Source organism: Olea europaea, unplaced genomic scaffold, assembly GCF_002742605.1.
Source record: "Olea europaea var. sylvestris unplaced genomic scaffold, O_europaea_v1 scaffold1913, whole genome shotgun sequence".
Taxonomy (NCBI): domain Eukaryota; kingdom Viridiplantae; phylum Streptophyta; class Magnoliopsida; order Lamiales; family Oleaceae; genus Olea; species Olea europaea.
Window position 1 is genome coordinate 73359 of NW_019236946.1, and position 61543 is coordinate 134901.

General features: G+C 33.5%; 1 protein-coding gene and 1 pseudogene across 1 annotated transcript; both read left to right on the forward strand.

Moving 5' to 3' along the window:
* Positions 1–4850: 4850 nt before the first annotated feature.
* Positions 4851–5262, forward strand: LOC111378989 (annotated as a pseudogene).
* A 28240-nt stretch (positions 5263–33502) lies between these two features.
* On the forward strand, positions 33503–57836 carry LOC111378986 (polypyrimidine tract-binding protein homolog 1-like). Its single transcript, XM_023002293.1, has 8 exons — positions 33503–33523; positions 38385–38440; positions 48770–48880; positions 51072–51286; positions 51732–51756; positions 56687–56786; positions 57505–57609; positions 57692–57836. Exons 1-8 carry the CDS (start codon positions 33503–33505, stop codon positions 57809–57811), a joined length of 753 nt encoding a protein of 250 aa, XP_022858061.1. The 3' UTR covers positions 57812–57836.
* The last annotated feature ends 3707 nt before the right edge of the window (positions 57837–61543 follow it).

Sequence of the window (61543 nt, forward strand, 5' to 3'; positions counted from 1 at the left end):
TGCATATAGATGACAAGTAAATGTTGCAAGAAGACAAAATCACTTCATTCTTAGTTCCAAGTAATAACACTGTAGCAGGACTTCTATTATGATTGATAGAAAAGCTTCATATTTATGATCCATTAACTGAAATCGAATTAAAATTCAAAGTTTTGAATATGAATATACCTTGGTCAAAATATGTGAAAATGAAGCTCAATGATGGAATCAGATTTTAATTTCTATTTTGTACATGACAATGATGTCTTTTGTTGTTTACGTTGTATTATTATTTTACTATTATTACAATTGTAATTTCAGATCGATTACAAACACATCTACAACTGTGCAAATATAACATTTCATTTACTAATAGTTGTTAAATTGTCGACACCAACATATTCGCACTCGAATTCTTGATAGTTGTTTGTTGGTAAGTTTTATACAAAATAACCAGGCGTAATGGTTGGTACCAACCTAGACAATATGACGGTATACTTCAATGCATAGATACAGTAGCCATGACAAGATCATCGATTAATATATATGAATCACTAACCTCATTCAAATTTTTTAATTGGATTTCTATATCATGCAACTTCTCATCACTTCAAGAGATGGATGGTCATTCTATCACACAAGACAGTCGATTAAATTGAAAAAAAAATTGGGAAGTCTATAATTTTTAATTTTTTGCACTAGGTTGAATACACCTAAACTCGACCATGATTATAATACACAAGTAGTAACAGTTACGCAATCAAGCTACACAACTAGCTAAACAACTATATTTTCGTAAACTACAAAAGAACTATATATACACGAAAATAAGTTATACAACATTTTCCATCTTCAAAATACAAAGATTAGATACTTTAGCTTAATAACATACAAAATTCCACTATTCTCATCCCTCCAAAAAGGGACGACAATGTTTTTCCACTCAACAAATTTCAATTATATTGTGTTTTTTTTTTCTTTTTACCACTCATAGTGTATGGAGTTTGGTTCGAAGCAGATGGTATTCAAATTTGCGTCAAGCTCCGCTTCTTCTTCACCACTGCTTTTTCATTTTCAATTAGATTGTAGCACTTAAGGATACTCCGAGACAACTCCTTTACTATAAGATGGTGTTGAACCTTTAGGCACTCCTCTATTGACATCATAATTTGTGAATCCATTCAAAAATCATTAAGGCCCTGTTTGGCACCCATTTTTATCAAAATGCATTTTTCTCTCTCTTCTTTTCAACCACACATTCTTTATTAAAATAATATTACACGTAAATCAAAAACTTTTTCTTATTTTTCAACCACACATTTCCCATCAATTTACTATTCAAAAATGCATTTTCACATAAAAATTTCTACCAAACACCCTCTAACATGAATAATTACCTAAGATCAAATGATAATATGTAATACATTTACCTTGTAACACACGTAGAAGAGCATATGAAACAAGTTTGACATTATATCATAACTTTCGAGAAACAATAATCAACTGTCGAGAATTTCAAATCATAACTGTCAAGGATGACAGTTTATCTCAACAGATGGATTCCATAAGAACTACACGTGAGTTCTCCATATGCTAACAGAACCAGATGTTTGAATCCTCAAATTGAACCACATTATATTAAATTTAAAAACATATCAACTTATAAATTAAGCTCACATTTAAATTAAACTAAAAAATTTCATCCGAAGGACAGGTAAATTGACCATAAATCGATTCAACTCACTATTAGTGAAAGATAAAAATGATCCCAACGCATGCATTTAAATTATTGTACTTACAAACTGAATAATCAAGTCTTTAAGGAAACATAATCATAGAACAAACATAACTTCTTATTCATCCAAAATTAAATCAAGGACCCGATAAAAACATCAAAATGTATAGATAAAATGAACAAGCTTACAAATAAATGTAACTAAGTTGATTCAGAAATTAAAAAATGAGACTAACTTCATGCAAACTCAAAATTATATTTATTAACAAGAATTTAGTTTAACGATAACTCTAAAAACAATAGCATATTTGAAAACAAATTTTCTATAAAACTTCAAAATCAAGTAAAATTGTCAAAATCATACAACTAACACTAAACAAGAGTGTACTAAAATTTCTTACATTCTTGCTTCCAAGTGCAACATAAATGTAATTCATTGAGCAAGAGTGCACTACATTTTTCATCTATTTTCGCTTTTTCATTAGGAAAAAAAAAAGTAATCGTAATTACAAATCTAATTCAAAAAATAGGAACATCAAATAATAATGGAAAAAAAAAAGAAACAAATCTAGATTTTTTTTTTAAAACCAAAAAATCAAACAAACTAAAAAAATTCTACCCAACATTACATGAAACATGCTTGAAAATCTCAATTTTTTTAGGAATTTGAATATGGCCACTTATTAAATTGAAACCCTACATATGAATTTCTTCCCCTGAACTTCCAATTGCAACCAGCTATAATACGAATAAAGCACAAATTATTCAAAATATTTAAATCTTAAAAATTAAAAATGATATTTACCTCGATTTGAAGAGGCAAAAATGAATCGTCGGATATTGAACTTGAAATGTACTCCGACTGGGTGTGGGTTGTCGATCATGCGATGGATAAGTGGTTATTGTGGGGTGGAAATTCTTCAAGTTCTTCTTCACTAATTTGTGTGAAATGGGTTTAGAAAGTGGGTTTGCAAAAAGGAGGTACGTGCAAAATTGGAAAATGGGGTTTGAAAGTTGGGGGAGGGGGGGGATGGGTGGTTTGATGTGATATTTTTTTACTTTTTGTACTACTTTTTCATCTAATCAAATAAGCTTTAATTAAGGATATACAAGGTAAGTATTTAAATTTCCTGGAGGGGTATAAATGTCCAAAAGTAACATTCTTGCAAAGATCATTAAAATATGGCATTTTTGAAAATGTCAATCCAAAAAGTGACATGGGTGCAATTTCCTCTTTTGGAATAATTTGTTAGACCTGCTCATAATCAATCCAGCCTTTTTGAAAAGTTGCAAAAAGTTCATGTTGAGTAAAAACATGATATAGATTTCAGTTATATACACAATCTTGTACATCAAAAGTCATGTATCAGTACAATTGCCCTCTATTGATGGAAAATATTGTGGTTGGAGGGAAAAGCTATTATATCAATAAGAAAGCCACCGATCTTTGACATATTAGTTTATTTAAGTTAGGATTTTAAAAGCATGTCTTCATTGCTAAAAAAATAAAATCTACTCGAATACGATAGGCTCTTTGCATTTGAGCAAAAATCAAATAGATTGAGTCAATGCCAATTTGCATAATTCCAGTGATAATAAGATTTGGGGTTGTTTCACAAAGCTTTTGATAAAAATTTTGACAGATTTTGATAAAGGTTCATGAAATGTGTAATTGAAAAGTTAATAAAAGTTGTGAATCCAATAAAACATATGATTAAAATTAATTGTTTGTTTTGATTTTTAACTTTTTTATTAAGTTTTTAAGCTATTCCAAACAAATACTTAAGAAAAATTTAATAATTTACGAGACGAGATTCTTATATCATCATAATTAACAACCTTTATGATACAAATGGAAAGAAATACATTGATATATGTACAAATCAGAACCAAAACAAACTAGTGATGATCGTTAGACTCGTGTCTATGGATGTTAACTACATATATCCATTGAACATTTTCAAAAACGTAAACCGAAATAAAGTTTATAACTGTAAACTTAGGTAGCTAGATAATGTTGTGTAACAACAGAAGTGATTCCAAGGCCCATTGCCCAAACTGTCTCAAATAGGATTTCAAATGTATTGTCCTTATTTTGTTGATCACTTCTCAAATAATTATTTTTCAATTCATCTTCACATGTCTAGATCAGGACACTGACTTGTAAATCTTGACCTCTTTCTTCAAGACGTAAAAAAATTAAAATGGTGTTTGATGGGGATTAAAATTAAAGGGTGTTTGGGAGCCATTTTTATGTAAAAATGTATTTTGGAATAGTTAATTGATAGAAAATGTGTGGTTGAAAAATAAAAAATAAAAATTGATTTACGTGTAATATTATTTTAATGAAGAATGTTTGATTGAAAAGAAGAAAGAGAAAAATACATTTTGAAAAAAATAAGTACCAAACGGAGTTTAAATTTTTCAGTAGATTGTGATGAAAGTTTTTAAATTAAGTGGTTGAAAAGTTGTGACACCAATGAAGTATGTGATTAATATTGATTATTTGACTTTAACTTAAATTAAAATCAGATTTTAATTCGTACCAAACGGGCTCTAAATCGGGAGTTAAATTATATCTTTTGAATATTTGAAGAGTCATAAATGTCATTTTTCTATTGAAATCTGCGCATACATAACAGTTTCATGGCTGAAACAACCCACATGGAGAAGAACATAAAACAAGCAATCTATATTTAGTAACTCTTTCTATGGTCATCCCATGATTTCTTCAACTGATGTTCCAATTTCTTTCAACTAATTATCACTTTCTCTAAAACCCTACACACTTTTCTACACATAGAAGAAACGAAAAACACTTAAAAGATAAGGTCCCGTTTGTTTCCCATTAATGTAAGAATGAGGATGAAAAATGTAGCTGTTACGACCCCACACAAAAGATAGAATTCAAATATGGTGATTTGATGTGATGAATAACAGTAATGTTTTTCATTTTAATGGTCAAATAATAGGAAATAAATGGAGGAGAAGAATCATTACTAACTGTTTAAACCACCGAAAAACTACTTATTTCACGCTACACTTTCAATTTATAGTAAATTTGGCTATCTCTATTTCATTATAAATAGATGCCACAAATGTTCATACTTACTCACAAGTTATCGGATCTCTTGAATTATATTCTGATCATAGGATAATTAATGGCTTCTTTTAGCAGAATAAGTTGTATTTTTGGAGTTTTATCGTTCTTAGTTCTTGCCACTGAAGCTAGGGTTCTGCGAAATGGAAATGCAGGATTTGTTACGACAAGGGAATCTCATTTTGTTCTCGATGGCTCACCTTTTCTATTCAATGGATTCAATGCCTACTGGATGATGCATGTATCGGACGATCCGAGCGAGAGGTACAAAGTCTCCGAGGTATTCAGAGATGCATCTGCTGCTGGCTTAACTGTTTGCAGAACGTGGGCTTTCAGTGATGGAGGTGATCGTGCACTGCAAGTATCTCCCGGGACATATGATGAAAGTGTATTTCAGGTTGCTTAATTAATTATTTTCAAAATTAAAGTTAAGTAATTTGTTGTTACGTGAAATTCAGGGACTAGAATTTGTGATTTCTGAAGCAAGAAAACATGGGATTCGACTGATATTGAGCTTCGTCAACGATTACAATGATTTTGGAGGAAAATCACAATATGCTCGATGGGCAAGAAATGCAGGAGTACAGATTACAAGTGAAGATGATTTCTACACAAATCAAGTGCTTAAAGATTATTTCAAGAACCATATTAGGGTGAGAAATTGAATTCAATTTTGAGTATTTCTCTGATTTTCAGTAGATTTTAACGGAAGTTGATGAAATGCGCAATTAAAAAGCTGTGAGACTTATAAATATATAGTTAAAATTAATTGTTGATTTTAGCGAGGCTCATTCATGAGCTCCCATGCCATGATCGTGGGATCGTCCTTGTAAGTAATTTTTGGTGATGGTGTTGAACCTTGTAATAATTGTTGATTTTAGTTTAGATTAAAATCTTTAATCCCAACCAAGGAGAGCTTAGTAATTTCTTCATGTATCCCAACCAATGGGAGCTTAGTAATTTCTTTGCGGGATCGTCCTTGTAAGTAATTTTTGGTGATGGTGTTGAACCTTGTAATAATTGTTGATTTTAGTTTAGATTAAAATCTTTAATCCCAACCAAGGAGAGCTTAGTAATTTCTTCATGTATCCCAACCAATGGGAGCTTAGTAATTTCTTTGCGTACGTTGCAGAGAATTATTACAAGGTTCAACACCATCACCAAAATTACTTACAAGGACGATCCCACGATCATGGCATGGGAGCTCATGAATGAGCCTCGCTGCCAAGCCGATTACTCTGGAAAAACAGTCAATGTAAGAATGTTACATACCAAGTCATTCGCATTTCCAAATATTTACTTTCTTTTAATAAATAATTAATGATTTTAAAATTTTCTTAAAATAACAGGGTTGGGTTCAAGAAATGGCAACTTTTGTGAAGTCCCTAGATAAAAGACGCTTGAGATTGGCATGGAAGGATTTTATGGAGACACAATGCCAGAAAGGAAGCAAGTCAATCCAGGTTACCAAGTCGGGACGGATTTCATTAGCAACAACCTTATTAGAGAGATCGATTTCACTACTATACATGCATATCCTGATATGTGGTGAGTTAATAATTTTTTCTTTTATAACGTCTATTTTTTCCTATTCCTCTATCCCTTTTTCATAGATACAGTGTTTGGATCAATAGAGAACCTTTTTTCTGTATGAATCGATCTTATTCCATTACAATTCCTTTCCAATATCTTGAAAGCCTAGGTGGATCTATAGTGGGGGCAGTGGAGTCACATACCCCACATTAAATTTTATATCTAAAAATTTTGAACGATATTTTCCAAGATTTTCAAAAAATTCCTCAATAGTTTTCAATTTTGCCCCACAATTAAAATTTTGTGAACTTTGCTCTCACAACTCTAAAATTCTAGCTGCTCCGCTCCTCCGGAGAACAAATCTGATTAAGGACAGTGCCCTCAATTGAGATTTTAATAAATTTTAATAAAATCCATAAAAATTTAGATGTCCCCAATCATGATTTTAATTAAACTCAATAAAATCTTTTAAAATTTAGATATCCTCAATAAATAGTGGGTTTATAAAGATTACATAAAAAGAGGGATTTTAAAAAAAATTGGATGGATTTCAAGCCTAAAAATACACACAACCAAATCTTTTGAAATTTCACCATATTTGATGAGATTATTATGGAATTTGTAAAAATCTACAAAATTCATTAGAATTTAGAATCTTCTAAAATCTATCAAACTCTTAGTTGAGAACATCCCCGTAAGACTATTTGTGACTAGGTTATCGGGGAAAAGTGACAATGAACAAATGGCTTTTATGGAAAGATGGATGTCAAGCCACTGGGATGGTGCAAGAGGAATTTTGAAGAAGCCACTTATCATAGCCGAATTTGGAAAATGAAGCAAAGATCCAGGATACAGTTTAACTGCTAGAGATTTATACATGGGAGATGTATACAGAGATAATACAGATTTGCAAGAACAGGAGGAACAATGAGTGGAAGTTTAGTATGGCAACTTATGGCAGAAGGCATGGATTCTTATCATGATGGATATGAAATTATCTTATCACAAAATCCTTCAACTGCTGGAATCATGTCAAGCCAATCTCATGCCGTGACAGATTTATCTCATTTGTTCATTGGACCTCATCATGCTCAGACTTCTGCTCCATGACACATATTTATACCATCATCTGGTCTTCATTTATATTTTCAATGGAATAATTAAAATTAGCCACTGTTGTAGTTTGTAAATTTGAGTAATTTTATAATTAAAGAAAAAGAAATTACTTGTTTTGATTAGTGCTCTGTCTCAATTCTCATGCATATAAATGCTCAAACCAATATTTATTTATAATTCTAAGCAACATATTTGCATAAATAATATGAAGCCTAATTAAGTTGAAGAAGCTGCTAATGTAATCTGACTTCCATGTATAAATTTTTTTTTTTTTTTTTAAAATGCCAATATACTCAAGATTTTGATGCTTTAATTAATTGTTGATAGTTTAATTTCTATACATATCTATCTTTCATTTCTTTATAGAGATGCGAGTGTTTATTCAAGATACTATTTATTTTAGTGAAATTTTGTGTTTTAGAGACAAACCTTGAGCTTGGACAAATTATTGAGCAAAATAAGAACGAAACGAAAATTGAGATGGTTGGTGTGTTGAGGCGTGAGGCTATGTAATGTCTCATATGCAACACCGGAGCCACACAAATGAATGAAAAAGGTGAAAACAAAAACAATAACGTGTTGGAATAAATTCAAATATGGGCTTCATGTTCAATTGTAAATTTTACGGGTTAGATATATGGCTCATAATAATACCTATGATTGAGCCAAATTTATTAAGTGATCAATTGGACCTTTTACACCTTACGGGTTATAATTAGGGAAAATTTCATAACTAAGAAATTAATTATGGCACATTTCAAAAACAAGAAAACAAGTTTCAAATTTCTAAAATCAGATGTTTATTAAAAATTATTTATAATTTAATTAGTTAATTAATTATTTTATTAATTCAATATATTTAGGTCACAGATGCATACAATTTGGTCACAAATTAACAATATAATTAGTTACTTATTATTTTTTGGTCACAAATTAAAAATTTTATGTCACAAATTTTTTTACGATCACATTTCAAAAATTTTGTAAGTCACAGTTTGTTTATTGGTCACAAATCCAAAAATAATTAGTCACGGATTAATTTTCAGTCACGACTTATCATATTATTGGTCACAACTTATTTTTCGGTCACAAATTAAAAATTTTATAGGTCACATATTATTTTTCGATCACGAATCAAAAATTTTATAGGTCACGAAATCAAAATTGTTATTGGTCACATCTAATTTGGTTGCAAATTAACAATTTAATTAGTCACTTATTATTTTTTGGTCACGAATAAGAAATTTTGTCACAAATTCTTTTACAATCACAATTCAAAAATTTTGTAGGTCACGGCTCGTTCATCGGTTACAAATCAAAAAATTTACGAGTCACGATTAATTTTTAGTCACAACTTATCAAATTATTGATCACAACTTATTTCTCGATCATAAATCAAAAATTTTACGGGTCACGAATCAAAAATTTATAAGTCACAGATCACAAATATTATAGGTCACAATTTAAAAGACAATCACAAATTATTAATTTTTTAGATCACACAATATTTCTTGGTCACAATTTTTTTTTCATTGGTCACATATTGTTTATTAGTCACAGATTAACTATTTCGCTGGTCACATTCAATTAAATAATCTGTGACCACCATTAACATTTGCGACGACCACCGCCACCATCAAGGCAGAACCGCCACCACCACCACCCGCCAACAACACCACCGTCAAACGAATCAACATATCCACCTCAATAGATCACAGCCACCAACATCTCACCATCGCCCCCACCCACTACCACAACCACTGCTAACCACCACCAAACCAACAAATCTGCCACCATAGATCAACCCACCATCTCAAAAACAGCCAGTCGGCAGCACCGCACACTGCTAGAGCAACCACCATGCCGCCAATACCACCGTACCCTTACACAACAGCATGCCCAACCACCGTCCCTACACATCATCGAAACCACGCACCACCACCTCTTCCACAACCCACGGCACCACACCTGCGCAATACATACACCACCACAAAACTCACTTCCACCACCAGTTCCACCATCCCCATTAGATCCAGCACCATCGCCAACAACCGTAATCCCCTTCATTGCGTGAAACGCCTCTACCACCATAGCATCGCCACCATGGCAAAATCGATGCAAGGACGAAGTAGCTATAGCCGCAAAGTACCTTTCGACTGGCGATACAGGCGATGGGCAACTCACTATCGACCGGCGATATAGGCGCCTCTACTTCGGCGTCTTCACTTACCGTCGGGGAATAGAGAGAGAGAGAGACGCGACAGAGAAGAGAAAGAGAATGTGGAAATTTAATTAGGGTTTTGATTATTGGAGTATATAATATATTTAGTAAAATATTTATTTTAAAAAAATATTAATTAAAATAAAGTATCTGATTTTTGAAATGTTAAACTACTCGTATGATTTTAGAATTGTGAATTTATAAAGTATGGAATGGTGTAATTTCCACTTATAATTAATATGATGTAATAATTTTAAATATGTGGGCCGAAAATAAATCCTAATTAGAGTTCTTGTTGTAATGGGACGGCTCAATTATATTCTATATAAAGGCTAGGTCCCCTCTCCTTTCCATATTGTTTTATTAGCTTGCCCCCATTGACGACTAATACTTTGTGAGGAGCACGAAGGGGTAAATTTAGCTCCTATTATTCATATCAATTATGGCTTCCGCAGATATGAATTCATTTTATTAATTATTGTATCGTGATTTTCGATTCTTAACACGATTAAAATTAAATTCAATAATTTGTATCAGAGCCTTTATATTAAGATCGAAATCCTTCATGAATTTTTTTTCCTGTAAAAAAAAAAAAGTGTGTTCTGTGCATATATGTATGTTTTGAATGTTGTGCATATATGCATATTATATGTTGATTATATATAAATATATGAAAAGAAATCTACAAACACCTGTTCCTCTCCTGCCCCATTGCTGAAACTTGGGAGTACTTTTAAAAATGGAATAGTCAAAGAAGGGAAATTCCACTTTGACTTCTTCAATTGTTAAAATTATCACAATAGCCTATTGAGGGTTAAAAGACAAAAGTATCTTTAAATGTATTATACAATTACAAAAGAATGTTTTGTTTAAAAGACATTACTACCCTTTTGTTAACAAATAAAAATCAAACGCTTCCCACTTAAAATATCAAAATCAGCAAACTTCTCATACCTGTTTAATCCAACACAGATAAAAACGATTTCATCTTTCATCTGCTTTGACCTCAAGATTTGAAAAATTTGTCGAACGCGGTAACTGAAATTTTTTTATATCAATCTCATCTGATCAGTAAGTTTATAATACGCACATTTAATTTTATTTTCGTTAAATTATTTTACGTTTGCATAAATAAAATTTATTTCGACATATGATGTTAATGTAGATAGTTTTTTTAATAGATCTATGAAAAATTTTAAGCCTTTGTCGAGAAAAAATTCATCTGCATTAATACTGAAAAATTAATTTGCAAAAGTTTGGTGTGTTTATTCTACTAGGCAGCGAATTTGAACTGCCTACTGTCCAATTAACAGTTGAAAAAATCCGACTGGACAGTCGGATGTTTGTCAGTTGGAACAATCGAAGCCGGCTGGGTTGTCAACTCGAACGGCCGGCTGACATAACCGACTATTTAATTTTTTTATTTCATTTGATATTTTCTTGAATTAAAAATTCTTTTTCGTCATGCAGATATGGTTGTAGTCCCAATTTGTTACATTGGTGATTTCGAATTGGACGAAAGAGATCGATGGGTATGGAAATGGACGAGTGATAAGCGTGGTAGTATCCCAATTATCATAACAGAAGCAACAACGTATGTAGAACTCTATAGTGTTGTACAGTACAAACTAAATGTCGATCTCTCTCAGTACGACATGGAATTATAATTTAAATTCAGCGATCAAGAAGTTCCGATTCCACCTATGACGATTTTTTCTAATGTCGAAGTGAATTATCTATTTGAAATGAACAATAGGCACTCGACTCCTATTTGCATAACTTTAGTGAGGAATGATGTCATCGAAGGTGTACAAGTAGACTCAAATGAAGGGGATCAAAATGCTAATAATTTTTGGGATACGGTCCAGATAACTCGTGAAGATGATAAGGTTATTCCAGAGACAGTTACTTACAAAATTTCATACGTAGTTCACGACAATGAGTGTGAAAATGCAAATACTCTTACAGACGAGGATTTGATCGCTTTATCCCGATAGAGACATGAGCGGGGTGGGACCTCAGGGGCTGGATCGAGTGGACTGTCCTCTAACTCCTCCCGTGTGGTTTCCAATAGTGAGAATTTGTATGTCGAGCAACTGTTTGAAACGAAAAAAAATTTGCAGGAAGCTATGTACCTAATTGCGCTGAAATACAACTCTAAGTTCAAAGTGAAGAAGAGAACAAGTCGTTGTTGACAAATTGCCTGCGTAGACAACAGTTGCTGTTGGCGTTTGCGAGTGACGAAAATGAACATGAATGATTGCTTTGTAATTCGCAAGTACACACAGGAACATACTTGTGAAGTGGGATTACGCTGAAATGATCACAAGTAAGCCCGAGCTTGATTTATTGGTCGACAGATAATGCACAAGTATCAGGATTCACGTACGATCTACAAATCATTGTATATCATTAACGACGTCCGTCGAGAGTACGGAGTAGTCTTGAGCTACAAGAAGGCCTGGAAGGCCAAGGAATGTTCATTTGAGGATTTAATGGGCTCTGTAGAGGAAAGCTATGCTACATTGGCCAAGTATTGCCATAACATGAAGAATAATCATGGCTCAAAATTTTTTGTTGAGACAGAGGTTGGGAATTGTTTCAAATTCTTCTTCGTGGCTTTCGTACAATGCATTCGAGGATTTCGAAATACAATGAGACCCCCAATTATAGTTGATGGTACAACACTGAAATCTAAATATCAAGGCAAGTTGATTATTGCTACATATCAAGATGTCAACATCCAAATTTACCCTCTTGCATTCGGTATAGTCGATAGTGCGAATGACCTGTCGATGCTGTGGTTCTTCACAAAGTTAAAGGAAGTAATCGGGGAAGTCGAGGACCTTGCATTTGTAACAGATCGGGGATAGCCTTTAATAAATGGTATTACTGAAGTTTTTCCAGGTGCACGTCATGGGTATTGCATGTACCATATTCAAGGCAATCTAAAAACCAGGTATCAGGGCAAAGGTATCATTCCATTGTTCAGGAGAGCGGCTGAAGCCTACAGTGTTGAAAAGTGTAATAAGTTTATGATTGAAAGAGGAAGTAAATCATTCGATGCATGGGATTATCTAACGAAAATGGGGATTGAACATTGGTCACACTCGTTTTTTTGAGGACGTCGATACAATATGATAACGGCAAACAACGCGGAGTCTCTCAATACATTATTCAAGAAGGATCGAGAATTACCCATTCTTGCACTGATTGAGAATATTTGTACCAAGCTATAGCAGTGGTTTTACGATCGACGTACGGAATCACAGAATTGCACGAGCGTGCTAGCCCCAGCGCAAGACGAAAGGCTATTCAAAGCTGTAGAACTTGTGAGATTGTTAAATGTCGAACCACTAGACGAGTCATGCTTCTCAATGGAATGTGCTTGTAATACGACATACATGGTGAATTTGACTGATAACACATGCACTTGTAAAAAATTTCAGTTGGAGACTTTTCCATGTGAGCATATAGTCGCGGTTGCTATGTATCGAGGATTTGCAGCTAGAACATTGTGTTTCCATTACTACATGACTGATTATTGGAGAGCCGTATACGTCGAGCTAATATTTCGCTACCGAACAAAGCTGAATGGGAAGTCCCCGACCATATTTGCCCACTCAATACATTGTTGCCACCTCTCATTGAACCGCATGATCCTGGACCTCCAAATACGTCTAGAATACCATCTACCGAAAAATTTCCTCGACCGCGTAGGTGCAGTCGGTGCAAATCAGTAGGGCATACTTGCCAATATGGTACAAGTCATGTTCCTCTAAATGATAGTTAGATCATTTGGTAATGTTGTCCATCTAAATTAAACAATGTTTGCATTTTTTCTATGATATTTCAAAGGCCGTCGTGGTTAATAATCATTTCATAATCCATTACAGTGTGTTACAAATATTTTGTAAGTACAACAAATCAATATTTACAGTGTTTACAATTATTTCGTAATTACAAAGAATTACAACTAATAATTACAATAAATCTATGGATCACCGTTAAAGTAGAATAAGTCCGCACGCCAACTTATTTCGCCAACTCTGTATCCAGGATTGATTTCATCAACCTTATGTGCTATACTCAGAAATTTGATATACTTTATTGCAAAAATGGCACAATCGTCCCAACAAATGAACAATAATGAGTTCGATCAGTGCAGCGCAACAAAAAAATTAAGTATTAAATTTTAAAAATTTTAGAATCACTTACGATATTGTTTGCCTCATCGTGGTCGTGTCCCGCATGACGGCTAATCTGCCCTTCACAATCAATCTCGCCTGTCTAACCATCATAGGGACAAAAATAGCAATAGATTCTATATTTTGCTCGAACTAACCCTGTGTTAGACATGAATGATTGGGGTCATACACACATATAGTAGACTCAGCGAACACAATCTCCAAGACTATGCAGTGATGATTCAAGATCACTGGTATGTACATATGTGTCCAACCCTCCCATGACTTCCTCCCGACATGTGGCCACATCCCTATGGTCCACTCGAGCATGTAGTCAGGCACCGCGTACTCCTTGCTGGCTTGTTGAAGCAACTAGTACTTAATGTCAACGCTTCGTCCGAACTCCAAATTCAGTATGACTCGGCCAAGACTATCAAATGAGCCCGGATATCTTTGAACCCGATCACGCAACAAGTCCATAGCTAGGTCGATGTGCCACATTAAAAAATAACAATACAAAAGGGAGTTATTTCATTGCATATACAAACAAAGATCTACAAGTCATAAAAATTAACAGTATAACTACTTCACTTACATCGTCGGCAAGCCAAGCTCCTGAAGTGATGATGTCGTGGAACCACTTATAAGTATCGGAGATCGTCATAGTATCAATCGTACGACTGGTCCTGACAAAAGTTACATTAAAAAATAACAATACAAAAGGGAGTTATTTCATTGCATATACAAACAAAGATCTACAAGTCATAAAAATTAACAGTATAACTACTTCACTTACATCGTCGGCAAGCCAAACTCCTGAAGTGATGATGTCGTGGAACCACTTATAAGTATCGGAGATCGTCATAGTATCAATCGTACGACTGGTCCTGACAAAAGAAATAGAGAAATGTTAAAAAAGCGTATACGAGTAAGGATCACTGGTATGTTCATGAATACTAACCCGGGCAACATTCTTCTCCACTCCGTCTCGAACGCTTTTCACTTGACATGGTCCATCTCCCGAAATAGGTTGGGGATCGTCCTATCAACGAACCTCCTCCTCTTTATCTCAACCGTGAAGGGAGAGACAATATACTGTGACGACACTCTCGACCTCTTGCCTACAACCAATTTCAGCAAGTCAACAGCACGCTTTTTCGCCCCAGTCACGGCGATCGTCCTCCCCTCGCCAACCTCGGGCATCGTCTCTTTCTCCGCCCGACGATCGCCACCTCCTCCACGCTCACCGCCTCCATTGTCCTCGTCGTCACCACCTCCTCCACCATAGCTCCCATCCCTGAGGGGCCCACCACCTTATCCACCCGGCTCAACACCACCTCCTCAATCTCCTCATCCGCCATCGTCGGCACCACCTCCTCGATTGTCGCTCCCGTCCCCAACAGAGCCACCCTCTCCTCCACCTTCGAGTCCATCCCCTCCTCCATGGACTGAAGAAGGAGTCCCATGCATCCTCCGACGACAACTGTGGGTGACCCCCATCTCTATCCTCTCGATCAGTCCCCGGTCATCACCTCCATCGCCCCATCGTCTGCCTGCTATATCACATTGAAGTGCTATCACCTCATCCTGAAGGTCCCTTGAATGCTCGAGTAGGACTCTAACATCATCAGCTATATCCTCGACCCTCCCTACCAACTAACGTCCTAAATCATCGACTCCCTCCATCATATCTCAACCCAGCACGCCAACCTCCTCTGATATAACTCCTATCAACTCTCGACGCAGTGCCCCAACCTCTTCTGATATAACTCCTGACAGCTCTTAACGCAGCGCGCTGACCTCCCCTGATATAACTCCTGCCAGCTCTCGACGCAGCGCGCCGATCTCTTGCAACATAAATCCAGTCAGACGATGGTACAAGTCATCAAAATAATCACCCTGAGGTGGATGCAGTGACGTTAGCGGCGAAGGTGATGCCGCCGACGGAGGTGATGCCCGATCAACTGGCTCGCGGTCCTGCACAAATTTACATATTATTAACTTATTCAATAATTGCTAACTCATACAAAATATTAATCAATAATTCACTAACCCAGTCTCGATCGGGGATCGAATTGGACATCTGGTCGTCTTGGGCGTGCGGAACTGCTATTTCACGCACGAGACCCTCTGCCACCTCCTCCATCGACGGCGTCAAATGAGTTATTACTTCAAACTGACATATTGACATTTTAAAAACATAAAATCATGTAATGAAATTTTAAACTATGTACAATATAAATCACAAATTTATAATACTCACATGAGGGTCGTCGAGGAGAACCGATAATTGTTTCCCAGTGAGTCATCCCCCCTCTCGAGATGCTTGCCAATAGTGCATCCGTGGGCAGCGTGTCTCCTCTCGCCGTGCAAAGCAGGTACCCAATATGGGGATGGTTTCATATAACCAGACCTGCAACATATAAATTAGTACATACAAATTTAATAGAAAAAATATTTTAAGATGGATTGCGTCAATCATTTACCTGCAGCACCAAGGGGAATCCGTACATGTCGTACTTATGCACGAGCCCCTTGGGCTTCGAGTGCTGTTTGGTGAAGATATGGACGGTGTTATTGAAACACCAGCGGCCCCATGGATAGCTGTTGAAGAGATCTATGTCATCGATGATCTCGAGGTGGAAGAGCTCGATCACAGTCTTCTTATGATAACAGAGCATCACGCTCTCAATGATATATACCAGACCTAACTTCAGTCTAAGGCAAAATCACGATTCCCTGTCCCTGAAAGTAAGTGTCCTGCAGCCTATTTCTTCTCTGAGTCTAGCCGCTAGCTGCCTCATCGCCTGTAATCTTCAATCCAGTCAATAGGGCAAACTTGAACATAGAAAAGCTGGCGACTTTGCCCCCGAGGTCGAAATAGAGGGCATCACCATCAACTGGATTCAGCAACCAACATAAAAGAGCATCCATCATCTAACCCGAATACTGCAACTCTCTCATAGGATATAGAGGCCACAGAAAGGACTGACGCAGCATATCTGCATGCTGGTCGTCCAGCAGGTCCAGGACCTAGGTGAAGCTGTCAGAGTTACTATTCCACCTAACTTCGCCAAGCATCTGTCTCGACTCTGCATCCAAATGATAATCCATCCTGTAAAAATTGAGACAAAATATTATAAAAATACACATGAAATAATGGAATGAAGCATAATAACCCAAAATTAAGCGAACCGAATATTAACTATTATATGCAAGACACAGATTCATGAAATTTTTCCTCTCTTACCAAAAATTAATAATATGAATTTTTAACCGCATTATTGAAAATTAATAATTACCATAAAAATAAAAATAACAAAATAACAAAATGAAATGAAAATTACAATTACAATTACAATTACAATTACAATTACAATTACAATTAAATTTAAAATAAAAAGTTAAAATTAGAATTAAAAAAGTAATTTTAAAATTAATTTTAAAATAGCAAATTTCTTCAAATTAAAGTTATATAAAATGAAAATTTAAACTCAATATAAATTTACCATTACAATTAAATTTAAAATAAACTTTAAAATTAGAATTAAAAAAGTAATTTTAAAATTAATTTTAAAATCACAAATTTCTTTACAATAAAATTATAAATTTAAATTTAAAATAAAACAAAATAAGAAAAAAGTAAATTAAATTAAATTAAATTTTAAAAAAAATAAAAAATAGAATTAAAAATTAAATTTGAAATTAAATTTTAAAATAACAAATTTCTTTACATTAAAATTATAATTAAAAAATGTAAATTTAAAATAAAATTACAATTACAATTATATTTAACATAAAAAGTTGAAATTAGAATTAAAAAGGTAATTTTAAAAGTAATTTTAAAATAAAAAAATTCTTTGAATTAAAATTATAACTAGAATGAAAATTTAAATTTAAAATAAAATAAAATAAAATACTAAAGTTAAATTAAAAATAAAAATTTTAAATTAGAATTAAAAATTTAATTTGAAATTAATTTAAAATAACAAATTTCTTTACATTAAAATTATAATTAAAAAATATAAATTTAAAATAAAATTACAATTACAATTAAATTTAACATAAAAAGTTGAAATTAGAATTAAAAATGTAATTTGAAAATTAATTTTAAAATAAAAAATTTCTTTAAATTAAAATTACAACTAAAATGAAAATTTAAATTTGAAATAAAATAAAAAGTTAAAATTAAATTAAAACTAAAAGGTTAAAATTCGGATTAAAAATTAATTTGAAAATTAATTCTAAAATAACAAATTTCTTTAAATTAAAATTAAAATTAAAATTAAAATGAAATTTGAAATTTGAAATAAAAATTAAAATTCAATTTCAAATAAAGAGTTAAAATTAGAATTAAAAAAATAATTTTAGAATAACAAATTTGTTTAAATTTGATCAAGAAAAAAAATATGTAATTAAAAATTTCAAACATATAATGATTTAAATTAATTTAGGAAATTTATAATTGCAAAAAAAAAAAAAAAAAAAAAAAAAAAAAAAAAAAAAACGAAACAACCAATTGTTAACGGCCAGATGTTGACAACCAGCAAACTGTTGCAACGTTTTACTCTCCTCTCGTCGGAATCCACCATTTCCGACGAGTTGGAGCTCCCCAAACAATCAAAATTGGCCAATACACTTTATCTATATCAAAATCTAGTCTAAGTCATGCCTTTCATACCACAAAAATAATATTTCAACCAATAATTTAACTAAAACTCAACAAAACCCAATAATCTAATTATAATTCCACAAAAACTAACATTTACAACTGTTAACAGCCGGCAACCGGAAGTTCTTTGGTGAGGGAGATGTCTAGACGGTCGACTGTCAATGAATCTAATTTCTTGTCTCCAAATCGTCGAGAGAGAGAGAGAGAGATGGATGGGTATTTTTGGAAAAGTGTCTTTAAATTGTATTTTCATTTTTATTTTTTTTAAATTAGTCAAAGGCCAAAGTGGAAATAAGGGTAGGTCAAATGAGCATTTTTACTTATTTCTTCCCGAAACTTGTTCTTTTTGTGCAATTGCAACCTCCTAAATCACAGCCCCAAGATATCATTCAGTTGCCGTTTGTGTTTTAATTGTATCAAAAATCCAAGACAGCCATACGTTTGTGTTTTTTGAGTGCCTTTTGTTTTGATTTGGGTTTTGAGATAATTATGAGATGTTGCCACCAAAATCCCGTGGTTTTTATTAATGCTATGAAACAAAAAAAGGGGGAGGTCTTCGATTTTCTAGAAAAGAACTTCTTGAAGGTGTCATCGAGGGAGAGACTCGTGTCTTGGCAGCCTCAATGACTATGGAACAAATTTTTAAAGGGATTAAAATGTTAAAGAAAGAAGTGATAATTGATCTTGTTTTTTCTATATTTGTATTTGTTCTATGAATTAATTGGGATTTGAATTGGGATGTGAATTTATTGATTAATAGATTGCTGTCCAAGAATTTTTTAACATGTGAAATATTTTCTATTTTTGGAAAGAATTGGGCTCTCTGCAAAATGAGCAGGATGGTTGGGGACGGGGGCATCTCTCACAATTTATGAGATGAGAGACCCTTGTTTGCAATTAGATTTTGGGGGTCATATTGCAATCATTTAAGTAAGGACCTGCCACAAAAATTTTAAATATTGAAAGGACCTGAATTTGCACTTAGGGTTAAAATATAATTTTCAAATGAGTATTAAATTTAAACTTGGAAAGCTTTGACCCTAAAATTTTAATTTTGACCCAATTAAAATTATATCAAATAAATTAATAATTGATTGACAATTTTTTATTTCCGTTAGAATGTTTAATTCAATTGTTGGTATTATTTGTTTATTTAGATTCCGCTTTTCAAATATTGAAATTTTGTTGCCATTTTGTCTCTCAATCACATATGAATTTTGTCATTTGTCGATTAATGATTATGATTTGTTGTATAATTATTGTTTTGTGATTGAATTTTTCATGAGCATTGAGATGATCCTTATTTCCCCACTGAGAGAAATATTTTAAAATAAAAATGGGAGGTAGCAGTCAAATTTGTACACTCATTATTATTTATTTGATTTTCTCTACAACAAAATATATATCTTTGCACAACTATTTTGATTTATTGCATATAATATCTTGCCCAAAAGTGTTACAACAAAATATGTGATATTTTTGAAAAATGGCATGAGGTAGTTAACGAGTTTACATTGGTCTAGAAATTTCCTTCTGTCCAAAGGTGTTGGAATTTCGTACGAATGCGATCTTGTTAACTAGCTATATGATGTGTTTTAAGAGTACCTTATAGCATGTTATAATGTCAGCCTAAATGTGACTTTATGATGATGTATCTAGGCTCTTACCGTAATAAAATTCATACGGTTTTGATTTAAATAACGGATTATCTAATTAATAGTCCATATTAATTAGTTGAATATTTTATCATCCATTTGATTGCATGCATTATGTTTGGATGATATTGAGTATGATATTTTATGTTTTCACAGTTCATAATGCCTTATCTCTTTCGAATCAATTGTCTGCTATTGAAACCTTGACCGAGAATAATTATGTGAGGTGAAAATGAGGCATAAAAATAGCACTTGATCTTTTGGACTTGGATTTTGTAATGAAGAAAAAGCTTGAGAAACCCACATATAGAAATACTGTTGAATGTGTGGCCGAGTATGAAAAGTGGGAAATGGCTAAAAGACTCTGTTTGAAAATTATTAAGCGATCGATACCTGATTCCATTATAGGTGTCATTCCCGATAATGAAAATGTCAAAAGTTTTATGGATGTCATAGGAGAAAATTTTATTCAGTTTGATAAAATCGAGACTGAAGATTTGATGGATAAATTGATGAGTATGAAATATGATGGTACAAGTGGTGTTAGGGAGCATGTCATGAAAATGATAAATATATCATCTAAACTAAAGGCTCTTAACATTCCCGTTGCGGAACATTTTCTGTCTATCATATTTTAAATAGCATTCTTAGCCAGTTTAATCAGCTTGAGGTTGCTTACAATGCTCACGGGATAAATATAATTTGAATGACCTCATAGCAATGTGTGTCCAAGAAGAGTAATTAGCTTTTTAGCCATCACAGAATAAGGGGCATTCTCATAATCATAAACCTAAGTTTCGTAAGGGTAATAAGTCCCACCAAAGTCGGCAAAATAAAAATTTGAGTAGTCCTAAAGGAATTATGAAAGAAAATGATCAATGCAGCTTTGTAAAAGGAAGGGTCATTGGCAGAAAGACAGTTTTAAGTTTAAGAATTGGTTGGAAAAGAAGAAGAATTCTCCAGGTATTCCCTAGGCCTTAGTTTGTTTTGAGTCTTCCTTAGTAGATGTGTCTTTGAATTCTTGGTGGTTAGATTCGGGAGCTAGTATTCATATTACGAATTCCTTGTAGGAGTTTATAAGCAAACGGAGGTCAAATGAGAATGAAGTAAGCTTGAGCGTTGCAAATGAAGTTCAAGTGAAGGTTGAGTTTATAAGAGTAGTGAAGTTGACTTTAGAGTCTAGTTTTTCTCTTGTTTTGGAAAATATAGTTTATAAACCGCAAATGAAACGAAATTTAATTTCTATATCGAAACTTGATGCTTGTGATTTTATATTTAATTTTGGTAAAAGAATGGTTGAGTTGTTTTATGATTCTCGTTTGATTGGAAATGACCTTTTGTGTGATGGTTTATATAAGTTATCTTTGGCTCCTTTTGGTGATGTCTCGTGTGTTACCAATGTATCAAAGAAAAGGACTTTAATTCGTGAATCATCCTCTATATTGTGGCATAAGCGTTTGGATCGTATTTCTAAGGATAGAATAGAAAAATCAGTCAAAGTTGAGATACTTCCCTTTTTAGACTTCTCTGATTTTGAAACCTGAGTGGATTGTATAAGAGGAAAGCTAACTAAATCTATAAGGAAGGGTTCAACTAGGAGTAATGGAATTTTGGACTTGATACACACTGATATCAGTGGGCCTTTGCCTCCCACTATATTTGGGAACAAATACTTCATAACTTTTATTGATGATTTGTCACGATATGGATATGTTTACTTGATTAACGATAAATCACATGCACTTTAGAAATTCAAAATTTTCAAACAAGAAGTAGAGAAACAATGTGGAAAAATATCAAAGTTGTAAGATCTGACCGTTGTGGTTAGTACTATGGGAAATATGATGAGTCTGGTAAAAATATGGGTGGTTTTGCAAAGTGAGTGTGGAATAGTGCCACAATACACCATGCCAGGGACACCCGAGTAGAATGTTATTTTTGAAAGACGTAATTGAACTCTAAAAGATATGGTTAGAAGTATGATGAGTAGAACAAATTTGCCTGAATATTTGTGGGGTGAAGCCTTGAAAACTGCAATGTATATTTTGAACAAAGTTCCAAGTAAAGCTGTTGTAAAGATACGTTTTGAATTATGGATATAACGCAAGCCAAGTTTGGCCCATCTTAAGGTTTGGGGATGTCTAGTTGAGGTTAGAATTTATAATCCATTTGAAAAGAAATTAGATCCAAAATCTACTCCTGGCTACTTTATTGGGTATTCGGACAGATCAAAAGGATATAGATTTTACTGTCCAAATCGTGGCACTAGAATTGTGGAGTCCAATATTGCTAAGTTTCTAGAGAATGATTTTGGAGATAGTGGGAGTTTCACATTGAGAGAAATTCTTGTTGACCCAAATCAAATTATTGTTCCAGTTCCTGTTGTACAGGAAAGAGTTGGTTCTCAACCAATTGAAGTTGTTAATGAAGAACCGATGAACCAAGAGGAACATCCAATTTCTCCAACAACGATTGGATTGGTTTCTAAGCCACAAGTTAGGAGATCACAAAGGAAAAGAAGATCTGCATTTCCTAGTGATTATATTACATATTTATTGGAGAGCGATTTTAATATTGGGCATATTGTTGATCCTGTAACTTATAATCAAGCATTGACAAGTCCTGAGGCAGATAAATGGATAAATGCTATGGAAGATGAAATGAATTCTATGGAAAAGAATAAAGTTTGGGATCTTGTTGAACTTCCTCCATATGCTAAAGCGATAGATAACAAGTGGATTTTCAAAAATAGATTAGATTCAAAAGGAAATGTTGAACGAAAGAAAGCAAAATTGGTTGCAAAATGTTTCACTCAATGAAAAGGCATTGATTATGTTGAAACATTCTCCCCTGTTTCATCAAAAGATTCTTTTCAAATTATCATGGCTCTTGTGACATACTATGATATGGAGTTTCATCAAATGGATGTTAAGACAGCATTTTTGTATGGAGATCTTTTTGAAATGATTTATATGAAACAACCAGAAGATTTTGTTGTGAAAAGAAAAGAAAACTTGATATGTAAGTTATACAAATCCTTATATGGTCTCAAGCAAGCATCTGGACGGTGGTATTTGAAGTTTGATGAGGTTGTGATCTCTCTTGATTTTGTTAAAAATACTGTTGATCAATGCATTTATCTCAAAATCAGTGGGAAAAATTAAATTTTTCTTGTACTGTATGTTTATGACATTCTGCTTACTAACAGTAACTTAAGATTGCTTCATGAGACAAAAAAAAATGTTGTCTGCTAATTTTGAGATGAAATATCTTGGAGAAGCTTCTATGTACTTGGCATTGAAATACATCGTGATAGAAATCGTGATTTATTGGGATTTTCTCAGAAAACTTATATACGACATGTTCTAGAAATGTTTAATACGCAGAACTGTGCACTTGGTGATGTACCTATCATAAAAAGAGATAAGTTTAACAAAATTCAATGTCCAAGGAATGAGCTAGAAAGGAAATCTATGAAGATAATTTCATATGCTAGTGCTGTGGGAGCTTAATGTATGCTCAAGTTTGCATTAGATCGGATATAGCATATGCAGTAAGTGTTCTTAGCTGATTTCAATCAAATCCAGGATAGGAGCATTAGAAAACAGCTAAGAAAGTGATGAGATACTTGAAGAAAACTGAAGGTTATATGCTTATATTCCATCATTCAAATCATCTTGAGGTGGTCGGTTATTCAGATTTAGATTTTGATGGATATCAAGATGATTTGAAATCAACCTCAGGTTATATTTTTACATTAGCTGGTGGTGCTATCTCTTGGAAAAGTGCTAAACAGACTCTAGTAGCATCTTCTACTATGCAAGCTGAATTTGTGGCATGTTATGGGGCTACAGTCCAAGCCGTTTGGTTAAGAAATTTCATCTTTGGCTTAAAAGTTGTTGATTCCATTTCAAGACCAATCACCATCTACTGTGATAACAGTGCAACAATATTCTTTTCAAAGAATAATAAAAGTTCTGGTGGGTCAAAGTTTATTGACATCAAATATTTGGTGGTTAAAGATAGAGTCAAAGAAAGGCAGACGAAAATAGAGTATATCAATACAGAGGCAATGATTGTTGATCACTTGACTAAGGGACTCGCTCCAAAAGTATTTAAGACACATGTTGCTAATATGGGTATTGTGGAAACATTTGATATTTTTGGTTAGTGAGAGTTATTTATGTAAAGAACTACGTTTTGAGTTTGATTCCTTTGCGAGGTACGTAGGCAACCCATATGTTTTCGGATACAGTCCTTTCTGATAATAAACTACTTTTTCCCTATCCATGAACTATTTTGATCATGCATTTGACTTATGTCTTTTATTATAATATTATTGTAATCTTGAGATATGACAGAGAAAGACATAAGATGAGTCTCTTTTAGAGACATGTGGCTTCATTTTGATATGAAGTATTATGATGACTGGTATGAATTAACACATTTTTTCATCACATTTGGTGCTAAGTTCATACACATACTACCACATTGGTTGGAGGATGAGATCCATATCGATAAGGATGTTGGCATTTGTAGCTATGTAATAGTCTTACATCGCTTAATTGGTGTAATGACTTCCATGTTTGGTGTTAATATTTTTGTTGGCCCGGATATATTATGTAAGGTGTCATCATTGGAGCTATACTTTTGTGGCCATTTATGTAGTCTAATTCGAGTATTAAAAATTTTGTTATAACAATCAAATGTTTGCAGAATGTAGGAATAAATCCAAATATGGGCTTCACATTCGGTTGTAAATTTTACGAGTTAGATTTATGGCTCATAATAATATCTGTGATTGTGCCAAATTTATTAAGTAATCAATTGGGCATTTTACACCTTACGGGTTATAATTAATATGATGTGTTAATTTTAAGTATGTGGGCTAGAAATAAACCCTAATTAGAGTTCTAGTCGTAATAGGACAGTTCAATTATTTTCTATATAAATGCTAGGTTTCCTCTCCTCTCCATATTGTTTTATTAGTTTGTCTCATTGACGGTTAATACTTTGTGAGGAACAATGAGGGGAAGATTTAGCTGTTATTATTCATATCAATTATGACTTTCGCATGTATGAATTCGTTTTATAAATTATTGTATCATGATTATTGATTCTTAACATGATTAAAATTAAATTCAACATAACGCTCTCACTTACAATTTAAATATTCTTTTTTTAAGTTATATTTTCATTGTTGTTTTTAATTCTTTCAATTATTTAGTCAATATATAGTTGAATGCTTGGATAAATGTATGTCCTCTGTGCAAATGGTACACAATTCTATCCCTATATTATTTATTACGATACTGTACACTCGGTATTATGAACAACTATTAATTAGTTTATGGACATAAAAGGGAATTTAGAGTTGTTATGTTATAAGATGATATGCTATAAAAATAAAAATGAAAAAAATTCAGCTTTTGATGAGCAAAAATACAATTTCATCAAATTTCACAATAGTATAACCATAAATCAAAAAATGCAGCCAAGAAATATAATACAATGGACTAAACAGGTTAAGTAAAAAATAAAAGAATAAAAAAATAAAAAATCTTCAACAAACGTGCTACGTTAAACAAATCAACAATAATAATATAATTATATCATTTTTACTTAATGGACAAAAACGAAACAAAAACCACAAATTCTAGAAATACCTTGCCTTCAACAAAATGGGAGCGAAACTCAAGGGATCTAAACAATTTTATTTTTATTTATTTATTTATTTATTTATTATTATTTTATTTTTTTTGCAGTATATCAGATATACAAAAATCAAGCTCAAAACGCTACAGAAAACCTAGATCTAACATAATCCAACAAAAAGCAAAAGATTGAATAAAAAGTACATTTAACAAAATCAAAAAGACATATAAAGTATTTAAACAAATCGAATTTTTTTCTTTTTTGCCGACAAACCACAAAAAATTAAATAGAAAAAAACGATTCTAATCTCCGGGGCGGAAGAGAAAAACAATGAGTAAAACAACGCCAAACTCACCTTATACAAAATAATACCTTAAACTAAGCCAAAAACTAACCAAATTTCATTCTTAGCTCCCGTTTGATAGCAATTTTTTGCCCCAAGAAATTAATTTTTTAAACGTTATTTTACTATTCCAGCCATCATTTTTTATTTTTTCACTCACAGATAAAACTCATTATTTTTTTTAATAGTCAAAAAATCAATTCTCATAATCACTGTTAAACAGACACTATCTATCATTCTCATGGGGCCACTAGCTTTCTAATGCTTTTCTTATTTGAGGCTAACGACACTAGGCATTATCTGGATCCACCTCCTTATTGCTATTATGTTCCGCTAACAGTTCCAACAGAGAAATTTAGGTTCTATCTGATCCCCATTTTTTAAGAAAAACAGATTTTGAAATAGTGAATTCGATGGGAAATAAAAAATTGGTTTACATGTAAAACTATTTCATAGAAAAATGTGTGATTGAAAATAAAGTTTAAGAAAAATAAGTTTTATAAAAAATGTTGCTCAAACATAGGCTAAACGTCTCTTCCACCTGTTAAGTTGTGATCTACTTCACCAGCGTACATAAGTTATCCATAGCTTCTTTCTCTCCATCTCTCAAGCGAAAATGTAAAAATGAAAAACTAATAAAAAGACGGGAGGGGTTAAAAGCTTAATTTCACTTCTTAATCATCATAAGTACTTCGATCGATTTTAGTTGGAAAAATATTATATAAATATTAAGATCTTAGTTAAGCATAAAGTTTAAAAAAGAATATAAAATGTTGAAAAGTATTTATTGAAAATAAATATTAATTGATGAATTTAGAGTGATAATTTTTTGCCTTATCTTTGTCTATTTAAGTAAATTGACATAATGTTAAATATGTAACATAGGAAAAAATTTAAAAATGGATAGATATATAAGAATAGTTTGTGAAAATAATGGCTCCTTAAATTTTTTATTTTTTAAAACGTGATCAAAATGACATCATATCAGTCGGAACGTGACACATATGATGTCATTTCAAAGAGAATAATTTAATATTTCTTCAAAAAAATAGAGTCGTTTGGTAGAATAAAAAAAAGGAGGAAAGTTATATCAATCATGCTACTTGTACAATTTATTTTACAATTTGATTTACAATATATGAATTGACAAACATCACATCCGTTTATTTAAAAAACTGTTTTTAAATTTAATGGCTATGATTTTTTCAACACACATGTAGTCAATCAAATTGTGCAAAAATATCGTACAAGTGGCTTTATTCAAGTTATATTATTGTTAAGTAAATCGAAAGTACGTCGTTTCAGCATTTAAACCCGAAAAATAAAATAAAAGATTACCAAAATGACATTGTTTTGTACTAAGCATTTTTCCTTTCATTTTCTTTAATCTATTCTTTTGCAGAGGTCAATTTAAGGAAAAAAGAAATTGTTACTATTTAATAACTGAAATTAAAAAATGTATCTCAATAGTCATCGGACTTTGTTAAGTGTTATCACTTCATAACTAAACAAAAATATATCTTAATGGTCACTAAACTATTCACTGTTTTACCGATCCATCACTCAAGTCGATGCCGTTTGTTGAACTTAACATATTTTTCCATTTGAGTGATGGATGAGTAATATGGTGCATAGTTCAGTGACCTTTAAGATACATTTTTTAGTTTAGTTATAAAGAAGTAACACTTAGACCTTATTTGTTACCCATTTTTGTAAGAATGTGAATGAAAAATATAGATGTTATGGGACGGTGGCACCCACACAAGAAATAAAAAGTCAAATATGGTGATTTGATGTGATGAATAACGGTCATATTTTTCATTTTCATGGCCGAAGAATGAGAATCAAACGGGAGCTTAATAAAGTACAGTGACCAATGAGATACATTTCTAAGTTTAGTTATTAAGTAATAACATAATACAAAATTTAGTAACGATTCATGTAATTAACCCATAAAAATAGCTGATGAAAGTAATAGCTCCTTAAATTTTTATTTTTAAAAAATGTGATCACAATGACATCGTATTAGTCGGAACATGACACATACGATGTCTCTTCCGAGAAATGAATTTAATTTTTCTTAAAGTAGAGTCATTTTGGTAGAATAAAAAAGGAGGAAAGTTATATGATTGCTAGGTAAATCAAAGGGAAGAATTCATAATTCAGGTGTATTGTTTACACTAATTCAATTTTCAATCCTAACTCTAAAAGTGCAAAAATTAGGTATTTATTTATTATTAAAAATATTTTATTAATTAAATGTAATGAGGTCACAGTTATAGAACTAATAGTCACAGATACAAAATTTTAGGTCACAATTTATTTATTAGTCACATATCATTAAATTAATTAGTTACAGATTATTTGGAGGTCACAAATAAATTTTTTTATAGATTACAGATTATTTCGATGGTCACAAATCTAAAAATTTATAGGTCACATATTTTCAAATTTGTTAATGACAGTTAAATATTTGGTCATAGATGGTCACATAAGTCAAATAGTGGTCACAGACCACCGCCACTGCCATCACGCCCACTTGCGACCACCCTTACCCTGTTGCCGTCGCCAAGGTCACAGATAACTAAATAGTTGGTCACACTCGTCAAATAGTGGTCACAGGCCGCCGCCACCACTATCGTACCATCATTGATGTCAAGGGCACTTGCAACCACCCTCACCCTTTTATCGATGCCAACACCAACACCAACAAAAACAAAAATCAAGGCAACCACCTCCTCTACCACCAGAAACCACCACGACTGCCACCACCACAGCACCAATAAATACCCAACAAAAATCAAGGTAACCACCACCTTCGCCACCATAAAAAACACCAACAACACATAACGAACGTCTCCACCGCCAACACGACCACCACTGTAAACCACACAATATCACCGCACCACCATCCAGATCTGAACACACCACTACAGCCACCACCAAAAGATCAATATTCGCACCATTCAGACACTGACAGATCAATATTCACACGACGACGATCTAGAAGTCGTCGCTCGAGAAGCCGGCACAGACCACCACCAGATCCAACAAGCCGCCGCCACTGCCACTGCCTTAAATTCCCACTAAAAAAAATCTCCAAAATTCTTCTTCGAGCAACACCGCAAAACAGTGCAGTCGCCAACAAAAACCAACCTAATCGTCAGATTCACCACCTCTGCCGCCACAGCTTCAAATTCCCACAAAAAAATCTCCAAAATTAGTTGTCGGGCAATGCCGATCTCAAAGCGCCGATAGTAATGGTGATGTTGTCGTCGAATGGTCGTGGTTAGTGCCGCCGCCGGATGGTTGTTCTGGTGCCACTTTCTATTTCATAACCTATATAAGCACTAGTGCCTGGTAATGATGAGAGAGAGAGAGAGAGAGAGAGAGAGAGAGAGAGAGAGTGTGTGTGTGTGTGTGTGTGAATTGAAATGGTTAGGGTTAGAATTGGGGAATATATTTAATTATCATATTTATCCCGAATTTGTGAATAACAAAATTTCATACCAGATTTTTGCATTGTAAAGTTAAAACACCGGAGATGGTGCAATTTCCTCTAAATCAAAAGTAGTGATGGCAATGGGCCAATCCGGCCCTTTAACCCACGAGCTTGTGGGCTGAGTCGAGCCAAGCCGAGCCCACAAGCCGCTCGCGAGCTCTTGATTTTTTAATTTTCTTTTGGATTTTTTGACTTTTTTTTGTAATTTTACACATTTTTTGATGAGCCCACGAACTGGGCTCGACTCGTCAAAAATGGCTCGTGGGCTCTCGACTCATGGGATTGAGCCCGAGCTGTCCACGAGCCAACGAGCCGCTTGGCCTGTTTGACATCCCTAATCAAAAGTACGAACCGCTCCGCTTGTTTAACATCCCTAATCAAAAGTACGTCGTTTCAACATTTAATCCAAAAACTTAAAATACAAGAAGTACCAAAAGGACATTGTTTTGTACTAATCCAAAACGCCATCATATCGATCAAAAGTGTGAAGAGTGTTGTCCTCAGTTGGCTTTTAGATGTCCTTGTTTAGTCTCCAATAAATTAATTATTATTTTCTTCTCTCCTATTTTTAATCACAAATTTTTCATTAGATAATATTATACGTAAATCGAAATATTTTTCTTCTTTTTCAATCATCAATTCTTCAAAAAAGTACTATTCTCCCATTAAAATTTGAAATAATAGAGGCCAAATTGTAAGACTGATCGGCACAAACCCCCTCACCTATTAGACATGATGTTCAAACCCCCCCCCCCACCTATTGGAATTGACGAAAAAGATTCTTGTATGAAATTTGGAGTGTATTTTACCCATTACTGTCTATTTTTATAATAAAAATCTATGAAATGATGAATACACTTCTATTAAAAAAAAGCAGTAAGAATTAATTGCGACCTTAGTCTAAAATTATTCAAAAAATGCAAACGAGTGCTATATAAATAATAATAATAAAAATCTCCTCTTCCCAACCCATATTAAATCTCATACAACATCGTGCTTCCATTTGCAACCATTGGCTTCGCAGTTACTGGAAACTTCAACCCATTTGTTTCATAGAAGAATGCAAGATTTTTAACAAAGTCTCCATCGAAATCCCAAGCGAAATTTTAGGTTGTTGACAGATATTTAGCTCATTTACAATTTGGAGTGTGGTAATTCGGTTGTGAAGTTGATTAATGGAGTCAAGAAAATTGACAACAGTAACATCAAGGTTTTGGTAAGAGAATTCTGTCAATTGTTTGCTCCATTCTGGGCCGTGAATTTTGTGGAAGATGCAATGGAATGGGGCTTGATCGATTAATGGCTTGCTAAGGTTGATTAGAACTAGATCGATGCCTCGATTCTTAGCTTGAACAATAAGCGACGATACAATGCAGAGTGCTTTTGGAAGTATATGTTGTTGGAAAAATAATTAGTTATAGTAATGTTCAGAACAATAAAATGCAGAAATATAAAACTTATCATCCGATCAAGTCTCGTGATAGCACGATGTCCTAAAGTGAAATTGTCCGTCGATAATTGTTGCGACCTCCGTGGACAATCACTCTCAGGATACAACGATCGTAAACCACTTGTACAACAATCACGAATGATTTTTCCAGAACTCTCAATTGTACTCCAGAATATATATAAAGACCCAAGTATAAGAAATTTAGAATATAAAAAGGAAGGATTGATGCAAGATGATTTTTTTTTTTATGTGTGTTTTTTCCAAAATGAGATATGGGTTTATATAAGTAAGATGGAAGTAACAGTCTCCATCATAATCAAAGAGTAATGTAGAATTTTAATGATTAAGTAGTGAATATTTTAATGACTGTGAGGGAGTTGTCACAAAAACAAACGGTCAGAAAATACTGACTAGTTTTACCCATTAAATAATAAAAATAATTTATTTTAGCTAAGGCCCCAATCAAGACGTTTTAATATTTGCGTGGAGAGTGACTCGAACTCCTGACGTCTCACACAAATGCCACATTTTCCACCACTTTGACACTTCATCTAATTTGATTATTTCTTTCACATTTTATATTTATACCATAAATATAAAACATATGTGGGGGGTAAATTTTTCAAGGTGAAGGGTTGAAAGTATTAAAAATCTAAGTTTGTTAAATTAAATTTTGTATTTGATTAAGGGTTTGTGATTTTGTACATTTTTAAGTATGGATAGTGATGATGTTAGGGGTGGTGGAGATTTTTATTTTTTTTTTAATCTTAATCTGTTTTATTATTTATTTAAGATTCTTTTACACTTTTTTCTGAAAAAATAGAAACTATGGTTGCAATTCTAGTTCTTTATTATTTTTTTGTTGATCATTTTACAGCTTTTTATTCAAAAAAGGGATGGCAGGGTTGAAACAAACTTTAAGTTTCATACATGGACCTTTTTGCTAATTTCAATAGGGGGAAAGTTTTACGCACCATGTCTAATGAGTTTTGCTGCTAATCAACCTATTTGTAAGGATATAAATAATAATAATAAAAATTAACCCATGTTTGCCCCCATTAATTTTAATTCTATTACATTTCATTTTCTCTTTCCTATTTTAACCACACAATCTTTCATAAAATAATATTATACGTAAATCGAAAACTTTTCCTTCTTTTTCAACCACTTATTTTTCAAAAAAACAATATTTCGCCTATTTTCATCTCTCGACAATGGGGGCCAAACGGGGGTTAATAAAAGAGTATTCTTCACCCTTTTTCTCCAACTTAGGTTTCAATAGAAGCTCCTCAACAGGTAAAAAAAATTGTATAGTACATTCAGTTCCGTTTCTGTCCATCCGAAATTAGGCAAAGCGTGAAAGGCGAAACCATACCCGAGTCGTGAAAACCTTCGTTGTCTCTAGACAATATTACTTTTTAAAATTCCCGCAACTACCATCGTCGTTGCCGTCATCGCAACGAGCAATCAAATCAATCTTATGTTGTAAAAATTGAAACTATGGAGAAAAAACAAAAGATATAACACAAGAATTGTATCAAAACAAGATGAAGAATTGGAAAGTTATTAAGAACGATTTTGAAGGCTCAAACGTGTGATCGCTATCCTCAAACGTTATTTGTCCTTTCTTCGATGTTTTTGAGATGTGTAAAGGTATTCTGACAAATGGTTTGAAGGATTGTAACAAGTCTTGTTGTAGAAAATACTAAATCACAAAGTATTTTCCACCAAAACTTTGAAGAACACGATAAGGAAATGAATATTAATAAGAACAAGAATTTGATCTTTTGATTGTTGAATTGGAATGAATTTCAAATATTTTTTCTTGAACATTAATCACCTATTTATAGGTCTCAATTATGCCTCACGAAGTGGTGCAAAAAATGTATGAAAAGCCACCAAAATTAAACTTGCAACGGCCAAAAACCGAACTCGAATGGTCGATTTTGGTACCATACGACTGCATGGTACAAATCCATACGGTCGTATGGTTTATTTGAACTGAGGCCCTTTGGCCTCGGTATGTAGCCATGCGACCATATGGCCAGTAGCACCATGCGGTCGCATGGCTTTAACTTGGAGCAATGGTGGTTCTTTTGCGGCCATTTTCCGGTATTTTCATTACCTATATTGATTTGTTAATTTTAAACAACCATCTTCCAACAATCCCCCATTTATTTAAAATTAAAAAGGTCTCATTATTCAAAGTATATAATACTCATGCATAAGGATTAGACATTTTTTGATTTGAATCTAACCACAGTGCAATCAAATAAAGTAGAGTCGAAATCAAAGGTAGCGTGAAGCTTTTTGAACCAATTATTCCATGTGACAATACCTGTAAGAACACACACATGAGTACCATGTGTTCTCAAGTTCCTCATAACTCGTTTAGCGCTATTATGGCCTTGCACTTATCCTTTTTCAATGATCTTTTAAGAGAGAAAATACAACTTTCAATTAAGGTGGCACCACCTTGAAGATTATTTAGGTGAAGTTCTTCCAGTACCTTTGTTACTTTTAAAGGTACTTGTGTTGTAGCACTGAATTTCATTAAGATCTTAACGCTAAACCCTCGTTTCAGTAACAACAAGCATTATTTAATTAGGATAGGATCATAACGAATTTGAATAATGATGTAACTATTCATATATCGAATGACTTGTTGTTACTCTTTGAACCTGTGAATTTCCTTTTGAGTAATTACAGGTAGAGTTGCCATCATTGGTGGACCTTTTTAGTGAAGGAGTTTCAACCTTATCTTACTCGAAGTAGATGCTACTAAATCTCTATTTAGAGGTTTAGTTAAATGATCCGCTAAATTTTCAGTTGACCTTACATAATTTAAGGAAATTATTCCATCCCTGATTAATTTCTTTATATAGTCATGTCTAAGACTCATGTGTCTAAACTTTCCGTTGTATACCTCATTGTATGCTTTTGATAATGTAGCTTGACTATCACACATGATAGGTATTGAAGAAATATTCTTTGATCCCTAAGGTATCTCATAAAAGAGATTTTTAAGCCACTCAACCCCTATCTCGGTATCCGATAGGGCTACAAATTCAAATTCTATGGTAGAGTGTGTTATAAATGTTTGTTTCTTTAATTTTCAAGAAACGGTACCTCCTCCTAGAGTGAACACCCAACTTGAGATGAATTTACTTTCACCCGTGCTAGATATCCAACTACTATCGGTAAATCCTTCCAATATTGTCAAAAATTTAGTACATTATAGGCCTAAGTTCTTGGTTTTCTTTAAGTATCCAAGAACTCTACCAACCTTCCAATAATCATTGCTTGGATTGCTAGTAAATCTACTAAGTTTGCTAATTGCATATGCTATATCTGTTCTTGTGCATTAAACTGCATATATAAGACTTCCTATAGCATTAGCATACTCCAATTGAGCAATCACTCTTCCATCATTTTTTACAAGTTTTGAACTTGGATCAATTGGGGTACTATATTCTTTTATGTTCAAATGTTTGAGCTTATTTATCACATTCTCAAAATATTGTGATTGAGTTAGATGGTAACTCCTACTAGTCTTTGTGATTTTGATAACTAAAATGGTATTCACCTGTCCAAGATCCTTTATTCTGAATGTGAAAAATAGAAACCTCTTCGTTTCTTCTATTCCGTCCACGTGATTACTTATGATCAACATGTCGTAAACATATAAACATATAAATGTCATATAATCATCACATCAGAATATAAGCATCTATTACACTATTATGTTTAAATCCAAATGATATTATTGCTAAGTCAAACTTCTCATTCCATTTCTTAGGTGTCTGCTTCAAATCCTATAATGATTTTACTAACTTGCACACCTTATGTTCATTTTTAGGTAGAAAAAATCGTTCGGGTTGTTCCATATATACCTCATCATCAAGACTCCCATTTAAGAATGTTGTCTTAACATCCATTTGACGAGCATGCAAATTGTGTATTGAAGCTAAAGCGAATAATATCCTTATTGATGTTATTCTAGCTACTAGTGTATAAGTTTCAAAATAGTCTAGCGAGCCGTCAACATTATATTTTCTCCTAAATACCCATTTACATCGAATAAGTTTGGATCCCGATGGTAAATCGATAAGTTCTCAAGTTTTATTAGATATTATCGTATCCATTTCATCTTTAATTGCATCTTTCCAGAAAATGCTATTAGAGAAGCCATAGCTTCTTTATAGGTTTTAGGGTCGGTTTCCACTTGTAGAATAAAAGGAATTATTTTTACAACATTCAACTCATTTCCTTCTACTAAGTAAAAGGAGATAAGTTGATAATCAATTTCATCTGATCCCAAAGACTTCTCAACTCGAGTTCTCTTACTTCTTCGTGGTTCACTAGACTCATCAATATCTTTAGAAGACATTTCATCACGTGTTCCACTTGAGCTAGGGATATTTTTAAAATTTTCCCTTAATTCATTATCCGAAGGTAACGAATCTTCAAAGAACTCTACATCACTTGATTCGATAATCACATTGGTATCCAAGTTTAGCAATCTATAAGATTTGCTATTGTTAGCATATCCAAAGAAGGCACATTTAATGCCTCTTGGACCTAATTTGGCCCCATTAGGATTTGTGTTCTTACAATAAGTAAGACACTTCCACACTTTGAAGTATCCAATATTCGATTTTCTTCCTTTCCACAATTCGTAGGGAGAAATCTTTGTATGTTTTGAAGGAATCCTATTAAGTATTTTACATGCACTTAATAAAGTTTCACCCCATAAATTAAATGGCAACTTAGCAAATATAAGCATGACATTAATCATTTCGACTAATGTTCTATTTTTCCTTTCAGTCAAACCATTTTGTTTGGGTGTCCGAGGTGCATATTGTTCATAAAACAAGTTAAAATAGCTAGAAAAATATTCACCACTTATATCACTTCTTAAAGTCTTTATTTTTTTTTCTAGATAATTTTCAACTTCGCTTATATACACTTTAAACATGTTAAAAGCCTCATGTTTATGTTTCATCAAATAAATATACGTGTATCTAGAGAAGTCATCAATAAAGATAATAAAATACCTATTTCTACCTCTAGTTAGTATGCCATTTAGTTCACTTATATGGGTACAAATTAATTCTAAGATACTAAAAGTTCTCTTAACACTTTGATATGGTCTTTTAGTCATTTTTTATTCTTCACATGTCTTGCATTTATATTCCTTATTTTCATCATATGAAATTAAATCACATTTTTTCATACATTTTATAGTATTTTTACCAGTACGTCCTAATCTAGCATGTCATAATGAAAATAATTCAACAACATAAACAAAATCAGTTTTATTCATTTCATTGTCAACGGTACAAAGTTTGATCATTCCTTCACAAGAATAGCCTTTTCCAACAAATTTCCCTTTAAGGGACAATACAAGTTTACCGAACTCAAATGCATTTTTAATGTCCGATTTTCCTAAGAGATTTCTACAAACCAAGTTCTTATTCATATCCAAAACTTGTACATTTGTAAGAGTAACGGTTTTCTCGGAAGTGAAGATATCAACATTTCATTTCCAATAACCTTGAACCGAACTTCGTTATCCATTTAAATCTCTTGGTCTCCATCCACTTCACGATATGTTTGAATAATGATTTGTCATATGATACGTGTAAGTTGCACAAGTATCATACCACTACCCGGGAACCTTTCTCTTAATTGCATTTATTTCGCTTACGGTGACCACAATTTCATTTTCGATGTCTACAATCTTTCGCGTGATGTCCATATTTTTCACACAAAATACACCCTCATTTGGTCTTCTTCTTGGACTTCTTAATGTTCCTTGAAGGCTTCCTCTTGTTGGACTTTGCAGACGGTTCAAATTTTTCAACAGCATTTGCCTTAGAAGTTCCTTCCAATGAGTTTTCACTTCTATCATGCAATCTAGATTTCTCCTCAATCTGAAGATGTTTTTGTAATTGTTCCAAAGAATAATTTTCGAAACTATGCATTATTTTCTTCAGATATCCTTTCCAAGTCCCCGGGAGTTTAGCAATTATAGCCCCCATTTGAAAAGTCTCCGAAATTTCAATCTTTACCGTCTTTAGTTTGTTGACAATTATTTGTAATTCATGCACTTGGGGAAGTAAGGGGATATTATGAAGAAATTTAAAGTCAAAGTATTTAGAAATAAAAAATTTCTTGGTACCTTCATGTTCTGCTTTGTACTTATTTTTCAATGCATTCCAAATCTCATTTGCCGATGTTATGTTTGTGTATAAATCCTACAAACAATCCGACAGCACATTGAGTATATGACCACATCATATTAATTCATCTTCTTGGCATTTCTGCCTCTCAGTCTTGATTGGTTCGGTCTCTCCATTTGTGGGTTTCGATAACGACGCCAAATCTGGATCCAAAATATAGAAGATCTTCAACGCAGTAATGAGAAATTTCAACTTGTCTTGCCACCGCATGAAGTTAGTGCCATCGAACCGATCCAACAGTACTAAGTCTTGATTCATGAGTTTTATGTTTGCCATTGTAGTCTCGCTCTCCATCGCAGAAATAAAGTTTGAGATTATTGTAAAAATGGAAGTGATGGAGAAAAAACAAAAGTTATAACACAAAAATTGTATCAAAACAAGATGAAGAATTCGAAAGTTATTAAAAACAATTTTGAAGGCTCGAACACGGGATCATTGTCCTCAAATGTTATTTGCCCATTCTCTAGTGTTTTTGAGATACTTAAAGTTATTCTAACAAATGGTTTGAAAGATTGTAGCAAGTCTTGTTGCAGAAAATCCTAAAGCGCAAAGTATTTTTCACCAAAACTTTGAAGAACATGATAAAGAAATGAATATTAATGAGAACAAGAATTTGATCTTTTGATTGCTGAATTAGAATGAATTTCTAGTGTTTTTTCTTGAACATTGATCACCTATTTATAGGTCTCAATTATGCCTTACGAAGTGGTGCCAAAAATGTATGAAAAGCCACCAAAATTAAACTTGCAACAGCCAAAAATCAACCTCCAACGGCCGGATTTTAGTACCATGCGGTCGCATGGTTCATGCAAATTGAGGCCCTTTGGCCTCGGTATGTAGCCATGAGACTGCATGGCCAAAAGCACCATGCGGTTGCATGGCTTTAACTTGGAGCCATGGTGGTTCTTTTGCGGCCATTTTCTTGTATTTTCATTCCCTATATTGATTTGTTGATTTTAAACAACCATCTTCCAACATCTTAAAGCTAAAGCCGCAGCAGTTCTGGTACACCCAAACACCATCCAAAGTTCTCCATGTTGGGAATCTACTTATACATGCACAGCGGAATTTAAAATAATTTTCGATTTCCACCAAGAATCGTCTTTATGTTTAGATAGAAATTGTGATAAGATTGTACATTTTCCAGATCTGCAAACTTCTTTGCTATTCTTTTCGTTCCAGCAATCTTAATTCGCCATCCACAGCTGTCTAATTGTCCAGCCTCCAACGGTAATCCACACAGAGAACAAGATTGCAGCTACCAGGGTTTTTCCTCTTGTGCCAGCAAGAATAATGAAAAACATATGGATCTCAAACCCCAGCCATGTATTTATATAAACCCAAACGGGCTCGGCCCAGTCCGGTCTAATATTTAATTAATCCATTTAACTAAACCCGGTCCATGAATTAATTAATTCGGGAATATAAATAACAAATCCAACTAATTAATTTATCCAACGATTGTTAAATTAACCAATTAGCAATTTGCAATCTTCCAATTCTCTTTTGTGTGCGACTCATTAGGTTCCCGACCATGATGCCTAACAACGTGAAATATTATTTTGATCTAATCAAAATTGATAAATTAAAACACCATTTTAATTTATCTTCAATTCACACTCGTCGTCCTTGATTGACATTTAGCAATGTGTTAGGGCAATACATGTGACGGGAAATGTCACGTGGTATGACAAAACCAAATTTGTTCGTTTACCGTGAAACTATAATCCCTCCGTCAATATGATCCGATCAATTACGAGATATGGAATTGTGTCAATCTCGATCATCGATCATATCTTTCACTCCACTATTAAGTCAATATAAGTCGAAACTCCTTTTTGACTTATAAGTACACCTTGGCCAAGGATTTCATCATCGACTTAATTGAATGAAATGCATATCATAATCTCCTACTATCTAAGAGTGACGAATCATTTATTGATCAATCACAACCTTCATACGATTTTTGATGTACCCGAACGATGTCGTATTAGCGGCCCTTTTCAGAGCAACATCCAACACCGTCAAAATATGACTGCCCTCATATAAGGTACCATGACGACCTCAAGTCAAAGGACCAATTCCACTACCGAACGTTAGAGATTAACCACTGACACTCAGATAGTTATCCATGTGGAATCTCTCCTCGGGTCTCCAATGTTTTGTTCTATAACAAAACATCCACGTGTTCATTTAAGTGTCACCACACTTTAGCTTACGAGATCGGCTACTTACTTCACAAGTAAGAAATGCCACACGTGATGGTCTATCCGTAATAACGATATCCGTATCTCGTTATTACTTACGACCACGGATGATTTAAGATTCAATCAGATGTAATTTGTATCTCACAATCACAACTCCTTGTGATTAACAAATTACAAAGATTTGAATCTACAGACTCTATTATTTATTTAATTGTCTATTAATTACATAATAGATCTTCCATTTAATTGTATTAATTATATATAAAAGTATTTATGTCCAAAGTTGATCCAATCACTTATGTATCCAATATCATAAGTCTACATAATGATTATGTTTATACTATGACAACTCTTTGTCAATGGATCTGCAATATTACTAAATGTGGAAATTTGTTCCTCTCTTTACGTCATTTCTATGTATTATCTCTCTGATGAGATTATACCGTCTTAATACATGTTTGGATCATTGATGAGACCTTAGTTCCTGTGCTTTCGCAATGGCTCTATTGTTATCACAATACTATGGTATGTGATCAACAATATCAGAAACTACTCCAAGTTCATTTATGAACATCATGATCCATATTACAACTCTTTGCTACTTCTGAAGTAACCATGTATTAGGTTTCTACTATTGAATCAACGGTTGCTTCACGGTTGGAACCTTTCCAACATACCGCTTAAGAGTAAACCAGTTTCTCCATATGAAATCTTCTCAAGATTTCATCTATGTAAATTGGGATGAGTTAAGCATTCTTCTAGATCTACCTCTATAGATCAAGTTGCTTATCCCATATCGTTTATGAATAAATCATTTAACAACCATTATTTCAACGATTGAAACATAGGGATGTCGTTTTCTATAATATTAGGAATACGACAATGCTCCCACTATCTTCTTGTAAACACATAATTCGTCTTCAAATTTGATAAAATCAAACACTTTGACTTTTTTCATCAAATCAAAGATTTCAGTTCCGTAGAGACTTATCTTAACATTTAGTTACGATATACAACTGTTGCAAATAAAACCTGAATGGACTTCAGCAGGGCCACAGGAGAGAAGTTTTACCAAGGTCAACACTTAACCTTTGCTTCTAGCCTTGCTTTGTATATATGGATATTCACATCCACGTCGACCTTTTCCCTTATAAACTATTTACAAAACCTTATGGGTTTTATTCCATCAGGAGGCTCGACCAAGGTCCAAACCTTGTTCACATACATCGAATTCATCTCGAGTATCATGGAATCTTGTTGTCTCTTTTAAGTCAACACTTGACTTTAATTTGTTGCAACTAGCAGGTTCATTATCCTGGATCACTAATACCTGATTAATGATCATGGATTCGCACCTTCTTGAAGGTCGAATGATCCTACTAGATTCACATAGAGCTGTCATGTCCTCAGGAGTCTTTACTTCCTAATCCAAAGTATGTCCCATATCAGATATGGGATCAAACTCGAATTTATCTACTTGGTTAACTATATCTGTGGACTCTTGAACTGTTTCAAATTCTATTTTACTCCCACTGTCCTCTCCTAGAGTAAACATCTTCTCTAAGAAAACGATATGTCGTCAGACGAAGACTTTCTTCATGATAATAGAATTAATATTCAAACGTCTGCTTTGAATATCCCCACAAATACGTATTTATCAGATTTAACGTCAAACTTATCCGATTCAGGACGCTTCAAATAAGCGTCATGGTCCCAAGCTTTCATATAAGATAAATTGGGACTATTGCCTTTCCATAACTCGTATGGATTCTTGTTAACCAATTTAGATGGGACATGATTTAGTGTGTTGCACACTGCAATCAATGCACGACTCCAAAACTATTTTTGGGAGATTTGCATGGCTTGTTATTAACCGCATTATATCTAATAATTAACGATTCCTCCTTTTAAATACACCACCTTGCTGCAGTGTATATGAAGGAGTCCACTGCAAGAGAATTTCATTCTCTCTTAGATGATCTAGATTTTATCTTTAAGATACTTGATCAAATCTTAATGTTTTACCTATTTGTTTCTCTAATTCTAGTGTGAATTCCTTGAACTTTTCAAGAGTTTGATGTTTGAGTTTTCATCAAGTATACATGATCATTGATGAAATAAGAGAAACATTACCTGACATTAATTGACACAAGTCCATATGCATCACCATGCATTAGACTAGTAATTATCCTGACCTTTCTTCTTTTCAAGTAAAAGAAGATTTGGTCATTGTGCTAGACATGCATAATTTGTTCTTGTCAAAATCAATTAATTCCAAGTATACATCTTTATGTAACTTTGGAATTACATTTCATCTAAATGACAAAGTCTGTCATGCCAAATTTAGGTAATAATTAGATTATCGCATTTATACCTTATAATTTCTATACTCATTATAGAATCCTTAATATTAAAGAATATAATCGTCGTTTTGTAATTTACCATAGCCATTAGGATCTTATTAAGATAAACAAGAACAACTATTGTCCTTAACATTAAAATAGTTCATGTCCGAACATGAAATTCATTTTAATGTTCCAGCTATGGTTGGTATAAAACGACATTTCTCTAATTTCAATATTAAAACAAAAAGCAATGGCAATAAGTATATTCATACAGACAATGCAGCAACATTTGCTCATCTCCAATGTGTATGTCAACTTCTCCCTTTTACAGTGGTCTATTTCTTTTAAGTTTCTCCATATTTGTATAAATATGAGATTTACATCTGGTATCAAATACCTAAGAAACTCGTAAAGTAGACATAAGCCACGCTATATTCCTACCAATGACCTTTCATTCTACAATGAAAACAAGGGTCATTAGATTTGATATTTGTCCTTCGCTTACACTGTCTTAACCATATTGGATGCTTTCATAAAGCCCCTTTAGACTTCCTCTTAATATCTTTAGAGGAATCAATAGTTTGCCCACTTCCAACTTTGATAAAGAGCTTAACAGTCCTAAACATGTTAAGCAACTTAATAATTTTGCATTCGATCTTATTCACGTTAAATTCATAATTAGTTATAAATAGCTTTCTCTAACAGATGTTGCAGAACCAAGTCACTACTTAGTTCATGGTTTGTGATTGAACTCAATTGAGACATTTCTCAACGTCAATCATCTTCAGTGTCTAAGTATCGATTGAAGATTACTCTGTCATTTTGCACCGGTATAGTTGTTTGGAAGTCTCATATCCTTCCACACACGATTATTATCATACAACTCCTTGTAGTGAAGAATTATGTGTTAACATCTATACTCTCAAGTCGCTTTTGTAACTCAGTGACACAGTTGCAAGTACCACATACATTGCAATACTATTGTCATCACTGCGTTTATTACAGTAGTCACCTCTTCTTCAATCGAGTCATCAGCAGGTGTCTCTGGAAAGGGCTACTCAAGGACGTGACCAATTTTCTCATGCATGAGAACAATTCTCCAATTGCGGTGTCTATTAAGAAAATATAGTTTGGTTGTTGACATCTAGTATGCCATTCAAAACATATGGTTACTCACGATTCAATATAAATGTAAATGACGAAAAGGAAAAGAATAATATACATAAACTGCATTAATTAATTTAACATGAACTTTTATTAAATTAATTATGCTCCCACTGTTTAAATAAAATTTATGACCCTCTTACATAAATTTATGGAGTCCATACTTGACTCCCAGTGGGCTAGGATCCCATCTATTATATTAAGACATTGAGTGTACTCAACAAACCTTAATATAACATTTGGGTAGATAGTGTTATCAATTGTATCTTCATACAACTCCCAGATCATTAAGCTAACAACTCTTTGTTTTCACACATTTTATGTGTTAGCTTAACATGCCTCTAAAATTTATCTCCTTGAGTGTACCCAACAAAAGATAATTTTTAGTTAAGTCAAACCCGTCATTCAAAAATATCAAATATTTTATAGTGTCAAACATATCCCTAATGGACCAACCTTGAGTGTACTCAACAAGTTGAAACGATTTGAGACTCTAATTTTTCACTATAATGATGGAAGGCAATCATAAATGTGACTTAATATTTTGTGGAGGGATTTTGCATTGAAATGTCATATCGTAACAATAATATATACATTATTAGGGCTATAAGCAAAAACCGCAAAATCGGAAAACCGAACCGAAACCGCATTTTAGAAACCGTCGGTTTGGTGCCACGTGGACTCGATCAACGAATAGTTTTGACCCAAACCAAACCGGTCAAAATGGTTTGGTTTAGGTTTAAGAATTTTAATTACGGTTTAAAACCAAACCGGACCGGCGAAAAAATATATAAAAATAAAAAAATGAAAAAATGAAATTTTTTGAAAATTGATCCAAATATGTAAAATTCATTAGTTTTGTCATTTGTGGGTATTTTTATCAATTCCTAATTTTCTAATACAGATATATTATTATTATTATTATTATTATTATTATTATTATTATTATTATTATTATTATTATTATTATTATTATTATCCAATAATCCTAATATATATTTAATAATTTCAAGACTAATATAATCTATCAAAAGCTTTTTCTCTTCAAAATTTAGATGAACTCCAGTCGACACCCAACACAGTTTTGAGCCACCGGCACCACACACTTCTTTTTCAGATTTTTCACACCTCTTCAAAGTTAAATTAAAGTCCATTATACCAAATCGGAGACAAAGAGATCCTAAACATTCGGTGATAATATTTGCTACAAATAAAGTTTCAAATCAATAATTTTTTGGACCAAACTATGGTAAGAATCTGAAATTAAATGTGTTTCGTAACATCATACAAACGTAAACTTGTGTAATTATTATGTTTAGATATTATAGACAATTGTTTTATTATTGTGGTTGGTTATTCTCTTTATTTAATCAGTATTCATTTTTTAGATATGATGCTCACGAAATCTTGTTGGACATCATTATATTTTTTGGACTTATATCTAGTTTAGTAGACTTGTATTGTAACGTTATTGTATCGTCATTAGCCTAAAAAAGGTGAACAAAAATGAAAAAAATTATGTTTTAGTTTATTGTGATTTCACTTTGATTTAATTGATATTTAAATTTATAGTAGATATTTAACCCCTATTTGAGCCATATTTTCCATATCATCATAATGAGAAAATTGACTATTGGAGAGAAGGTTGGGTCCCACACATGAAATAGCAGGTCAACAAAGGCGGCTGCACTTGTGGAATAACGGTTTAAATTTTCATTTTTTTTCCAAAAAATTGGTTCAAACAGGGGCTTAGTTTGTTTTAAATTTATTACTAGTGAGATATAAATATGTATTAAATTCAATGAATTAATAACATAAAAGTAGACGTGCAAAAAATATATGGTGAAACCGGCGGTTTAAAACCGAACCAAACCGTTAGGTTTAAGTTTGAGTTTTTTTCAAACCGTTCAAAATGGTTTGGTTTAGGTTTGGGTTTTTCTCAAACCGTTTTAAACGGTTTGGTTTGAAAATATGTCAAAAACCGGTCAAAACGGACCGCTTACACCCCTATACATTATTATACATCTATCATGCAAATAAATATATATAACATATAATATAATAGCGTGGACAATTATGGACTTTACTACCTAGTCTTCCGGAGCCATAAGGAAGACTAGTTGATCAATTCTTAGGGGGTATTACACTAATCAGTATCAATGTACCATCTCCATGGTCTCCTCCTCTTCTTATTTCTTCAATTACTCCAGCTGCAACATGTATCCTATACTAGTTGACACGCAAGCCTAGATGAAATTGAACTCGCAGGCCCATAGCAATAATAGCAATAACGGACTCCCAGGTCCAAAATGATTAAGAGCTTGCAAGCCCAAAATAATTAAGAGCTCGTAAGCCCAGAAATCAACAAGAATAAAATTAACCATTCAACACATCCATATGGTCGAGTCCATAATCGTCCACTAATAATACATTTATCACATAAATGTATACCTATATAATATCTAATATTATATGCAAATAAGTTTCAAGTTTCTAGCAATTAATTCGTCTAAACTCTTTTAGATAAATGGATTGGAATAATTAAATAATTAATTAATCATATTAATCGATTATTTAATTAGCGGCATGTTTAATTAAAATCAAATTTTAATTAAATACCAAAATAGAGTCCAATTCTAATTCGACAATTATAGGGCGGGATAATTTAATTAAAATCAAATTTTAATTAAATATCAAATTAGAGTCAAACTCTAATTTCAATATTTAAGGGCGAATGAATTTAATCAAAATCAAATTTTAATTAAATGGTAAAATTAGAGTCCAACTCTAAATCTAAGATTTTAGGGCGAACCTGTTTAATCAAAATCAAATTTTAATTAAACATCAAATTAGAGTCTAACTCCAATTTAAAGAAAAATTTAGGGCAAAACAATTTAATTAAAATCAAATTTTAATTAAATGTCAAATTAGAATCCAATTCTAATTTCTAAAATATCTTTGGGTGAAAAATTAATTAAAATCAAATTTTAATTAAGTCCTAAATTAGAGTCCAACTCTAATTCACATTGAATCTTAGGGCGACAATTTAATTAAAATCAAATTTTAAATTAAATTTCAAATTAGAATTCAGTTCTAAATTCAATAACATATTTCGGTCAATAATTACTTAAAATCAAATTATAATTAGGTATTAAATTAGAGTCAAACTCTAATTTAAATTGAATTAATATTTTAGTTTAGGATAATACTCCTAAATAAAATAAAATTCAATATAGGGTCAGATTTGATACTTAAGTTAAAATCATATTTTAACGAAAATATAAAAGTCGACAATTTTAAATAAAATTTTAATTTGGGTCAAAATAAAAACATGGGTCAAACCCAATTAAAAATATAATTTTAAAATCCATTTAAAATTTAAATTCAAAACCCATTTTTGAAATTTGCAAATTGACCCAAATTTAAAATTAAAAGGTGGTCCTTCAATTAACTTAATAGCAAGACAGGTCCTCCAATTAAAAATTGCAAAGTCACCCTTCTCATTTAATTGAAAGCAGGGGTCCTTAATATGAAGTATTGCCAAAAATGACCCTCAATTAAAAAATTAACAATTTGACCCTGGATATCATATTTGCAAGCGGGGGCCTGCAATTTCAAAAATTGCAAACGAGGCCCCTGCCTCCAAACGCCCAAAAACTCTGCAAACCCTAGATTTTTGAAGTAAAATCTTTTCCTCTTTCTTGTTGGCGGCGGCCTCGGTGTTCTTAGGCGGCGGATCGTCACTGCTGTCATACAGCGGGTGACGCCGCCACTACAGCAGCGTTCGCGCTGTAGTTAGACTGCAGCACGAACGTTGCAGTGAAATTCTGCAGCGCGCGACGCTGCTATTGCAGTAGCGTTGCGCGCTGCTGCTGCCAGAATTAGCAGCGCCGGCTGGCGCTGTTGCTACAATAGCAGCAGCAACCGGTGCTGCCGAGCGCTCCACTGCCAGAGAAAACCGCCGGCGAATTTCAGCCCCTTCCCCTTTTTTTATTTTTTTTATTTTTAATTCCGATCTAAAAATATTATTTTCTTCCTCAAAACCAATTTTGAATACGAAAATTAATTTTCTTAATTGCTAGAAACATGAAAAACAATAACAATCAAAGATCAATTCCTAACAAACACAAAGTAGACTCTGATACCACTGTTGGGAATCTACTTATACATGCACAGCGGAATTTAAAATAATTTTCGATTCCCACCAAGAATCGCCTTTATGTTTAGATAGAAATTGTGATAAGATTGTACCTTTTTCAAATCTGCAAACTTCTTTGCTATTCTTTTCGTTCCAGCAATCTTAATTCGCCATCCACAGCTGTCCAATTGTCCAGCCTCCAACGGTAATCCACACAGAGAACAAAATTGCAGCTACCAGGATTTTTTTTCTTATGCCAGCAAGAATAATGAAAAACATATGGACCTCAAACCCTAGCCATGTATTTATATAAACCCAAACGGGCTCGGCCCAGTCCAGTTCAATATTTATTTAATCCATTTAATTAAACCCGGTTCATGAATTAATTAATCCAATTAATTAATTCAGGAATATAAATAACAAATCCAACTAATTAATTTATCCAACGATTGTTAAATTAACCAATTGGCAATTTGCAATCTTCCAATTCTCTTTTGTGTGCGACCCATTAGGTTCCCGACCACGATGCCTAACGACGTGAAATATTATTTTGATCTAATCAAAATTGATAAATTAAAACACCCTTTTAATTTATCTTCAATTCACACTCGCCGTCCCTGATTGACATCTAGCAATGTGTCAGGGCAATACATATGACGAAAAATGTCACGTGGTATGACAAAACCAAATTCGTTCGTTTACCGTGAAACTATAATCCCTTCGTCAATATGATTCGATCAATTACGAGATATGGAATTGTGTCAATCTCGATCATCGATCATATCTTTCACTCTACTATTAAGTCAATATAAGTCGAAAACTCCTTTTCGACTTATGAGTACACCTTGGCCAAGAATTTCATCGTCGACTTAATTGAATGAAATACAGATCATAATCTCCTACTATCTAAGAGTGACAAATCCTTTATTGATCAATCACAATCTTCATACTATTCTTGACATACCCGAACGATGTCGTATAGCGGCCCTTTCAGAGCAACATCCAACACCGCTAAAGTATGACTATTCTCATATAAGGTATCATGACGACCTCAAGTCAAAGGACCAATTCCACTACCGAATGTTAGAGATTAACCACTGACACTCAAATAGTTATCCATGTGAAATCTCTCCAAGAGTCTCCAATGTTTTGTTCTATAGCAAAACATCTACGTGTTCATTTAAGTGTCACCACACTTTAGCTTGTGAGATCAGCTACTTACTTCACAAGTAAGAAATACCACACGTGATGGTCTATCCGTAATAACGATATCCATATCTCGTTATTACTTACGACCACGGATGATTTAAGATTCAATTAAATGTAATTTGTATCTTACAATCACAACTCCTTGTGATTAACAAATTACAAAGATTTGAATCTACGAACTCTATTATTTATTTAATTGTCTATTAATTAAATAATAGATTTGTCATTTAATTGCATTAATTATATATAAAAGTATTTATGTCCAAAGTTGATTGGACCTAGGGCATAATACTTACATTCCACTTGCGAAATCTCCCGTGGAGTGCATCGAAGAAGAGCTGGTCAAACTCTGCAAACCCTTTAGCAAGATTGTCAATACCAAGTGCAATGTCGATGCCAATCACAATCAAGCCTTCGTTGAATTTGTATGTCTTTTTCTCAATTTTCTTGTACAGTAATCTAAATGTTACCGGTGAATCAATTAGAAAGGAAAACTTGTAGGAGAGTAGGGACTTTTTATTAATGTAACAGTTTGTATTTCACTGTGTAAGAGAGAGAGAGAGAGAGAGAGAGAGAGAGAGAGAGAGAGATTTCATGAAGCAGTATTTCTGATGGGATATAAATTTTACTTTGATCTTATTTCAATATGCGAATGCATACAACAGATAGACCTGTTTATACAGCCATTCTATATATTCAAATCATATGCTGTTAATCGTCAAATTCAGTTGGTGATTCGGTTCATCCAAAACAATAAAAAAAAATGTGACAATTTTGATTCAATTGCTAATGAGTGATTTACACTCATTATATTATGTCATTAATTTCATGATTTTGCTATCTTGGAGAGTATTTTAGAAGTGCTAACAAGTGATTTTGGTGTTGTTTTGTAGATTGATAGAAGTGGAGAAAACAAGAGCTAAAAGAGGTCAAAGGAAGGAAATAGGCAAAAGCTAGCGAAATTGGATAAAATGACCAAAACGTAAGAGATTCAAAGTTCGAGGATTAAAATGCAATTAATCAAAAGTCGTGTCGAAACTTAAAATGAAGATCCGAGAGTTCTAGAAGCCAATTGGATGAAGGAAGGTGTCAAAGGGATCAAATTTAGTCAAGATATGATCATAAATCATTTTCCAACCAAAAAGTTTTGCGCCGGAGTTTTGGTCTCACATTTAGACTCATTTTGACATAGAAAACGATCGAATTGGAGAATGATTCCTGAAGTAAAATTGTAGTCCTTTGAATTAGATTTCCAACGCATCTTGAATCACTTCAATCGGATATCAAACAAAAAAGTTATGACAAAAATACTGAAAGCTGTCCAGTGCAACAGAAGTAGTCCTCAGCGCCCAGGCGCCATGATGCCGAAATTTTGATAGAAAGTCAGCGCCTAGGCGCCCAAATCGCGGCGCCTGGTGCGAGAGTAATTTTTTTAAGTTTTTACCATTCTTTTTCGGCCCAACTCATCTCCAAATCTTTCCTTAAACTCCAAGACATTATAAACACAGAATTGAAGACCTAAATTAGAGGGGAACCGCACACTAAAAATCTGTGGAATCAAGCCACGTGTTCTTGACATATTGGAGAGAAGACAACAAGAAGGGAGATTGAAAAGAGAAATTCAAGAAGATTAACACCAAACAATTGAATATTAGAAGTATTCATTGGAAGGGGAAGGAGATCTTGGTGCAAGAATTCTACTTTTTCTTCTACATCTTTATTACAAATCCGGTGATGTATTCTAAGACAATTTCCTATTTTTCTTCCATTATTATGAGTACTTAAATTTGATTTTAGGGCGAACAATGTAATCTTTTGGAATCCTTTATTTCATGCAATTGAGATTCTAGTGCTTTTATATTTTGTGTTGATTTTAATGTTATTCTTAATACATTTAATTACTTGATCACTAATTAGATGATTTGTGAACAATGATTGCATAGAGATGCGGATTATTTGTTTAGACCACATGTTAAAATCCAGTAAATTGATATAACGTGTAGAGATACCTATATTGATTGCTACGGTCGTGTGTGAATTCTCAGAACCAATGTTTCGTTTAATTAAATTTAATTTGCATAGAGATATGGAATTAAACTAATTAAATAGGCTCAATGAGAACTCGAGAGGGGTAAGTTGAATACAATAGAAGAATTCGACCGAACACTACCTTAAGTTTTATGAATCTTGATTTACGAAGTAAAAGTGACCAATAAGTGAAATTGTTCCGCCCTAACGTCCATTTATTGTTTGAATTCTCAATCACTTTTCGTTGCATCCAATTGCATTTTTAAGTATTTAGAATAAAAATCACATTTAATCATTGTTTTTGTTTATTTTCGTCAAATAGAAGTTAGAAATAATAAATTGGGCATTAAAAGTACAGTCCTCGTGGGAACGATAATCCGGACTCAAAAGGTCCATTTTACTACTTGTTACGATCCATTCACTTGCGGGATAAAATCGACAAGAATTGCATAAAAGAGAAGACAATGATTTTTATTTATATTGATAAAATGCATTTGTTTTTTACTGTTTGAAGTTTCTATGGTTTTGAATTATCTATCGGCTTTATGTTGATGGTGTGGTTTTTTTCCTTTTTCTTTTTCTTTTAATGTGGATATTAATCAGGGAGTTAACATGGTTGCATATTGTGCTTTAGCTTCAGAACCACCACAAGTTCGTGGCAAAACAGTCTATATCCAGTACTCGAACAGGAACGAAATTGTCAATAACAAGAGTTCGGGAGATGTTCCAGGCAATGTCTTGCTTGTTACAATTGAGGGAGTTGAAGCTGGTAATGTCAGCATTGATGTCATTCACTTGGTATGTCACTATAGCTGCTTATTATTTACAGTTTCTTGATAAATATTCTTCTTGTCTATTTGATTAAAGTTTACAGATGTTGAGCATGACTCATCTTTCTGTTATCTGTAAATAGTTTTTAACTGAACATGATTATGAGTTCTTATCATCTGCTTGAAATATTTATCATGGACGAGTAGTGTTACGGTTGTATCTTGGGTGGAGGTTTACTGTGCTATAATGTAAATTGTATCATGTAGTTTCGATACCCATTTTCATCATTGCAAATCTTTTGTTTCTCGTGCCTTAATCTTTTATGTTTACGATGCTACCAATAGTTTTCCTTATGGCCTGTGGTGCAGTTAATTGACACTAGGATGTTCTCTTGCATGCGCTTTTGTTGTTTGTTGTTATTGTTTTATTTATATATATATAACTACTTATAGATAGATGAATAAAATTCACTGTAGTTGCAATAGCGTTTGGATTTCTACTGTAGTTAAACAGTGATTTCACTATAAATATCAGCATACCAATTTTTTCTTATTCAAAAGGACGGTGAAGCCATTTCTCCACGCAAACCCAGACACAAGCTTTCTTCTTTATTATCATCATTTTCTTCTCTCACTTCTTCTTCAATTCTTCTCTCGTTTTTTCTGTGATTAATCTCTTCGTACAAAATCCTCATGAATAGAGACGTAAACCCTGGCATGCCCTTTTTCTCAGTTTATGATTTTGTTTATTCAAGATTCTACGTGCAAAATTTTTTATTTCGAGTTAATAGAAAGGTATATCCTCGATTTTATCTGATAATTATAATTTTGTTTATTCGATTCACAATTTTGGATTTTTGTGTGAATAGAGAGGTATATTCTTGATTTAATGCTAAATTTATATTTCTCTAATTCTTTTAAACTATTAAAATCTGTGTGTAAAATTTAGAGTCTACTTAGCTACAAAATATTGTGAGTGCATTTTTAGATTGGGTTTTAGCATTTCTCTGAATTAGATGATTAGAAAATATGTATTTTTCTAACTTTTTAAATTATTAATTCTTATGTATATAAAAGTTAATGCATAACTAACCGTGCAAATATATTCGCTGGTGACGGAATTTTCTGTGAATTGGATGATTACAGTGCTAGATGATAGAAATCAAACAAAGGAAAACAGCTTCCATGTAAGTTTTTGGAAATCTGTTTATTTTGCTATTAGATATAAGTCATTTTCTTTAAATAAAGTGAATTATACCTTCTACCAAATGAAATTTATTTGAACTACTTATTTCCTTTTTATATTTTTATCTGCGTCAAATGAAATATTAAAATGTTAAACAAATTTTGATATTAGCTTTGATTTTGTCGAACATACTAAAAACCAAAGATTTAAAAGAAGGGGTTGATTTCATGGGAGACTGTGCGAGGGCTCCGCACGAATTGTGCAGGGACTCCGCACGGAATTGGTGCGGAGTGTGCGGGGTACGACTGCTCAAATCCATGTTTTCTTCTCTACCCATTTTCCCTTTAAGCTTAAATATAAATCTTGAAATTTAAAGGATAACCCAAATGGGATATTATATATGGCAAACCATCCGCCATATCCTCTAACATATTCTTGAAGATACACAAAATCTGAAAAATAACAAAGAATCTCAGGGTTTTGAAATGAACCCAGATGCCAGATGGAAAATTTATTAAGAATTTAAGGAACTAAATCTCCATTCAATAGATTACACAAAATATATGGAATCAAGTATATCACTCATAATTCAGCAAGATTACTAAAACCCATTAAAGTGAGAAATAAACGGGAGAGAATCTGTGAGGTTTCGAAGTTTTCTCAAAACTCAGTTGTCTCAGTAACAGATCAGATAATTTATACTGAATTATGAAAATAAAAACCAAGATTTTCAGAATTTAAACATGTTAATGCGAATCCAAAGCAATTGATTTGAATGATTTAACCCTCACTAATAAATTCTAATTTTACGCCCACTCCATTCTTTCCTTCATACACCAACTCTCTTTCCTTTACAGCCCTTTGATATTCACCCTCAATACAGTAAGAAAGAGAGAGGAAGCAAAGTAATGGGGGTAGAAATAACTGTGCGAAATTGGTGGTGCGGGGAGTCCTCGCACAGTCATTTCAATTGGTGCGGGGACCCCCACACAAATGTGGGGGGAGTCCCCGCACTGCTTTCGTACGGGGAGTCCTCGTTTGTGGGGGACGTGTTTAAAATGTAAATATTTTGAATTAAACGAGGACCATGGATCATAAGAAAGAAGAATATAAAACAAAATGCTTTGCTCATTCCAACCATTACTTGCCTTCACAAACTCAGCTACACATATAGAATCTTCATTTATCCGTCTCTCACTTCATTGCAGCCAGCCAACCAGCCACCGCCCTTAATATTCTCATTATTCATAGCTCATTTGCCTTCTTTTATGCACAAGTCTATATAATTGAAGGATGCAATAGATTAAATTTAATACTATTCAATCTTATTTTTAATTCACTTATTAGTTGGATCTTAAAAATAAATATAAATCTATACAGTTTTACAATTTACTCATTCTGTAGTTAGATAACTACTTTTTTATTTTAAGTAACTTTTTGGCCTTTCTATCAAACTAATTAAGCCAATCATTTATTGTCAATTCTGAAACTTAATTTCTTATTTCATTATTAAAAGTTAGCTATATATTTTCAACTTTGATTATTTTATTCTAAAATTTCTTTATCTATCTATAAGTAAACAAATAAGCCACAATAATGCGTATTTTTACTGTTTTTGGGGTATACAATGTTGTATTATATTGTGCTTGATGCAACCATTAATAACATTTCTTGGAAGTAGACGTACCAAGAAAGAAATGTGTATAAATAAGTAAAATCTTAGGATAATTTTGTGAATTATCCTCGCAGAAAAAAAACAGGGTACTCAAATGGGGTGGGGCCCATGTGAGTTTTATATTGGAAAAAACCATACCACCCACCCCATGTATGTGTGTATGTTTTGAATTTATGTACCCAATCTATACTGCCTTTTCTGTACCCATAGCAAAGTCCAAAATCTTATAGGATTTGGACGATCGTATTTGACTTAAATATTTAAATCAAATAAATCGGATGGGAACGGGTACAACTAATGGGGAAAATTCATTCTACAAAACTCCTTTTGGAAAATAAGAGGCTCTTTTTGTGTAATTTAATATATTTGTTTAATTTATAAATGATGTTATATAAACAAATTAGGGATTATTTCTAAGTAATGGGAGTGAAATAATAAGGGTAATTAAATTTTTAAATATGAGACTCACTTTATTGATCTTATAATTTAACCCTTGTTTAATCTCTATTATTTTCAAAATATATTTTTCTCTATCTTCTTTTTAACAACATATTCTTTAATAAATAATATTACATGCAAATTCAAAACTTTTCATTATTTTTTAAAAACACATTTTTCATCAATCTACTATTTCAAAATGCACTCTTAGAAAATAATGGAGCTCCAACAGACACTTAATAACACCTTAAATAGGGATCATCAACAAAAAATATATAGCATTGCGCGTAATTTATTTGTTAGTTTTCCCCTTTTTTAGATTACTTTAATTATATGTGATGTTCTCAAGCATATCGGTGTTCATATTATGATTTTTCAAGAATTATTATATTTCGGCAATTGAGCATTCTATAAAATATTAGAACCAAGATTATTAGCCTATTTATATAAAAATACACATCAAATTCACTATGTATGTTGCAGCTGGACTCGTACTAGAGCATGGAGAATAAGAAAATTAAATACTTGACCAGTCATATATTTATAGTGCACTTCTCCATGCTAACGTTGGGCCTACTTTGGCTAGAGGTTTGACCGCACCACATATGGTGCGGTCCTCTCGATAAGCAACATATTATTGATGAAGCTCTTGTTTTACTCAAACTTTTTCTAGACGTTTTACAATTTTTATACTCATAAAAGGTTGACTAAATAGAAAATTAATTGATCTTGCTTTAACTACATTAATCACACCAACGGAATTTAATCAAGGCCAAACTTTAAGTTTTCGACCATAAATTTAATTGCCAGAGAAAGTTCATGCCAACAAATTTAATTCAAACTTCAAAAGTATGTTATGATTATGACAAAAAAATTAAAATTTCTACATCACGCTAATAAAGACACATTAAATACAATAATAGTGCAATGCACGTGGCATCGATGTGTTATGAAACTATTTACTTTTTACTATATGGCCTAACATATCCTAGTCACATGTTATGAAACTATTTAATTTTGTATGAAAAACAGACTTTCACGTGGTCTCGATGATCGTGCTCTTCATGCACTCTAATCTATTTAGATCACATCTAAACAGATTGAAGCAAAGCAATGACACGAAATACACGATGTGACAAATATAAAAGTTGAACTCCAATTTTAAGGGCCTCCACCACTTCGCTTTTAGAATTTTGTGGGGGAGGTAAATCGCGGAATGTGCCCAGCAGGTCAGGGAATAAAAGCTGTTTGTACATTGCGCCTACAATGAGTCAAATTCCATGTCTCAGGAATCTAACCTCCATACTGCGACTGTCAATAAGACGTGAGATAACATCACTCCTATCCTTTGCACCATTGAACTATGCCCGGGGGGCCACGATGTGACAAATCATACATGCACACGAGGGTATTTGACACCAATATTTGTAAAAAAATAAATTTTAGAATGGTAGTAATAAAACATAACATATATTGAATTGTGCAAATAAATTTTAGTTATGTTTTTAACGGCTTCCTGCCACGGATAACTTGCATTTGGTGCGATTAATGTAGTTAAAGCAAGATCAATTAATTTTCTATTTAGTCAACCTTTTATGAGTACAAAAATTGTAAAACGTCTAGAAAAAGTTTGAATAAAACAAGAGCTTCATCAATAATATGTTGCTTATCGAGAGGACCGCACCATATGTGATGTGGTCAAGCCTCAAGCCAAAGTAGGCCCAACGGTAGCGTGGAGGAGTGCACTATAAATATATGACTGGTCAAGTACGTAATTTTCTTATTCTCCATGCTCTAGTACGAGTCCAACTGCAACATACATAGTGAATTTGGTTCTGTAATGATCCTTTTCATTTTCTCTTCTAATATGTTATAGGCTTTATGCCCATAATTTTAGTTCCCATGAATGGTCAATGATGACGTGTTTCAACTTGTTAGATAAGAAATGTTTGCCTTTCCTTTAATTACTTCATTGAATGAGTTGGAGTGTGTGCAAAGAGTTTTTTTGTTTCATTGTGTCATAAATTTGCTTTCTGATTGATCTTTTGGTCCATCAAATTCTCGTAGTTCAAGTGATAGGAGGGTCTAGCTCGAGGACTTCTTGTGAAATCAAACAATAACGGTGGATAAATGTTTCTTTTTACACATGGATTCTTGTTTTGTTTCCTCGCGCAGGGATTATACAAATCCTTATCTTCCTGTTAATCCTACTGCAATGGAAGGTTTTGTTCAAGTGTGTTTCTCAACTGGAATATTTGCTAACCTGTTTTGTTGTGTGGACAAGGACTAGGGCTGGCAGGTCCGGTCCAGTTCGGTTCAGTTCTCATTTAAATATGGAACCGTTTGGATACAGTCTCATTCGGTTCTTGGATTCCGTACTATAATTAATTTGTTTAATATTTACGATGCTACATTAATTTAACTAATGATATGTTCAATCTTAACTCTTATAAAATAACGTAGTTTGATCTTATATTTCTTTTGCATCTCTTTTTGTTAAATTTTTCATAGATTTGATTGTTAAAATCACACGAGAAGAAAGATAGCGTGCTCACAATAATTAAGAGAGGCGCTGTCTAGTTTCAATTCGATTTCTTCAGAATGGTAAAAACAACTCTACGGTAAAATAACATATTTGGGTAAAATTTAGACAAATTTGATTAAGTTGGGTTTGGACTGAAAATTAGAAATAGGAAAAATCATATTTTTGGGTTTAAGCTAAATAATTAGTTAGCAAATTTATTTAGAAAAAATTAAAATAATTTAACTTATTTAAAATAAATAAATTAAAAAAATTAGGGTGATTCGATTTTCATTCGATTCTTTGGTTCTTGATCTAGAACCAAGAATCGAAACGAACCTGTCAATTCTTGATTCAGATATCCGTTCGAGTATTTAACTTAAGAAGAACTGCTCAATTTGGCTCGGTTGGAGTTTTACCCGGCATTTAGCCCGTTGTAGGTCCTGATGGAGAGAATAAGGAAGTTGAGAGTAATATGCAGCTCGCATCCATTGAGAATATGCAATATGCAGTCAATGTGGATGTTCTTCACACGGTATTGAATGTACTAATTATTGTTTCACATACGCCCACGTGTCAGATGAATTGTAATAAATTGATAGCTACTAATTTGATAGGTACTCTCTGCATATGGTACTGTCCAAAAGATTGCAATATTTGAGAATGGTGGAACACAGGCCCTAATCCAATATCCTGGTAAGTTGCTCATGAACTACACATCCGTCAAATTTTCCTAATTGCAAAGAAAGAAAGTCTCAAATAGACTAGTGAATAAAATAAAATGAAAAATGTAGAGTTTCTTCACATGCATATGGATTATGATGTATGCTATGTTGGACCATGCTGGGGTGCTAGAAGAAAATTGACACCCCAGCTGACAGATCCTCGCAGTCAGCGTGGGTGGGGTGAGATTTTTTACATTTTTTATTCACGTGGGATCGGCGCGGGTCCCATTCACATTCGAGGATCTGTCAAAATAGTGGGCATTTCCTTTCTGGCAGCTCGGCATTTTCCATGCTATGTTAGTGGATAGGTTCCCTGTTGGGGAAAAATCTGTCCCTTTCTTGACTTGTTTGTGAAAAGTAAAAGGTGCTATCCTTAATTTTACATTCCTTTGTTCTTTATATCTGTTGCGTTTTGTTTCCTTGCATCTTGAGAAACCTTAGTTGGGGAGGAACAGATTGGTAATATCAGCTTAGGTAGCATTCTGAACAAGGTGTGTATTTTGTAATTTTGGACTTATGTCAATGTTTAGCTTTCTTTTCTTCCCATCACTCGCATGAATGTAGTAATGGTAACTGAATATGTTAACCAGCTGCTGGTAGTTTACCTTATTTCATTGGGATGACAACCCCGGTTAATTTCTCGACTTATAAAGTTTAGTACCCTTAGTCTTTATTAAATCGGGGTACTTTTAAGTTTGACTCAGTCAAAGGACCTAAATTCCATTTTGACTTCCAAAATCATGAATATTATGACATTGGTCTCTTGTATGGTAAAAGACAAAGATACCCTTAAATGTTTTGTACAATTACAAAATCATATATTGCTGAAAGGAATATACTACCCTTTTACTTAATAATTGAAAACCAAACATTTCCTCACTTATAAAAACTTCAAAACGAGCTTCCAACACAGAAAAAACTCTCATCTTTTCATCTGCTTGAACCTCAAAATCTAGAAGAACTTTGGAACGTTGAAGCTGAAAATTTTTTTCACATCAATTACTTCAAATCGGTAAGTACATTTAATCATGTTTAATTTCATTTTAAGCAAATTAGTATACGTTAAATAGAGAAATTTTATGTCGACATAGATTTTTTTTAACAAAACCTATCAAAAAAAAAATTAAACGGATGTATAACTTACGTTTAAATTATGCATGCTTAATTTCGTTTTTAGAACGGTATTCTCCTATGCCAAACTAGTTTAGCTAACAAACAGTCGGAAATAGTCTGAAACAGCCGGCTGTTCGACTGTTTAAAAGCCGAACAGCCGGCTGTTTTCCGGCTGTTAAAAACAGCCTTCGCTGCAGCTGATTTTTTTGCCTTTTTCTTTCTTATAATTAATATTTGAAGTTGATTAAAACCATTTCCTCATGCAGATATGATAATCCCCGTGTGTTATTTCGGTGATTTCGAATTAAATGAAAATAATCGGTGGGAATGGAGATGGACGAGTGACATACGTGGTTGTATTGCAATTCCCGTAACAGAAAGTACACCATATTTAGAAATGTACCACGATTTGCAAAATAAGCTGAATGTCGATCAATCTCAATACGATATGCAATTGATATATCTATTCAACGGTTATGGGGATTCATCCATTCCGATGCCACCGGTATTCGTTACGAATGATGCTGAATTGAATTATCTATTAGAATTGAATAAAATGCATCGGACTCCGACTGTTCTTGGTGTGACTTTAATTACGAAGGATATTATCGAAGGTGAACGTGAAGATTCGGATAGGGCGGATAACAATGATCGAGGTTTTTGGGAGACAGTGAAGATAGTTCCTGTGGATGATGTGGGTATTCCTGAGACAGTTGCTTCTGATCGTGATGTCGCTGTTACGCGCAAAATTTCGTCAACAGTTGAAGACAATGAGAACATAAACGACTTTACAAATGAGAATTTGATTGCTTTATCCCGACAGAGACACGAGCCTGATGGGAGCTCACAGGTTGGAACAAGTGGGCTGTCCTCGAATTCTTCCCGTGTGGCTCCCGATGATGAGGACTTGCAGGTCGGACAACTGTTTGAAACCAAGAAAGATTTGCAGGAAGCTGTGCACCGGCTGGCATTAAAATATAACTTTGAGTTCAAGGTAAAGAAATCAAACAAGTCATTGTTGACAGTTGCTTGCGTCGAAGACAGTTCCAATTGGCGCTTGAGAGCAACTAAGATGGACACGAATGAGTGCTTCGTAATTCGCAAGTATTTACGGGAACATACTTGCGAAGTGGGAATTCTTCGAAACGATCACAAGCAAGCTCGAGCATGGTTTATTGGTCGACAGATAATGCACAAGTATCAGGATCCACGGACGATCTACAGACCCTCAGACATTATTAACGACGTCCGTAGAGAGTACGGAGTGGTCATGAGCTATCAGAAAGCGTGGAAGGCCAAAGAATGTGCGTTGGAGGATTTAATGGAATCGGCTGAAGAGAGCTATGCTAAATTGGCTAGGTATTACCATAACATGGGGATAACTAATCCTGGCACGACATTTTTTATTGAGACGGGGGGTGATAATTGTTTTAAGTATTTCTTTATGGCTCTCGGAAAATGTATTCGGGGTTTTCGAAATGCAATGCGACCCGTAATTCTAGTTGATGGTACGACTCTGAAAGCTAAATATCAAGGTAAATTAATTATTACTACATGTCAAGATGCCAACATCCAAATTTACCCTATTGCATTCGGCATAGTCGACAGTGAGAATGATCTGTCCATGCGTTGGTTCTTTTCTAAACTGAGGGAAGTAATCGGGGAAGTCGAAGACCTTGCCTTTGTAACCGATCGAGGACAGTCTATAATAAACGGTATCGCTGAAGTATTTCCCGAGGCACATCACGGGTATTGCATCCACCATATACAAGGTAATTTGAAGACTAGGTATCGGGGCACAGGCATCATTTCATTGTTCAAGAGAGCAGCCGAAGCTTACAGTGCTGAAGAGTATAATAAGTTCATGCTCGAGATAGGAAGTAAATCATTACCGGCGTTGGAGTATCTGACGAAGATGGGGATCGAACATTGGGCGCGGGCATACTTTCCAGGACGTCGATATAACATGATGACGTCGAATAACGCGGAGTCTCTCAATGCATTGTTTAAGAAGGATCGAGAGTTACCAATTCTCGCAATAATTGAGAACATTCGTAACAAGCTACAACAGTGGTTTCATGACCGACGTGCGGCATCAGAGAGTTGCACTAGCGTGTTGGCCCCAGCTCAAGAGGAGAAACTGTTTAAGGCGGCAGAGGTTGCGAGGAAGTTGAATGTGGAAGCACTAGATGAGTTTCGCTTCTCCGTGCAATGTGCACGTAATACGGCATATATGGTGGACTTGACTGATAACACATGCACTTGTACGAGATTTCAGTTGAAGAGTTTTTCATGTGAACATGCAGTTGCGGTGGCCATACATCGAGGCTTTGCTGTTAGAACGTTATGCTCTTTGTATTATACGACTGAGTCTTGGAGAACAGCATATGCCGAGACTATATTTCCTCTGTCGAATGAAGCCGAGTGGGAAGTTCCCGAGCACATTCTCCCATTTCATAATTTGTTACCACCAGCAGTTGAACCGCGTGGTCCTGGACGTCCAAGTACATCTAGAATACCGTCTACCGGAGAGTTTCCTCGACCGCGCAGGTGTGGCCGCTGCAGAGCCGTAGGGCATACTCGACAATTTTGTACCAGTCAAATTCCCCTAAATGACGACTAGACAGGTAC

Coding starts and splice junctions, on each gene's coding strand:
- LOC111378986 (XM_023002293.1), top strand. CDS start 33,503: ATGAGTACCATGTGTTCTCAA. Junction 48,881..51,071: donor AATCAAGCCTTCGTTGAATT/TGTATGTCTTTT, acceptor TTTTTCTTTTAA/TGTGGATATTAATCAGGGAG. Junction 51,757..56,686: donor ATAGCGTTTGGATTTCTACT/GTAGTTAAACAG, acceptor GGTGGATAAATG/TTTCTTTTTACACATGGATT.